General features: G+C 41.6%; 2 protein-coding genes across 4 annotated transcripts; both read left to right on the top strand.

The window, feature by feature from the left end:
• Positions 1 to 318: 318 nt before the first annotated feature.
• On the top strand, positions 319 to 22697 carry ARGLU1 (arginine and glutamate rich 1). 3 transcript variants are annotated; one of them, XM_036893640.2, is made up of 4 exons: positions 324 to 884; positions 8249 to 8474; positions 10759 to 10842; positions 21857 to 22697. In XM_036893640.2, the coding sequence occupies exons 1-4, from the start codon at positions 538 to 540 to the stop codon at positions 22019 to 22021; spliced, it is 822 nt and encodes a 273-aa protein (XP_036749535.1). In that variant the 5' UTR covers positions 324 to 537; the 3' UTR covers positions 22022 to 22697. The 3 variants fall into 3 exon arrangements, 2 of the variants coding, with proteins under 2 accessions (XP_057350548.1, XP_036749535.1); XM_057494565.1 differs by lacking the exon at positions 21857 to 22697 and having other exon boundaries at positions 319 to 884; positions 10274 to 10838; XR_005026438.2 differs by lacking the exon at positions 21857 to 22697 and having other exon boundaries at positions 321 to 884; positions 8249 to 10331; positions 10759 to 10843.
• Positions 22698 to 29657: 6960 nt separating this feature from the next.
• EFNB2 (ephrin B2) lies at positions 29658 to 69808 on the top strand. The gene is made up of 5 exons (XM_036893671.2): positions 29658 to 29821; positions 51455 to 51738; positions 67133 to 67225; positions 67979 to 68092; positions 69412 to 69808. Exons 1-5 carry the CDS (start codon positions 29700 to 29702, stop codon positions 69795 to 69797), a joined length of 999 nt encoding a protein of 332 aa, XP_036749566.1. The 5' UTR covers positions 29658 to 29699; the 3' UTR covers positions 69798 to 69808.
• Positions 69809 to 71564: the final 1756 nt, after the last annotated feature.

The following is a 71564-nucleotide window of genomic DNA, read 5'->3' as shown; positions in this document are numbered from 1 at the left end:
GTCACCCTGACACAGCGTAGGGCCACCTGACAAAACCAGCCCCTCGAAAATAACGCAGTTCATACCGAGGCATGATTTCCTACGCTCCAAAATGCGATAGGTTCATTCTTACGGCGTTACCATCTTACCGGAAAGCAAAAGCGCCCTAAAGCAGAGGCGGGGACTGCGGCTACTGCGCGTCAGGCGGGCGTGGGCTGGCGGAAGGAGCCGAGCGCGCTCGGAGGAGCTCGTCCCGCCTTCGGCAAAAATCGTCCGGGGGCGGGGCGCGCGCGGCGGCGCGTTCCTCGCGGGGCATTGTGGGAAGGGCGGCCGTTGCGGCCGCGCTGCCATCTTAGCATCTCCTGCCGTTGCGGCCTTGTCGTTGGAGGGGGCCTTGGTGGCGGCCGGCGGCCTCAGAGAGCGGCACAGAGTCAGCCGGCTGACGGCTCTCCTCGCCCCGGCCTCCGTCGGACGGCCATTCCGCGTCCGGAGTCGGAGGCGAGGGCAGCCGGGCGCGCGCGGGGCCCGCGGCCGGCGGTGCGAGCGCCGCCCGGAAGCATGGGACGGTCTCGGAGCCGCAGCTCGTCGCGCTCCAAGCACGCCAAGAGCAGCAAGCACAACAAGAAGCGCAGCCGGTCCCGGTCGCGGTCCCGGGACAAGGAGCGCGTACGGAAGCGCTCCAAGTCGCGGGACAGTAAGCGGAACCGGCGGCGGGAGTCGCGGTCCCGCTCGCGCTCCGCCAACACGGCCGTGTCCCGGCGCGACCGGGACCGGGAGCGCGCCTCGTCCCCGCCCGACCGCATCGACATCTTCGGGCGCACGGTGAGCAAGCGCAGCAGCCTGGACGAGAAGCAGAAGCGGGAAGAGGAGGAAAAGAAGGCGGAGTTCGAGCGGCAGCGAAAGATGTGAGCGCTGGCGGGGGGAGGGGCGGGGGCTGCAGCCCGTGGGAGGGGAGCCTGGGCGGGGCGCACCCACGAGGAAACAGCGGGCCTCGCGCGGGGAAGGCTCGGAGGGGGAAGCGATTTTGGCGCGCGAGGGGGAGAGTGCCGGAAGCGGGGGGTGGAGCTCGCCGTGGGGCTGGGGTGCCGCGTCCGCCCGTGAGGCGAGGAGGGAGCCAGGCTGCAGAGAGGGACGGGGAACGTGTGCAGGCCGCTTGAGGGGAGCCGGGGGGACTGCCCTTGGGGTGCAGATTGCCGCTGGCCGGGGCATTCTTGCTTTGAAGCCTAACCCAGGGGCAGGGCTTCTCCGGAGTCAGGCACTCTCGGTGGTCCATCGGTACACCCAGAATGCGTTTTCCTTGAGTGTATTCCTCTTTTTAAAGATGTCTCCTTCGCTTTTTTTTTTACCCCCTCGGTCCTACTCAGTTTTTATTTTTGTTCTGTGAGGTGAAAAAAACAAAGTACACAAACCTTAAGTGTATGCAGGACGATGAGTTTCGACACTTGAATTTACCTGTAACCGCCATACCTGTCAGGAGCCTACTCCGTCTTACTTAGTTTTCATTAATTTTGTTTTATAGTGCAATCTTCAGGGTAATCCTGTTAGCCCTTGTAGCATCCTTGCTATTAAGAAGACATTTGAATATTTGCTCTGACTGTAGCATTGTTCGCTACAGAACTTTTATGTAAGGAAAATCAGATTCACAGTAAGGTTCCTAGCAAAATACTATTTGGTTAAAATGTATTTTTGAAAAGGGTCATCACCTCTCAACTACCTTTAGATCCAAGAGTAGTTGCAAATAATCCCGAACTAATGAGCTTTTGATTTTAAAATGCAGGGTTTTGATTTGGTTGGAGACTAGACTTCTGTGCTCCTGGTGTCCATTTTCCAAAGCCATGTTGAAAGGTAGTTGGGTGTCCCAGCTCTCCCTATTTCACCAGCCGTCTTTTCCGCAGTTCTTCAGTGCATGGTTAGCAAGTGCTCATAAGGCAGGAAAATTACTGGATTTAGAATTTTCCTGGGACAGATTGATGTGTACTGAATTGTCTACGGGTTTTTAATTTTTCTAAAGTTGGATTCGTATTATGTAGATCCTCCAGCAGAGCTTGTTTCTAAAAGCAAAGTTATTACAGAGGTAGAGGACTAGAACACATACCACGGAGGAAGGCAGTACCTGGAGAACTACTTTGCTGTATTCCTGTGAAACAGTGTACAACACTTTGATTTTTCCCTTACTTCTTAGAACTGTCAGTGAGGTATAGGAAAACCAAGAATAAGTAATTTCTCACAACAGACCCTGGTCACATGGAATACAGTTACTTGGTCTGGAATAAGATCCTTGCCTGTAAAGGTGTGGCTTTCAAATAACTAACAACAGGTGACCATTTAAAAAAATTACTGAAGACATCTTTGAGATCACTTTTCCATGTGAAAACAAATGAAATCTCCAAAGAGTAATGTTTTGCCATTCACTAGAAAGCTAGATTGTAGGTAAACAGAAAGGAAACTTGGTATGCAAAGAATAATTAGAAACGTTTAGCAGACTACCCAAGAGGAGCTCCAGGTAATAAATAAGCAATTGGAGAAGCCATATATTTCTAAGTTGATAGATGAAACAAACTACCATTAGCGTTCATGGAGGGAGGAGAGAGCAGAGCTAGCAGCCACCTACCTGTATGCTGGATTTTCTGTGTGCCATGCAAGTAGGCACTATTTAATATGTGTAAATGCCTTGGAAAGAATGCAGAGGAAACAAAGCAAAGGCCTCGGTTTTGGAGTTGTGGGAATAGGCAGAGGTAGTTGTCTGTCTACAAATCCCTTTATTCAGCCACTAATAGTTCATTCAGCTAATATTTGTTGAACACTTAATAAATGCCACACACTGTGCTAGGTGCTGTTAATATAAAGATGATTGATCTCCAATATCTTGATCTAGCTTGAAGAGAGAGTTTGGTTAAGTTTAGTGATAATGATGTGACTGTAAAAGGGAAACGTTCTGGATGGGTAAACACCTTAGTTCTATTAGGGTATGAGTGGTGAATAAAATATGAGACTGTCAGGCTAGGCATAGGAGGATACTTGTGGACCAAAGCAGAGAGTTCCCTCCATCCCTGCCAGAATAAAGGGAAGGGGGTGGAATGGTCAAAGTGGAGTAGAAAGGTGAGTGTTGACTGGAACATGAAGTTCTATAAGTAGTAAAGTCTTAGCAACTGGAGAGGTAAATAGAGGCAGGGCGTTATGGGGAGGGTCTTGTGTGCCATATTAAGGATCTTGGATTTCATCCTAGAAATAGGAAATATTTTAAGCAGATAAATGGTGTAGGACTTTCTCTTTTTTCTTTTCTTTCCCTTTTTTTTTTAAAATTTTAAACAGACAAATGACTGCTTTGTAGGATAGAAACTCCACAGGAGTAGTGAGGGAGCAGTTGTTGGAGTGGAATAGAGGAACAGATTTATGAAACATTTAAGGCAAATAAAATTGGATATGGAACATAAGGGCATTAATGTTGGCTCTCACATTCTCATATTGTGGCATTGCATCTCAGCCTCCAGATGATTTAAGTAACTACTGTGTGTCAGAAACCTGCTGATTAAGAGAGAGAGAAAAATCAAGGGGAGTTTCTATTTGGCACTTCTACTGTGGGCACTTGAGTTTTTATCCAGGGTTGATAAAGGGGGGTGTCAACCCTGGGGGCAAACCTTGAGAGTAGATAGAATGACCCAGGGAGAGTGTGGAGGGAGTCAAGAGCAGTTGATTCAAGGCACTGAAAGAATCTTGGTGGAGGACGACCAGTGCATAGTGGAAACAGAAAAGAGGTACCAGGAGAATGCCCAGTGTCAAGTGTACCCTCAAGGGTTTCAGTATGAGGAGCAGAAAGACAGCAAAACGAGAGTTCTCTGTTGGGCTTAACCAGCGAGAAATAGAAAGTCCATGGTAAGACTGGGAACCAGATTGCTCTGCCATTGACAGTTCTGAGGCCTTGAATAAATCACCTGCCTGTGAGTTTGGTTTCTTATCTGTTAAATGGAAATAACTGTCTTGCTTATTGCAGAGATTAGAAGTGATGCATTCCAAGTATCTAGACATGCTTGACATATAATGGGTCTCAAATATGTTTAATTTACCTATGTGCTGCCAGATTGAGCCTGGTGACTTTAAGAAGTGATCTTAAGATTTAGAATCTTAATGCAGTACAAGTCAGATCTTAAAACTTTTATTTATTTTTCTCATTTTTGAATAGCAATTCATATCTTTCAAAATTCAGTTCAGAAGATCTTTCTCTCCTCCCTGTGTCCCAGCCATTCAGTGTGGTTCTCTCTCTTCCCTCCTCCCTTACCATTTTCATGCGTATTTTTTTGAGATGCTTTAACTGTTGTGTCAACTGTTGAATAAATGGGCAGCTGAAAATGACTTGCAGCAAATCAGGAAGATGGTAGTGGTGTAGTAATTTACTGTGACATCTAGGTTTTAATATACTTAGTGTTCAACTGCGTGACAGACTGAGAGCCTTCTAAATTAAGAGTATCTAAACTGAGCTTGGATTTACATGAGTGATTGTAAGAGTACTTGAAGTGCTCATTTTGAGAGCAAAGAGTAGCTTTTTTGAGCATATTCAGTATATGGAACTATGTATTTCGGGGAAGTTAGGACTCTGAGATGGAAAATTAGGATGTAAGAGCTAGCTGATCTCGACAATTTTATGAATTTTAAAAATAATTATTTCAGTAGTTAAATTTTTGTGCATGCCTTTGCCTCACCCATTTATCCTAGAGAAATGATGCAGGATAGTTTAGTGCTTAAGGTAATTAACTTTGGAGTATAGCTAGGTAGAAAGGTACTCAGCAACATGAAGGTGAGCTGGAGCCCAGCTAGTAAACTGTTTAACCTCAGGAACCATTGGAGATGTAAGTGATGTCATGGGATATAAAACTGTTGGCATAGTACTTGGTACCTATGCAGTCCTAAGTAAATGCTTTGCTAATACCATTAGCCAATTCCCAGAAGTAAGCTCTTAGGCTTGAGTTTAAAATATTTATATATAAAGTTTAAAATAATATTTAAAACAACAGTCATGTCATTTAACAGTGCCATAATACGCTGGGTCCTTGCAGTTTCATTTTCATAGTTGCCATTTTAGGGTTGATTATGACCGGTGTTTTTTGAAATACCTGAGAGCGTGGAGAAAGGAGGGCCTGGTGTTGCCCCCTTTCCATTGAAGTTAAAGATTGTGATTCAACCCTTTCAGTAGTGGCACAAATTTTTGGCAAAGGAATGGATTCAGTAGAAGAGCCTGAGGAAAAGATGAGAAAGATAAAAGAGCATCAGAAGAGTGGCAGCTTATTAATGGCAGAAGTTTTAAGGAATGTACAGGCAGCGATATTAGATGTTACATCTTTTGTGAGACACTAGTGACCCAAAGGGTTGTAGTTTTTTTTTTTTTAAGGAAAGTTTCAGTGCCTTTTATGAAAGTTATCCTAATAGCTGCTTTACCATTTATTATGAAAATAAATTTGTGACCAGTGAAGTTGAACTCATGCTTAATTGAGTTGTACAGTGCCCATTCGTTTTCCAAATTCAGTATGTGTGGGGAGGGGAATGAATAAAGCAATGTTGAGCTTTAATTTTTTCAACAATGTATCTAAAAATTGATTAAAAATTTTTTTTTCTGATGGCCTAAGTAGCAATTTTAACCTTACCAAGAATAACAGAAACAACAGAAATTATGTTCTTGGTAATACTTGTAGGGGAGCTGTTCTGCTGTGACACCCTGACCTTGCTTGTCTCCATATAGGCAAGCAGCAAGGCTTAATTACAGTCAAGGCGGGATGCCCTGTGGTTCCTTCAGGAACAAAGGGAGATAAGCAGCCTTGTGAGAAGCTCCATTGGGCCATTTCTCATCCTCCTGGTTTCAGTTGAGCTTGGGACTTTCCATTTAGCCCTTCCCTTTGGCTATAAAACCACTGAGCTATAGTTACAGTTAACTCCTTAGCAGCCCACCGCCTCCACTGCCTGTCACTCTGTACTGCCTGTCACCTGCCCCCTCCGATTTGGTGTCCATCAGTAGGAGCCAGAGACACAAGACCTGACACCATGCTGATCTGTCATTTACTTGTAAGTAATAAACTGAATTTATTTAGGCTTCTTTTCTCCTTACTGACCAAATCTGTAGAAACGTGGTCCTGGAAATGTGGTCCCATTAGCCATTGTACATTGCTGTTACTTATGGACTGCTTGACAAAAACCCAGAATGTTTATCAGGTCTCTTCCACCTTAACAAAAGTCCTAAGTTAATTTGGCAGCCTGTCTACTGATAAGCTAACCTAAGACCTTATCCCGTTCTTCCTTGCCCTCTTTTTAATTTTGTGTGTAAGGTTTTAATTAGAACTATTTTACATTGTCCTTCTGTTAGTTAATTGTACAATTTTTGAAATTTTAAAATGATGTTTCTTCTTAAGCTTTGCTACATTTACTAATTTCTTAAGAACTAATTAGCAAAAGTATGTGTGTATGGGTTTGTGTACTTTTAAAACTCTGTATTATGAAAACTTCCCAGTTTATGTAAAAGTAGAGAGAATATTATAATCCTAATGTAACCATCATCCAGGTTCAGAAGTAGTCAGCCATGTTTCATCTCCTATTTCTCTCTCTCTCGATGAAGTAGAGGAACAAAATCTTTATATTTGAAATATAGTTTAATTTCCATTGAAATTGCTGCCAAGTTTCCTTTTGATACTTCTGGTGATTCATTTTAGGGTTGAGATGGGTATCTGTTTTCTTTTACTGAGCTGCTAGAGATATAGGCTTATTGAAACTACCTTATATTGTGTTTTATTGGAAGTTAAAAAGGAACAGGACCATAGAGTTTATATTAGGTTTTTGTATTTAAAAATGACCAATGATTTAGTGTTGAGATATTTAAGAAGCAACATTGCAAATATCTGTATGTCAAAAAATTGTAGAGATTATAAATGCAGAAACTGAAATGAATCGTAAAGTTAAAGATACATTGGTGCCTGTATTGGTATCACAATGAGTAAGTAACCAACATTGAAAGTTTGAGTGGGAATTGTATCACCTCCGAACACAGAGTTGTTTGGGGTGGATTGGGGTGTTTAAAGGTCACTTAGAAACTGTAAAGTCTTTACTAAATAAATTAATGACATATGTATAAGCCATCATAAAATAAATTACAGGTTTAATTTAATTTTGTGGGTTGTGAGAAAGTTGAAGCATAAATAAATTGGCCTCGTGGGATTTTAATACACTTCCAGAGATATCTCAAATAGTGCTGTTCAGTAAAAATAAAATGTGAGCCACATACATAGTTTAAAATTCTCTAGTAGCCACATAAAAAAGAAACCAGTGAAATTAATTTTAATATATTTTCAGTCTATCTAAAAATGTCAATTTACCATGTAACCAAAAATATTTAAGATCTTTTATGTTTTTCTTCATATTCCTAATACTCATTTCAGACTAGACTTAGGTGACTAGTGTCTACCACATTAGATATCCGTGGTATAAAATGTGCAAGGTTTCCACTATACTGCCTTGATAAATGTCAGTATTTTTAATGCATATTTTTATTTTGAGTAAATAAGTTCGTTTATAATACTGAAGTGGGATTAAAATAAGATGATATGCTTCATGGAATTTTTAATAGAACTGATAATAAAAAATAATATTTCATCAACTTTCCCATCTCTAAAAGAGCTTTTAATTGAAAACAGTTAACAAAAGAAAAAAATGTACAGTAAAGAGTATATAAAGTTCAGAAACTGAGTTTGTTGGTCTGCGTTTTCACTTGAAAGCCACACTACTGTTGCCTTAGCAGTGTGAACCTCTTAGAGTCTGTTATTATTCCTGACATGTGCTTGTGGGGAGAGTGAATTTAGCAGGTCTGAATGGCTTGCTACTTAACGGTTAGTTCTGACTGCTCTTTGGGTTGACTCTTAGATTGAGTAGATCGGCAAAATAGCAAAGTCATACATTTAACAAATTGTCTTTCATTATAAAGTTGATAAAAAAAGTAGATTTCTTGTTTCAGGTTTACTATACTGTTCCTAAATAAGTTAAGCTCTTCATATAGGCTAGTTTATTCTATTGAGAAAATGACAGAGAAAGAAAAATGTGATTTTATATTTTATTTGAATTTCTGTATCACTTAACATCTGGATGTCTGTCATTTCCTTGAGGGTTACATGAGTATGAATTGTAAAATCACAGAAATACAGTCAAATTCAATGTTTCACATTTGCAACTAGTTTTATTTCAATTCTTAGGTGTGTTTCTTATATTCTCTAAGTCGTTTTTCCACTTTGTTTACTAGTCGGCAGCAGGAAATAGAAGAAAAGCTCATTGAGGAAGAAACAGCACGAAGAGTGGAAGAATTGGTGGCAAAAAGGGTAGAGGAAGAATTGGAGAAAAGGAAGGATGAAATTGAGCGAGAAGTTCTTCGAAGGGTGGAGGAAGCCAAGCGCATCATGGAAAAGCAGTTGCTCGAAGAACTCGAGCGACAGAGACAAGCTGAGCTTGCAGCACAAAAAGCCAGAGAGGTAACGCTCGGTCGTTTGGAAAGTAGAGACAGTCCATGGCAAAACTTTCAGTGTCCGGTGTGCCTCCTACTCAGTTCAGAAAGAGATGGAATACAGACTAATTCCTTTCTCATCTAAACTTAACATTGCTGTGAAAGTTAATTTTTTAGCCTATTCAGAAGTGCTGACTGATACTTAAAAGTTATTTTCATAAAACATATTCAAGGATACTTTTTGATCTAATGGAGCTGGCTTACATATTTGAGAAGTGTTTGAAACTTTTGCCATGGCTGCAGGACTTTATTCTTTTTTGGGAGGGTGGTGGGAGACAGGGAGTGGTGAAGGGAAAAGGTTAAAAATCCACCTGTGGTTATGTATTCTTTTCTGTTTATCACTCTTATTTCCTAGACTGTGAGAGGCTTTTGCCTTCAGTCAGATTAAAAAAAAGAGCAGGGCCAACCATTGAGTGACACACCTGCTTTTAATAAATAGGTTTTCTTGCTCTTCTTTTTTTCCTCCTTTTTTCCGTCACCTCTCTACCCCAAATCCTGCTTCAACACAATGGACTAATTCTAGCATTCTGATCAGGTCCTCCATTTTCCTAATGTGTTTCAGAGAATCTTTTTAGGAAAAATGTCCAGATTATTCATCCACTTTTTTAGTATCTACTAACAACTCCTTTTTTTCTCTAGAGAGTTTTGAAGGAACAGGTTGTCCTTGTCTGGAGTCAAGCTAAACACATGATTTGTTTTATCAGCAGCTGGAGCAGAAGTTGAAAATGTCTTTCTGTGAGACAGTAATTTGCTACTGAAGCTTTATGGCTTATTTGCACTGATTACTCCAGGATCCTAAAACTTGTTGAAGGTCACTGAAACACTCAAGGCAAATTACTTTACATCACTGAGTGTCTCTTAATATAGCTTTCATAATGAATATGAATTCCATTGGTTTGTGCCGTAGGAAATCCTGTAGTTATATTTTCTTGGACTTAAATATTTGACTCAAGTATACATGACTCGTTGTCATTTTTAATTTTGGCATTATTGTTAACCAGTTGACATCATCCTGAATATCTGTTTTCCAGTAAGCTTAGCTTTCCAAATTCATTTTCCTTTGTGCTGTCTTTAACTAGATACATGCGTGTATTTGGTGGCTTCACAGACTGTATTCAATTAAATGTGAAATTTTAATTTATATCAGTGCTTTTAATAATGATATTTTTGGAGTAACTGTGCTGTCTTGTAGCGAGTTATTAATCATAGGAAGATTTTTTTCTCTTCATTTGCTTTTTGTTTCATATTAACATTTTTTTTTAACACGGACACAATCCTCTGACAGTCTTTCCAAATATTAAAATCATTTGAATATGTATGCTGTGATCTGAACACTTCCCAAACCATCAAGCAATCTTCATATAGTTTGCATTATAAAATCTCATTAAATTCTCCAAGAAAAAATAAATTACAGAATTTTATTTCCTGACTATGTACCCCCTGGATTCCTGAATGTCAGTTCAGACTGTAGATGACAAGATAAGCTGCCTTTAGAAATTGTCAACATCTGAATGTTAAGTCCATTTACCCCATGGAAGAAGCCCTTAGTTCCATGAAGTATGGATTACCATTTGTATTTTTCACTAACAGTAAATGTATTTTTCTTATTAATTGTTTGCCTTAGGAATGATGAATTACATTTTTTGTTCCTTCTTACCATAAACATCTGCATTCCTCAGCTCAGCCTTCCTTGTATGTTGTTTCTTTATAAATGGTTGAGCTGCTGATGCAGGTATTGCCAAGCTAACAGTACAAATCATTTTAAAGAGGAAGCTGGCGCGTATGGCAGCCGAGGAGCACACTCTGCAGGACACTGGACAAGACAGTAAATATTCAACTTTTAATGCTGATTAAAGGAGTATAGGTAAAGAATACGTAGGTATACATAATTGGTGAGACAAATATTCACTTTATTTATATTTTATATATTATTTTTTTAATTTGGTAAATACTATCCAGTTTTGTAGTTGTCCTTGTTGATTTGTGTGATATTAAAGTATTAGTAATAATTGCTAGGAAACTTATCATTAGGGAGGGTTTAGTCGGTTGCTGTTTGGACTGGGAGGGATGATTTAAATCTAGTGCTAGAAACAAATTTTAGTGGCTGCACAGTTTATCATTTGTCAGACAGAAGGTAGTTAATAAAGCTACCCTCTAAGTCAGATGAAAAAAGTTCAGGAAGATTAGTAAATATTTATCAATAAAAATAAACATTTTATTTTTCTAACATTTTAACATGTCCTCCCCTTTAGGAGGAAGAACGTGCAAAACGTGAGGAGCTAGAGCGAATACTGGAAGAGAATAACCGAAAAATCGCAGAAGCACAAGCCAAACTGGTATGTATAAAGCATACATGAAAAATACTTGTATTTGCTTTATTTTTTTCAAATTTTGTGAAATAATTTTATCCTCTGTAAGTGACATATTTTTTAGAGTTCTTGGGACTATTTTAACAGATTTGAGGCAAGAGTAGGAATAGCTGACCAGATACTATCTAGTCAGCTATCTTCCAGGGTAGTCTCTTTGGGGCAGTCTAGAAATTCTAATTATTCTGGGGAAGACTCCAGTATTTGTATTGGTTTGAAACAGGTTTTCTGGGGGAAATTGCACTATATCCCAGATTTTCTCTATCCTAACCATGCATATTTCTGCTATGCTTAAGAAGACAAAACACAATCTTGGAGGTATTTAAACTAGTATGCAGCATTTTATTTACATTGCCTTGTTACCGATCACTGGGCACACTAAGTAGGTACTATGTATTTTATACTAAGCCTACCAGATTGATAAAACTTCTTTTTCCTATTCCAGATGTATAGTCTAATAGGGAATACAGAGACTTAAATAATTACAATATTAGAGAAATGTAAAAGTTGATATTGTGGAAATTTTTAACTTCAATAAAGAAACTAAGATTATAGAAGTAACTTTTTAAAAACAGAAAAAACTAATCCATATATCACTTTTCCAATTCTATTTTTCAGTATTTCTCTCTTTTTTTTTTAAACACATACTAGCATTTAAAGTAGAATAAAATTTTTGGTGTCACAGGGTTTTCCCATTTAAGAGTGTGCATGTATTTTAATGCAGTGTCACTGTAATGAAGAAAGAAGCTAGAATTAAAAGATTATGGGTATATATCCCCAAATCAGGAGGATAGTAGACATTTAAAGAGAAACTTTCTTTTCCCCATGAAGATGGTGTATAGGAGTTCTACTTTGAAGTAAGAACGTTAATCAGAAATGGAAGAAAATTTACTTACGATGAATGGGGTTAATGGTATTTAGTGTCCAGAAATGAAGACATGACTCAGGAGGGACTTTTGGTTCTAGACATCTAGAAAACTGATCTAGTTAGAAATATGGTCACTTAATACAGGCATTGGAGGACATTTGCTGCTGAGTCTACTGATTGGGAAAGAAAGCAAGTTGAAAGCTCCAGCTAAGTGGTTCAGAAAACAAATTTCTGTGTTTATGAAGTCAAAGGAAAAGACCCAAAGAGCCTAAGTAATTAATAGTGGATCCCACAGCGAGTGAGCATGAAGAAGGACCATAGAAAATGTGTGCTGTAGTTGATAAGAATGTAAAAAGGTAAAACTTTGGGGCTGTTGATTCTAGAACATGATTCTTTTTAAGACAGTGAGCCCCTGATCAAAACCTATACTGGAAATAACTTAAGCAGACTTAACATGACATAATGGGAAGACCTTCAGGTCTGCTTAGGGAGAAAAAGCAGTATGAATGTGAAATGGATGAGGAGTCATTATAAGATCTATCACTGTCTTTGTTAAAATGTTTGATAATGTTTTTTTAATGGTTCCATGTAAGGAAAAAATCTCAGTGTGGATAGGAAGGAAGTAAGATGGAAACTGAATTTTAATTTGAGCTTTCAAAAGAAAATACAGTCTGGTTCTAAGGCATGGATATTTCCAGAAGAGAGGAACAGAATAATTGGTATTTAAAACATTGAAGCAAAATTGACCAAACAGGTTGGATAGACTATCCTCTTAGAACGTAATAGATTATATAGCAGAGTGAGGTGAGTTTTGTGGGTGGCCTGGAATACCAGATTGTGATTCTAGAGCAAAGCTCCTCAACTTGGTAAGCCCTCCAAGATTTTGATCCTTTCTGATCCTGGGGTAGCTGTCTGTGTGCCTAGTGACAGCTTGGCTTCCTTATATTTCACTAGTAGTTTTCTTTTTTTGCTCACATGAACCATAGAAATAGAGCTTCGTGTGTGTCATTACTGGGAAAATATTAACAAGCATATTTTGTTCATTTCAGTGGTTGTAACTAGCCTGTTTCTGTCTTCTAAATCTGAGGTCAAATTACTATGAAAGCTTCTAAAACACATACTCTTGGTTTCTGCATACCTTGTGGGTCAGTGAGAGTTTGCAGACAGTCACTTGTCCACGGGCCATACTTAAGCTAACACTGTTCTGCAACATTTGAGTTTGACCTAATAGAAGGTGCAATGACACTAGTAAAACTTTAGTGAAAAGCTTCCCTACGGAAAAAAGTGTGAATTTGAGAAATTTGTTGAGAATTTTGACATAATTAACTCACTTGGTTCCTGTGTTCGGTAAAGTTGGAAGCATAAGAAATTGCTGATATTGGAGGAAATTAATTTGTATTTGACTCTATTGGTGGTTACGCACTGCAGGGAAAGTAGAGTATCCTTTGTGTAGGAGGAGACTAAAGTGTAAAGGTGCAAGGTGCAGGGCACTACTGAGGTTTCTTTCATTTGTGTTTTCTTTTCCTCTCAATTTTGGGCATGGTTCTTTAGTCTTTGTACACGTTTGCTAAGAAATATTACATGGAAAATATTGAAAGTCTCATTAAAATAGTAGATATTTAAGAAAGGGAGGAGAATATAATAGTATTGTAGACAGCATGGGACTTGCCTGCATATGTCAGTAAGGGTAGTTTTTCTTGTTGAACCAACAGTTCTATTTGCATCATGACATAAACATCTGCAAGAAATGTGGACCAGTTCATTGTCTATATAAAGCAAGAAGAATGGGCTGCATTCTTGGTTCTGAAAAGTGGGGGAGGAAGAGGGAGTCGCCAAAGCTTAACTATTCACGTAATCTATATTGAGAAATGGTTATGAATAAAAAGCAATTTGGAGATAAAAATGTTTAAGACATTAAGTTCTCTATAAGAATTTAATGTATTAACTGTGAAGGCAAGGACAAATCCAGGAAAAGTTAACTGATAATGTAGGAATATTTGGCAAGTGTTATGGATGATGTGAGATAATTGACAGAATTACCGTTGGCGTGGCCTTGGAAACGTTCTGGAGGAGAACCCTGAGTGAGCTTTGATAAATAGAAATTGAATTTAGGATGGGACAGGAATGTGAGGAAATGAAGGAGGCTCAGAAGCCTTTCAGGATACAAAATCAGGACAAAGGCAAGAGTGTGTGAGATATGTCAGCATAGTAGGAAAAGTTGTAGTGGCTCTAGTACTAAACCGACTTTGAAACTCACTTGGTTCCTGTGTTTGGTAAAGTTGGAAGCATAAGAAATTGCTTCCAGAACCCATATATGACTTGGCTTGACAAATTTTGGTTTTGCCAAAAAACTGGTTCCTAGTTGTTGGGTTCGTATTAGCAATGCACAGCTATCTTTAAATACTTGAAAGGCTGTTACTAATACAATGGAGAATCTTAGTTTTCTTTAAAATGTTAAAAATAGTACTAAAGAAAACTTTTTAAGTCCTCTTCCTTCCACAATTTTCTTTCATGACATACCTGGGAAAGCCCAGATGTTACTCTGAAATGTATATGACTCTTACTCACAAAGGGAAACAGACTAAGAAACCAAATGTTCTTCCAGGCGGTTTTGTCAGTAGGAAAAGTGACCCTCAGATTATTTATCCCCCGGTGAAGATGGTAGTAAAATGGAACCTGCTGCACGTAAACACCTAACCCATAATAAGAGTCAGCTGACAATTTCTAACAAAAGTAAACATGTAGGTAAGACAGAGGAAAAATTAATTTTAACTGGGGTGGAGAGCTCTTTGAAATTTAAAAATATATGCAAATGCTAAGTTCTAGATCTGCAGTATATTTCCTTTGGTCAGTATTGAAGTGCAGTTCCCCTTACTCTTTGGTGAATACGGAGATTTGCCATATTCATCGTGCTTTAAAACTTTGTACCTCACCAGTTTTAGAGATGAAAAAATAGTTACCATATTTGAAAGTTGATTATATGTGAAATGTGCTTCACATACTTAAGTTTAAAATAAATCAGATCTCACTTTACAGTTAAGAGATAGCTGTGGAAAGAATTCTTAGAAAAATGTGAGGGTTTTTTTAGATGAATTTATACAATAGAATGAAAAATGCCCCTCCTCCCCACACCCCATCCTAATCCCCAGAACCTGCGAATGTTACTTTATTTGCAGGTAAAAGGGTCTTGTGGGTGTGATTAAGGATCTTGAGATGAGGAGTTTATCCTTTATTATCTACTGGATCCTAAATGCCATTACATGTATCCTTAGAAGAGGGGGGCAGAGGGAGATTTCACCTCTCAGTATACCCAAGAGAGGCTTGACGGCAGAAAACGATTTGAAGGTGCTGGCCTTGAAGACTGTGGTGATGTTGTCAGAAGACAAGGAATTCTTGCAGCCACCAGGAGCTGGAAGAGGCCAAGAACAGACAGACTCCCTCCCAGAGGGAGCACAGCCCTTCTGACATCTTGATTTTTGGAACAGTGATACTGTTCTGACTTGTGGCCTCCAGAATAAATTTATGGTGTTGAAGCTACCTAGTTTGCAATAGCTTGTTACCGAAAATGGTGGACGTGGCTTTACAGGGTAGAGACTGGAAGGATTTTGAGGCACACGGCAGAATATGCCTGGACTACTTTTGAAAAACTTTAGGTAGAAATAAGGACTTTAAGGGCTTTTCTGGTTAGGGCTCAGAAGTAGATGAGGAGCATGTTATTGGAAACCAGAAGGAAGGTATACAGTGGTGGAAAACGAAGCTGAATTATGTCCTATAGTTGTATAGAAGGGAGAACTTATAAATGGTGAAATTACATATTTAGTTGAAGATATTTCTAAGAAAAATGTTGAGAGTGCAGTCTGCTTCTTACCTTTTATACTAAAATTCAAGAATAGAGAGGTTGAGGAAGGAATTGATAAATAAACAGGAACAAGTGCTTAATGTTCGGGGAAAATTTCAGCTGCTCTAGATTGCAAAACATGCTAAAACTAGAAAGCTCACTGTTGAAAAAAACATACTGTGGGAAGAAGCCCAAAGATATGGCTGGACAACCTTTTGCAAGTACTAAAAAGATTAGGCATATGATAGGTGATGGATTAGATGAGAGGATCCTGGAAAGATCTGTGGAGGAGCCTCTTAACTTAATAGCCTGACAAACATGGGAGACACAACAACATTTTTGAGAATGTTGTATCAGCAGAAACACTGTTACCTGGGACCGAAAGAGGCAGAGAGCAGACATAATGACGAAAGGCTCTCAGACTGTCAGCGGACTCCACTCAGCAGAGAAAAAGGTGATAGGAAGACAACAGTTTTGAAGGTACTGGCCTTAAAGATGAGGGAGATGTTTGTGCATGTCCAGAAAACTTGGCAGCCATCAGGATCTAGAAGAGGCAAGGAACGTGGTTCTGTCAACAGCTTGATTTTATTCCAATGGTACCAATTTTAGACTTTTTGCCTTCAGAATAAATTTATGTTGCTTTAAGGTGTATCCTGTTTGTGGTAATTTGCTACAGTTGGCTACAGGAAACTAACATAGAAGGAGAATGGAGCGTTGATGAGTAGAGTGACCACATATAAATTGAATAGTATTGTATTAAGTTAATGGTGATATATTTACACATTTTAAGACAGAAAAATATAGTGTGGCATCAAATGTAAATATTAATTATTTTAATTTTTATTAAAATGGTTAGGTAAGGATTTACAGTCAGAGGCTTGTTCCCAATTTATGTATTTTAGATTATGTTAATGTATTCTGCACAATTTTAAAGAAACTTGGAATTAATGTATAGGCATTGTGTAGGACAGCTTGAAGCAAGGTAGCCACTGAAGGCCAGTCAGAAGGTGGGAGCTTGAATTGGTAAGGAGGCAGAAGACACTAAAGAGAACAGATAAAGGTAGTGAGTGATCAGGGTGTGCAGAAGGAGGAAGACGAGGAAGAAGGGCAAGTGTTAGAGGAAACGGAGACCTCCTGATGTAGTCTTGCTTACAGCCACGGATGACCAAGCATCTAGGGAAAACTTCCACAAAAGGGAATGAATGGCCAAGACTGAAGAAAGAAGAATCACAGGGCTCAGAACATGAAAAGAGCCGCATCTAGATGAGTAGAGATTTTTGTGAAATGTTAGAATATGAATGATGGAAATGCTGAAGGTAGCAGATTTCGGTAGTGTTACAAGAGCCCTCTCCAGAGAACCAGAGGACAGAGTTTTGTGCCTAATACTCCATACTTGGTTCAACTATCAGTTCCTTCTTGAAGCAATTGTCTCCACTTGAGGTAATGTGGGATCTCAGGAGATGATATCTAAAGTTGAAATTTCAAAAATATATTTAAGGCTCCTAAGGTATCAAAAGGGGAATTAAAATAAATTAAGGAAAGGGGCTAGAAGGAGTGGGTGGTGGTATGAATTCTATTTAGATGGTAGCTAATGATGTCCCATAATGACATTTAGTATATACCCTAAGGAGGTAACTGTCAGAAACTAAATTGCCGTGGGCCTCTGGGATTGCTTTTTTAATCATTCTTCGTTATTCTTTAACCTTGTACGTGAATAACTTTAGAAAATTTTACTAATAGTTTGCTGAAGGTCAAAACTAATTACATCAAATTTCTTTTTAATATTTTCTTGTTTATTATTTACCTAAAGTGGGACACAGATTATACTTGTTATGGAGGGGAAGATGAATCAGAGAATTATGATACAAATGGCCAAGTGGAATAGGATGTATATCTCAGAAGGTTAAAATGTAGAAGTCCACATTTCTTGTGTAGTAATGTGATTACTAATTATAATATTTTTCATTCCCATCATTCCTGATGAGTGTTTGTGTCTGGATTTTTTTAGCTTTGTAAAATTTCATTTATGTTTCAACTAAGAAGTAGATTTTAGCATCCCTATTTTCTAAAGGACCATCTTGATTTAAAATTAGACAATCAAGGAGAATACTTTAACAGTAATTTTTTTAAACAGCAGTAGGACCTCTGGATAAAGGTGGGTGTGGGACAGAGGGTACTGGGCCAGTAAACAGGCCCTTCTGTAGTAATGTATTCTGCTTTTGTATGTTTCATCTCACCAATCACTCTTTGGAGTAGGGATGCAGAGCTGAAAGCCACCTTGGTAAGACAACAGTGTCTACATATGATGGTTAGGAAGGCCTGCCCTAATGTCCTGGCCCCGATGTTGTAGGTGTTAGACTTTTCATTGGCCATGATGTCCACCATGTTTACCTTGTAGGAGAGCTTCATATTGTTCATCTGTGTGAATACACGTGCACATATCCTCTCATTGAGAATGGTGCTTTCTTTTACACAAATTTGAAACAAAAGAAGGGAGAGGAGCAGTGGATATTCTCCAGCAAGAGGGGTCATCAGGAAGGAACCAGCATGTCATGCAGTGACTGTAGAGGGAGACTAGAGTTTAGAAGAATACCTAACAAGTTAAGGTGTAGGACATACCAGTCTTACAGATGGATGAGTAGGAGACCAATTTTTCATCACTTGAGTACAACTGTATTACAATAAGAGATAGAGATGGCTTGGTTTTTACTCAACTAGTCTATTTTTAACTTTTTTTTTTTTGCCAAGGTGTAATTGAGTAACATTTATACTTAAAGTCAAAAAAACAAAATATAAATATCTATGTAAAATCCTGTACATATTCATCTACTCAGTTCATTTTTTAAAAATATTACATTCTCAATTACTAATAGTAGGCGCTATATGGTCAGCACTACGGGTAACCTTATTAGCTGTATAGCTCACCCACTACACCACACACACTTCTATCCCCTGTATTTGTACACCTAAATGAAACTGAAACTTTACCCAATCTAGAAGTAAATTCAGTGCAGTAGAATTAGTATTTTCTGTCTCTGAAGAAAATGACTTCACTTTAAAAATCATTTTTGTTTTAAATGTTTTGATTAGGTCATGTCACATGATTCAGATTTTTTTCCTAGAAAAATAAATACCGAAATCCCTGTACCTTTCTCTCTCATTCACCCACTTACTGTCCTCATCTCCAAAAGGCATATTCAATGATGTTTTTTATTTTTTCTAGAGTTTAAAATGGTTATTTTGGCAGGTACAAGTACATTTTTTTCCCTCCCTTTTTTGTGCACATGTGGCATACTATACATACTATTTAGTAGTTTGCTTTTCTCACCAGTAGAACTTAGAGATTTTTTCCATTTTAATACATAGGGATTCCCTTTTTTTTTTCCTCACAGCTACACAGTGTTACGTTTTACAGCAACTTCCATAATTTATTTAATATTCCCATATTGGTAAATGTTTGGGTCTTTTCCAGTTTTTTGCAAACTATGTTGGAATAAATAGTGTTCAATTTTGCTTGCATGCAAGGTGTATTTATAGGACAAATTCCAGAAAATTAAATTGCCGGGTAAAAATATGAAGATGTAATTTTGGTAGTAATATCAAAATGATCTGCACAAGCATCATACTTTTAAGTTTCTATCAGTATAGTATAAGGTGAAAAATGCTCTCTCTTTAATTTTAGATTTCTCTTATGAGTTGAGGTTATGATGTTCAAAGCCTTCACTCCCCAAGTTCTAATCTGCTTTCTTAGGGGCTGAGTTAGACATGAGGAGAAGGTGAATCTGCATATTCATATTTATGGTTTTCTAAGCATGTGCATGCCCACTAAGAGGCTTTACTATACCTTGATTCAGTTATACATTCTGGGCTCTTACCCCAAATATGTGATCATTTATTAAAACTGGATAAAGTAGTTGACATATAAATTCACTAAAGATGATCTGAAGTAGATAAATTCTTTCTGTTGTAATTATCAAACCTGAGCAAGAGAGTGGTGATTTGAAATGGATTTTGATGTAGAAGTTATTTTAGGAAGAGGAGAGAATGGCATGAGCCAGAGAGGGAGGCAAGACAGAAAGAAAGGATAATTTAAGAGAAGAGTAGACACAGAGTTGGAGCCAGATTATAAAAAATCATAAATAGTCTGCTAATTTAGGAAGGTAAGCCAGTGTTGTATGCATAGTGGCATCAGTGGAAGTTGGAGCGAGCAGTGCTCAAGAAGATGAGCCTGGCAGAGCAGTGCTGTACAGGATGGATTGCAGGGCGTAGACTGGAAACGGACGCCATTTTTGATCTGCAAGAGAGCTGGTACGGTGGCCGTGGGAATGGAAAGGAAACTCTAGATGAGAGAATACAAGGAGAGAGTGAACTTGATACAGTGTCAGGGAAGAAGAATGAGACAAAATAGAGCTATAGAACATGGGTGGCAGTAGGAAAGGTGGGAAGGGCTGGTTTGTTTTAGCATTAAGCTTGAGGAATTTAAATCTTGCTTGTTGAATTTTGAAGTTACACAGAGGTCTCCCAGTGACTGCCCAGTAGCCAGTTAGAACTGCAACTTAGGGAAAAGGTCTGAGGAGGAGAAGATGTATTTCAGTTCTCCTGGATTTTTCACCTCACGGAAATGCAAAGACCTAGAAATTATGATAATCCACTCCTTTTCTGTCTTGACTACTCACCAGATTCCCCTCGTTTTTAATTGTGATCTTCTCATCTCTGACCTTATTTGAGTGCCATGGATTTGTGCTACTGTCTGTCTTCCACCTTTTAGGCTACCTTCCCACCCCCACCATGTCCTAAAATAAAATCTCTTTTGTGTTACGTATTATTTAAAAGTTGGGTTTTTTCTGTTCACAAGATAAAATTTTAATGTTTTATGTTGCATGCAGAGTCCATTACCTTTCCCATCTTCTGCCATTAAGTCTGTAATTCATTCACATTGAATTTTACTATTTCTGAACAAAAAGTCTATCTGTGGAGACAAACAGGGTCAGTCAGATGGAGAACCTTAATGTTTCAACCCTTAATATTAAATATGTGGGAGAAAAGAAAATTTTTAACAGACTCAAGTTCAGATAAACAGAAGAATAAATAAAAAGAAGGTCACTAAACTTACTGTTATTTTTGACCATCTAGAAAATAATTTCAGTAGAGTAATGGAGATGGAAGCAATGACAAAAAATTTGACTTGGAATGGGACTAGGAAGGCATTCCAGGGATGTTGTCATTGTTTCAAGATGAAGGTCCAATAGGAACAAAAGGAGAATTCAGTGATAATATTAGAAACCCAAGGGTTGGAGCAGGTTTTTTCAAACTTGGCACTATTTACTTTTAAGTTAGATGATAATTCTTTGTTGTGGGGCCTGTCCTGTGCACTATAGGGTGTCTGCCGGCATGCCTGTCTTATCCACTAAATGCCAGAAGTCACGCCCCAGTTGTGACAGCCAAAATCACCACCACGCTTTGCCTGACATTCCCTGGATGGAGGGGGTAAATCTGCACCTGGTTTAGGGTTAAGGAAGTGAGCATGTGATATCACGGGAAATCAGGAAGCAGAGACCTGATGAAGAAGGAGCTCAGGAGCATGGTCTAAATTTTCTGGGTAAAGGGGGAAGTCTTCTGTAGAGGACACAGAAGGCAAGTTGATTGTTTGAGACTATAGGGGCTGTAGGCACTCACTACACCAATGTCCATTTGAGATCAGAAAGTGTTCTATAGTCAGCCAGATCAAAAAGGCCTCTTTTGAGTTCTTCTCTTTCTAGAAAAAAGAAGTCTTTAGTATTTTTTGCATATTGACAAGGTAATGTAGCCCCAGTGAGGATTTTCCTTGTAATTTTTGTATGCTTTTCTAAAAAAACAATTATAAATCTAGTTATAGTAATTGATAGATAATATAGTCTTTGAATAAATTCATGCCTTGTCATAACTGACTGTTATTCGGATGCACTGAAGGTATAGATAAAAATAGGACAAAATCTATACTGATCTCAAGACATGACTTGTAGAGATGTCTTTGTATTTTCAAATATCAAAGTGCTCTCCTGTAGTTCACATATTTGTCATAAAAAGCAATCCTAAAATTTAGGAATAATTAAAAAATAATTCTTTTCTAATTCCTCAGCATTTTTTCCTCTCTCATGTTCAGTGTGACTGCATGTCAGGTCTTAACTAAACATACCCTTTTATGCTCTATAATTGTAAGTTGTGACCTGATTTCCCAGATATTACTAATAAGGGATATGGAATTGATAGAAAGTTCTAATTTTTACTTTAACTTTCAGGCTGAAGAACAGTTGAGAATTGTTGAAGAACAAAGAAAGATTCATGAGGAAAGGATGAAACTAGAACAAGAGCGACAGCGTCAACAAAAAGAAGAACAAAAAATTATCCTGGGCAAGGGGAAGTCCAGGCCAAAGCTGTCCTTCTCGTTAAAAACCCAGGATTAAGTTGCAAACTGAACTTTTTACAAAGAAAAATGGAAAAACTTTGTATGGTAGCTTCATGTTGAAGTGGTTTTTTTGTTTTGTTTTTTGTTTTTTTTTTTAAATTTGGAAAATCTGGAAAAAGTTAGCTTGTTCTAATAGGGGCTATGCTCTACAATTCTTTCCCCCCACCCCCCTAACTTCATTAAGTCAAATCCTTATCAGATCATTGTTGTCTTGTAAAAAGTGATATATTTTTCACCTTTTTGAATTCTGTATTAGTGGTCTGAAGAAGAGCAGGTCACTCCATAAACTATGGATAAACTATGGATGGTCTGATAAGGTTTTTACTGACCCACTGACTTCAGAGTTATACTCTGTTTACTACATCATAATGCTGGTTTTGCTGACTTTTTGTTTTTTTATATATTTATAAAAAAAGAAAAAGTTGGTAATGCAATGGAAGCCCCCAGGGTGTCACTGGGCCTGTGTGGGGAGTGTTAAGCAGAGTCCTAGGGACACTGTTGCTCTCGATGTTCCCGATCCAGGTAAGGAAACAGCCGGTAGCCCGATGCAAAATGCATACACGAGTTCAGTATTGTCTCTGTTGCGTTTGTTTTATTTCATTAACAAAATCAAACCAGCATTCCCCATTGTGTAAATAAATGATTTTGCTGAATAAAATAAAGTCTTAAATTCATATGTCGAAGCAATTTTTTTTAAAGTTCTGATAGTCTTAAAGAGGGTGGTTTACTTTTTGATGGTCAGCAATTTAGAAATCCTAGAACTATGCTATATTTCCTCTCATTTATACTTTCAGCATAGGATTTATATGTACATCAAATATATTCATGAACTAGTATTTAATGGCTATTTTTACAAATATCTAACTTAGGCCGGTACAGCAATTGTGACATTATCTTGAAGGAAGACTAAATGCCCAAAAAAGATCTAAATTCTCAATCCTGTGCCTCTGTTTTAGGATGTAAGTATTATTGCCATAAATTATACTTTAAATAAAGTTGAGGAAAATGCTTCTGAAAGTTTATAGAATCTTATATAATTTTCAAAGTGGGCCATCAGAAAGAACCTAGCAATTGTATTGCCACAAAAGGCTAAGGTAGTCAGAACATCTTCAGTGTAGGTTACCTGCACTCTTATTTTTGGAACAAACACATTTAAACTTCAAAGTTTTTGTTTTTGCATGTGATATGGATGACTTTTTTATACACTAGAATCTGCTTCATTTATCTTTATATATGTTTAAGTCTACTGATACTAAAACATTTATTCAAAAAAAAGGTGGATATAAAAAATCCTATCTGAGATGCATAAACGTCATCAAAATAGAGAAAATGTTCTCAGATATTTTTGAGGCAGTTTAATCAGTCTTTATAAGTGAAAACAAGTTAATTAGGTGACTCAATGGTAGATTATTTTGTGTGTGCATGCTAAGAAAACTTGCTTTAGTTTGAGCTCTTCAGTGAGCCTCAATGTGGTAAGGAACAATAATCAGTTTAAATATCTTTAAAGATAGAATTTTAAATAGGCATGAACTGTAGTGGGAACTGACTTTTAGTAAACATAACTAATATAGTATGTTAGGTAAATTTAGCAAGTTTACCTAAAGAACATAGATTGCTCATGAGGCTTTTTTTAATCTAAGTACAGGTTAGCTCTAATTATTTCATGAATCTTAACACTTTTTTTTAATGTAACTTTTTTTTCTGGTTCAGATCCATTGTTTCTAAGTTGTGTATTCAAGTTTGGGAAATGTTTATTTAAAAATTGTTTTGCTATACAAGTGTTTTAAACATTGTACTTAAGAGTGGCCTGGACTTAAAAATATTTGAAATCAGCTATGCGTGCCTTTTAATTTTTTAAGTATTTCTTACTACCACATACAATGTGAAATCACAGTAAGTTGCTTAGTGACATAATTGCGGTATCTGCTTGCTGTTGGGAAAATCAGATCAGATACCGAAATTGTTTCTGTGCCAGAGTACAGGAAAGAGAATGTAATTGTTAATAAAATACACCCAATCTTTTCTGTGCTGCAACAATGTGTAGTAATTTGTTTTCTTCATTTGTTTCTACTGCCTTTGTGTACATATTATAAAAGTTCAAATTTTCTCTCAATCTATTAGTTCAGATGATCCCTAATTTAGTAAATATGCCTTTACTCACAATTTTTTATAGGTTAAGTCTTAATGCATCATAGAAGTAACTAATGACTTTATATGACAGTACTTAAAATAATGTAGTTATCACCAGTTATACTGTGGAGTTTGCAGAATTTTCTACTGTATAAACCAAACCTTTAAATTAGCTTGGCGTGAGGAGTCTTTAATGCTTGTAAAGAGGGGAAGGGGTTTGTAGTTGAAGATTTACTACTAGTCTCTCTTAGAAAGGTGTAGCAAATTAGGCTGTCTCTGTCCTTTTAATCACTGAGTCATTTGGTTGTGCCAGTATGTGTCCGTAGCTTTTTTGTATGGCTACCAGCCAGTACCTCAAGAATTTTCAGTGGTTTTATACTTTGTTGTAATTTTCTGAAGTAAACTAAGCATAGAATTCTGGCTAATTGAATTCTAATGTCTCATTTTATATTAAGGGTCCTCCATTTGTCACAACCAAAATTTATCCAAAGTTGTTACATTAAGGAGACTTCTGTTTTCAGTTGTCTCAATTTTCTGCTCCTTTACACCCAGAACTGTCCCATCTGTTTGGTATTATTGGCCAGGAGAGATTCTGAAGACAGGATATCTTAATTTTCAAGCCTTGCCACCCCCTCCAGGAGTCTTAACAAACACAAATACCAGAGTGTTACAACTAGTGAAGGGATGGAAAAGGACTTGAAGGTAAAAGATGGGCCTCAATGGGAAAATCTAGAAATGAGTGTTGAAGCCCAAACAGTAGGAGCTTTTTCATTTATTGAACAGCCACTTAATGGTGGTCTTAATTAATTGAGTATCACCCTTGCAATTTGTAATGTTTTTTGTTTACTCTCATGTTAACTTGTAGCTATCCAGAAACATGAGGTTGCTAGTAGGGCAGTAATGTAGATTTGAATCTGCCAATACGCTGCATTTATGCATTTGGTAGCCCATTTGCCATTGGTTTTCAGGTGGTGAGGGTAACTGGTGCCTAGGAAATAACGGAAAGGGGATAGGGAGGACCCAGTATAAATTCAAATCGGGGTGCCACTTGAAAAGATTCTTTTACTGACCCTTCAGTGGTTGGCTGATGAGAGAATGTTGGAATAGTTCTATTTTCTATACGTATTTCTTTAGTCTTTCTGTGTCTGAAGGCAGTAAGTTGAATAAAGTCTTAACTGTTCAACAGTTTCACTACCCTTCAAGTAAATTGTGTGTTAAATAATGTCTGTGTCTTCTAAGATAGTTGTGAAAGTGCTTGTTATTAAACCTAGCTTAGAGTAAACGGGGCTTGTTCTTTGTTAGACGTTTGGAGAATGTTCCCTTTCTCGTTTTCCAGGCTTTCACTATGGCTTAAATACATGATAAAGTAACAAGGCATTAATAAAGGAATATGAAATTGCAGCTGGTTCTAAAGTGCTGTTGAATCTCTTACTGTAAAGTGGAATAAAGAAGGAGCAAAAATGTCTTCTGGACCCTTAAGACCATTTTATCTTACGACTGCTATCAGTAATAGCCCTTAACATGTTCAGAGCAGATTTTATGAAAGTACGTAGTATGTCCTTATCTTAATCAGACCGTAAAGAGAATCTTAAAAGAAGTTACAAGTATTTGAATTAATGAGTGATAAAAAACTACAGCTAGCTGGTGATCTGCTCATTTATCTCCACCAAATTTAACCCAATTTAGAGTGGTGACTGGAGGTTGGCTGGTCTCTAATGCTGATGGTTTGCATATAAGGAACTTTCATTACAGGTGCCCAAGTTACCTGGAGCCCTAACTATTACCACATATGCTGCTTTTGCACTGATGTTACGGAAGCAATGACAGATGGAGCTGTAGATTTAAATAACTACTATAGTGGCAAATAATGATATTTTAGATCTATAAGGAATATTCCCTTGTGGCCTCTGAGGTATGAGTTGTCACTAAATTTTCAAAACGGGGAAGATTTTCTTTTGCTCAGGATCCCAATGTAGTAACCTATACATATCCTGCTAAACTCATAAATAAGGAGAAGCTAATTTAAGATGCCTCAATGTGTAATAATTAAAATTTAGAAGCAGATAGATGGAGGAGTGTATGGCAAAACTGATCTAAGAATGGGTTTTATTTTACTGTGGTTTCATAGGGTCTTCCCCTCGAGTAACTGAGCAAAGTGTCTTTTGCAGAAGAGTTCTAAACATCAGTGACTGTTATGAAATAAATTGCGTGCAACGCCAGAAAATTAAAACAGCTTTAGAGGCTTACAACCACACAGAAAGTTCATGGCTTAGACAACAATCAATGTACATACATCAAATTTCAGTATTTTTTCTGTAATGTTCTATTTAGATAAGGCTTCCTCCATGTTTACAGAAGTTACGTTAAAAATATCTTCTCAAGTACATCTTAGAATTGATGTATGACTGACTGTATAAGGAATATGTAAGGAACAACTAAAAGTTTTAAAGACCAAAACATGCCCCTTTTGGGCATGAAAGGGACAGAAACATGGCTAGTAAGGTGCATTTACTTGGGCAAAATTGATTGCTCTCAACAAATTGGAGGTCCAACCTTTATATTTGGCACCTCATTCTGCATTTGTTCAAGTCGTTATAAACTTTTATGATTGAAATAGTATCGCTAATCCCCAAAGTTTTAATTTGACTTTTAGAATCAATTGAAAACATCCTCAGCTGAACTAAAATCCCATTTTCTGATGGATTTAAAAATGCTGGTAAAAATAACGATTTTTAGAAACAACCATAGGTCTAACAATTCAAGTAAAATGAACTCCAAATACAAAGGTACTAAAGTGATGGGACTTACTGATCTGGCTGCTCTTAAAATTTCAGCTTTGCCTTGTACATGTCAATATGACTAATTTTTTGCCTGGCATGATATATGTACAATAACATATAACTGGCTTGATGTGATGGTTTTAGTTACTCATCTAAGCAGCACTGGAAAGTTAGCATCTTGAAGTCGCTATTGCCAATGCTTTTCACATAGTCTCTAGGGCTAATCGTTCCATATTCACTGAAAGTAAAAGGATGCATATGCACACACTCTAAAGTTACACAAAAGGAATCTAGGATTTTATTTTTTGGCCAAATACACGAGTTTTTTTAAATGCAATTTTTATATGTATATTTACATTTTTCCCAAGGTAATATGCTTTAGATATAATAAGAGTATCTTGATTTACTAAAACTGGAAGCCAGGGCTATTTTCAGACAATGCTAATTTCCTTTATTTCCTCTAGTCTACTTGGAGAGAGGATATAAGAACTAAGAAGTCACAATTTAAGTTTCACACTCAAGTTTGCTAAGTTTGAAAAGTGGTACTGAGATACTCAGCTTTAGTTCTTTTAAAAGATCGTTAAGCTAGCTTTATTATTTCAAATGAATTAGATGTTTTGAGCTAATTTTAAAAGACTACTTTTTCACTCTTGTGACGTTTTATGAATAATACTGTCTGCTCCTTCCTGGTTTTTTAGTCGTCCTGGGAATTGGCCGAAGATTTCGGCCAAATCGGTTGGTTTCCAGTCTTTAAGACTTTTCAAAAAAAGTATTTGGAGGCTTATTCGAAAGTAGTAATTGCGTAAAAGAAAGTCGTTTCCTTTAAATCTATTTGGAGTAATATGGATGTATTCGGTACCTCGCGTGCCTTAATGTTTTAGATCTAGTTTACAAATTTTTAACACTTCCAGTTGAACTGTACATTAACTTGTTTCGAAAAACGAACACTCAATGTAGCATAAACATCTTCAAAATTTGTTAGAATAGTGAAAGAAAAAACTAGTAAGCATCCAGGAGATGTTTTGGTATGTATTTTAAATTTAGCTTAGTGGATAATTCTGCTGCAAAAGTAGTTTAGAGAAATACTGTCCGTTTCGTTGCGTTTGAAATATTAAATCTGGCGTACACAGGATTCTTCAGCATCTTGCAGGGATGCGGCATATTTCTCTTTTTTCAAACGTTGAGTTGTGCAAGTGGTACCGGCTGTATTTCTGCCGAGTCCTGCGCGCCGTGGTTCATTCACCAAGGTCTCTGGGCTCGGCGCGCGGAATCGCGCGGTGGGGCCCCGCAGCCGCTAGTGGGCGCTGTGGGTCCGTGGAAGCCGGCGAGCCGCGTCCCAGCCGCTCGACGCGGGCACTTCTCCCAGGACCCAGGGAACAGTTCCTGCCACCGCTCCATTCGGCGCTATTTGTCACCGTTACCCCCTGAATTCCCGGTCACCTTGGGGACGCCTGAGTGTATCTCGGAAACCAATCAAGGAAAGGGTCCCGCGGACGCCTGTCGGTGCCGCCCGGGCGGGAAGTGAGCGCCGCAGAGCGAGCACGACTGAGGCCCGGGGTCGTCACGCAGCGTCCAGCCCGCTGACAGGTCGGCCCCGGTTCCTTTCGGTACCGAAACCATGTGCGAGGCGCGTCGCCCGGAGGCCTGGCCGGGAGGCGAAGAGATGCGCGTGAGGGCTGCGCTAGGTCCGAGGGGAGCGGACTCTGCGTTATGGGAGGAGCCGCGGGGACCGGGGACCGCGGCCCGCTCTGCGGGGAAAGTTTCGACGTTGTCCCTCCATTGAAGTCGGGGCACTTGCCAGGCAGGAAGGGCGCGGGGACAGGTGGCCCCGCTCCCCCGTGGCCCGCCCTGCAGGCCCGCAGAGCCACTCCGGGGGCGCGGGTGCACGCGCAGCCCCAGCTGAGTCCCTGGCTCCGCTCCCGCCGCCGCCGGGGCGGGGGCGGGACTCACCTGTCAGCCGGCGCCCCGCCTCGAGGCACCCAATGCCGGGCGGGGGTGGCTGACGGACGGGCGGGATGCCCAACCCGCGAGAGGCTGCGGCGCGGAGACCAATGGGAGGCGCGGCGCGGGGCGGGGCCCCACGTTTATAGTGCTCTGACAGCGCGCCGGCGGCGCTGACTCTCCTCGGCGGGGACGGCGGCTCCGGCTGGAGTGAGGAGCCGCGCGCACAGCCGGTCCCGGCGCCCTCCCCGCACACAAAGGCTCGCGCGCGTTAGCCGCCCGCGGCGGGGACCGAGTCCTCCTGCCTGCTCCGCGGGCCAGGAGACACAAGGCCTGGGGAAGCTCCCTCGCGCCCGGAGGCGCCCCTCGCCGCTCCGCGCCCCGGGACATGGAACCGCGCCGACGCGGCGCCCGCACGCTCGGGCCACGGCCCGCCCCCCTGGATTTATAGTGCGAAGCGGCCCTGCTCGGGGCACAGCGCCCGTCGCCCGCGCGTCGTTTCCGTCTTTGTGTCCCGGCCGCGCGCCCTCCCCACCGCCCGCGCCCGGCACCCTGGAGTCGCACGGGAGCCGGCCGGCCGAGCTGCGTCCGGCGCGGCGACCCGGAGCCCCGAGCCCGCCGCGCCGCCGCGCCCCGCGCCTGCGCTCCCGCCCCGCGCCCTGAGGGCCCCGAGGGAGCGCCCCCGCCTCGGAGACCGCTGGAGCTGCTCGGCGCGCCCCGGAGCTGCCTGCGGTCTCCGCCTTTTCTGCGCGTTGGATTGGGGCCCCAGGCCCGCGCCCCGTCTCTCCGCCGCCCGGAGTGCGCGGAGCTGGGAGCGGCTTGACCATGGCCGCGAGGAGGGACTCCGTGTGGAAGTACTGCTGGGGAGTTTTGATGGTTTTATGCAGAACTGCGATTTCCAGATCGATAGTTTTAGAGCCCATCTATTGGAATTCCTCGAACTCCAAGTAAGTGGTGTCCGCGATCCCCCGGGGTCCGCCGCGCGCACCATCCGGGCGGGAGGAAGGGTCGGGCTGCAGAGCCTCGCAGCCTGTTTCTGGAGCCTCGGGTGCCCCCGCACCACCCAGTCCCCTGTCCCCCATTTCCGCCTTATTGCACTTGGCGACTTTTCTCTCGGCTTTCTAGCCAGGGTGCCGGCCCTAAGGGACGCCCTCCCCACCTTCCATTTCCCCGTCAGCTTCTCGGCTCTAAAAAGCCCCTGGAGGCTCGCGTGTCAGGTCCGGGTAGGTGTCCGATGGCGGTACATGACCCTCGCTTCTTTTCGAAGACGGAGAACAAGGCCACAGACAGGGCTGGCCCGCGTGCAGGCCCTGCGGGCTCCGGGCAGAGGCGGGGATGCTGCGCTCCCGAGGATCCCCGGAGTCGGTCCGGCCCCCGCGGGTGGGCGGCGGCGGCGGCGGGCGCGGGGCAGCGGAGCGCCCGCCGAACCGAGCCTGTGGTCCTTGGGCCGCCCTCAGCGCCCCGGAGCCCGCGCGCCTAGGCGCCGCCTGCCCGGGGATGCGCGGGGAGCTGGGCTGCTCCGCGGGAGAACCAGGAGGCGAGCCCTCTCCACATGCCCGGGGACTGGACTTAGCGTCTACGGGGAGGCCTCTCCCTTCGTTTCCAAACCAATGGCCCCGAACTCTATGAGATCCCGAGAGCCGACTTGATTTTTAAGGACGCGTTTTGCAAAAGCGTAAGGCCCTGCCCAGGCGACACCGTTCCTGAAGCCCTCGCGCTTGGGATGCCTGGGCAGGGGTGGGATCTTTTATCAGACAGCGCAGCCGGGGGGAACGGCAGGCCTTCGGAGATCAAGTGCGAGCCACCAGAGCACATCTGGGATTTAGAAAAGGCGATCCATCCCTAAATCCATGTGGCCACGACTCCTAATTAGCCATCTACGCATTCAGTATTGTGTATTACCTCATTCTCGGGATACATTTCGATTTAGCCAAAAGTATTTTACAGAACCATGGAATGTTAGTCGTGGGAAACTTGGAGAAAGTATGGAGACATCGGCTGTTCCTGAGATCAGAAATAAAGTCAGTGACCTAATTGAGCTTGAGCAAGTTGGCCGTGGATTTAATAAAGAATAAAGAGCAAAGAGATGGGGGATTAATTTAGAAAGCACATCTTAATTAAAGAATTATACCCACTCTCTTAAAAGTGGTAAATTACAAATTTACCAACATGTTTACCAAGAACTCCCTGTTACAAAGGCAAGAAACGTCACAGCTGTAAATCGGATAAACAGAAATTCTTGCAGGATGTATACTATGCCAGATGGCATTTACGAGCGCCGCTCAAACTTAAAAGTTACTCAATGTAGCCCCCCTCCGTGTAGCCTGATCTTGCATGGCCTTTATTGCCTTAACGTAAGATGCTGTATTTGCTGAGAAAGTAGAGGCAATGACATCTTCACACAGAAACCGAATCCTGAGGCACCAGGGGGTGCGGGAAAGTGCCGGGCTGGGTCCCGCGCGCCGCAGCCGGGTCCAGCGATGCGAGCCGGGCCGGTAATGGGCCGGGAGCGGGGACGAGGCCGGCCAGTGTCGCCTTGCGCCTACAGAGGTCACTCTAACACGCGCAGTGCTCGCGGCGCCGGCCTCACCCCTTCCCCCAGGCTGACTGCTCCTCTCCACTTGGCGCTGTTCCCTGACCGACGGTCTTGAGGGGCCGATTCCGCCTCCCCACCCCTCCCCCCACCGTCAGGACCTAATGTTTATATTTAAGTCTTACATAAGTAAATTCCCATTAAACCCTCCAGCGCCCAGCTCAGTATATGTATTTCTATATTAACTGTTAGTTGGTGTGTTTTGGGGAGAAGGATTAGAAATACCTTCTCAGAAAAAAAAAGTAGAGAAATAATTATTTCAACCTAAGGTTTAGACATTAACGACATTAACATCTTATTTTTCTAATATGTGGCAGAGGGGCAGGAGAGGAGAATGGTATTTCCTTACCATCCTGATGATAAGGGTTAATCTGTTTTTCTGAGCCGTGTCCATAGATTTACAGACCTGCTGGAGGGAGGCCTGAATTTTGGAGAAGCCTGCCTTCCCTGCCCTGATGCCTCTGTTGGCCTGCCTGCTGCCGTCCTCAGGAGTAGAATTTCTTTTAAATTCTCATGATAATGGCCTGCCCTGGAGGACTGGATAATTTGTCCCTGGAAAAGGTCTACTTAGTAAAGTATGCAGCTGAATGCTAGCTTGAGAGATCAGAAAGGTTTCTTCCTGGAGAAATGATATCAAAGAGCCTTTTCTAAGTTTGAGATGAATAAAAACCCTGGAGCCAAAGAGTAGCTCTATTTGGGGAAGTTGTATGTTTATTTTCAGGGAAAAGTTTCAGTCAATAAATGTGATGTGGCAGGAAGGTAATTAAATGCCCTGAAGTTTCACATCAGTTCATATGAACTAAGGAACAATTCATTTGTAAAGAAGCAACATCAGTAATTAGATTTGTTTCATTCGAGGTCAGCTTTTTTAGCAGGTGGTCGACATAGGGAGCTTGAAGCAGCTGTTGGATACAGGGTCCAGAAAATCCTTTGTAAATTCACTGTCTTCATCACTGCTTTAATCACACTGCCTGCTGCTCACATCCCTGAGAGTTTATGCAGCATCAAAAGAAGTTCTGTATACCAAGATATTAGCCACTGGCCTGTCAGTGAATCATTCATTCTCTCCGCATCCATAGGCTCTGCAGAGTTGCATCAGTTGTAGCCATTGAGGTTGTTTAGTCTATTTTTTTTTTTTAACTGGGAGAAAATGTTAAAGCTTGGCTTTCATTTCCAATTAACATTTCATTAGAACACTTTTTTCCAAGCATGGTGTTTGTGCCAAAATAAAAGAGCTCTTTTTCTACAAATATTAATTTCACTTTAGAGTGAACCAACTCGATATTAGTATGATGTTCTAAAATGAATTACATGGACTTTGTTGAAAATTTCAATTGAGAATTAAGCTTGTACGTCTAGGGGTGCTGTTCTCTGTGTACCACATACTAGTTAGTCAAGGCATTTTCCTTTTCCCATGTCATTTCCCCCTACATAATACTGAATTCCTGATATTGATTGACTTGATACAAAAGAATGGCTGGATAATATCCAGATAACCTATAATACATGGGCGCCACCACGGTCAGGCTCTGAATAAATACGGACCTGTCAAAGATTGATAAAATAAACTACAATGGATAGTGCTGTTTAAACAGTCCATTCAATGCCATATATAAGCCAGTCTGCCTTCCATTGTGTCTGAAATTCTTATTTTTGTAGGTAAACAAATGCACATTCAGCCCTGATTGAATAGCCCCTTGAACTATGCTCCACAGTTTGCATTTGGGTTAATCTTGTCGGTTTTAATATAGAGAGAAAAAAGGCACAAAGCACCAGGGGTGGAATTGTTAGTGCTTTCACATCCCCATTCCGCACATTTTGTCAGGATGATAAACTATAGGTAATGGACTGTCGCTGTTCCATAGGACAGCCGAACCAGCGAGAGCACAAAGACGGAGCTGACGCGACATCTCACACCGGGCTCAGTAGCCCTCTTTTCAGGCGAGAAGAGAATTTATTTGGGAATCGTGTGTCTAGCTAGGGACTGCACTTTTTAACCTCAGCAATTACGGCTTCAAGCCTCAGAAACAGGAGCCGGAGGTTAAGATGATTTGTTAAGCACTTGGTTCTTAATCTTTCACAAAGCGTAGCTGTTGACACTTGTCCTCACGATGCAAAGAAATGCAAATAAGTCCCAAGATTCCTAAATTGTTCTGACTGTGGTCTGGGAAGACAGGTGAATTAGCTGGCATCCCCAGACCAGCTAAAAACTACAGATTGGATTGCTTTCTCTACTTGGAGTCAACTGAACAATAATTGGTATATTTAGATGACTTATCGTCAGCCCCCCGTCCCCCCGCCGCGGCTCCAAGTGTCCCGAGGTGAATCCTTTGGTTGGTGGAGAGCACAGCAATTACCTTCAGGGACCCAGCGCGGTGGCAGCAGCTGCCTGCTCCCTTGCCTTCCACTGAAATGCTTCAGGTCGCTCCCAGGAGGTAGTGTGACACCTACCTTAGCGCGACGTTTCCCGGGGGCGACTGTCTAATGGGAAACGATTTGCGATCCCAGCTTGACTGCAATGATGCGTCATAGGAATGGGAGTGGCAGCGGGGAGGAAAAGCAGGCTGTCGACCCTCAGTAAAAGAGACATTTTTTAAGGAAGGCTGTTTCTTTAACATTTTATCAAAACTTTATTCTTAAACTGTTCCACTGCAAAGTAAGCAAACGAAGGGCTCTTCCATGGAAAATGATTAAAATGGGGCCCCTCTCTGCCTCATCTCTGCCTCGGTTTGCTGCTGACATAAAGAGCCTGTTTTTCAGGTCACTTATCATACATCTACATAGATTTGCTTATGAGCTCACCCTTTGTGTAGCAAAGTAGAGCCTTAAATAGGAGTGTTCATCTGTTTAAAATATTTTGATTAAAATATGCAGAACCCATAGAACTATAAGCTTCTCCTTCAGGAATTAGCTCTTTCAGGGAAGAGCTCCCTGCAACCTTTTTTTTTCGGGGAGGAATTAGAATGGGGCCGGGAAAGGAATATAAGAAACGCAAAGAAGGAAGGATCGCGAGTGGGACAGTGCGCCAAACAGCTTGGGAAAGCTCCTGTGGCTTCATTGTCTCTCCAGAGCTAACGGATACAAAGACATGAGCAATTCAGCCCTTCTCCCGTGATGGAAAATGTAAGCCGTTGACACGGCTCCCCTGTTTAACTCGTTTAATTCTCATTTTAAATTCAGTACTATACTAGCTGTGTGAACTCTGAAGATTTCTTTAGTAATCCATTTTGTAGTTCCGAATCAAAAACAAAGTGAAAGGGTCTGACACAATTTGCTTTTATTTTTAGGCAAATCAACCCTGGTCATAGTTAATAAGGGGATTACAACCCAGTCTAGGTCTTTACAGATGTAATGTAAATCAAGGGCAGAGTATAAAGAAACTGATCCCCTTTGATTGAAGCATGGTAAAAAGGCATAGAGAAACCAGCAGCAGTAATCTGATTGTATGGCAATAAAACCACCATTTTCTGTCTTTCAGATAAAAATAATGTGGTAAATCCATGCAGTTCATAGGATGTAAAGGCAGATAAAGGGTGAAGCCATGGCAACATATAGATTAGCTTGATGTTGGAAATGACACGTCTCTGAAAGGGCGTAGAAACGGAGGCCCTTGCTCCAGGCTGTTGGCTATTATGTGAGAACCACACAGAGTTGGAAACTAGGATTAGAAAGTATGAAAGCTCTACTTGTGGCCTGGGATGGTTGAAGCAGGGAAGAAAAGCTGCTCAGTTCTTGCTCATTGGTGGCGGATAATATGGTAAAGGTAGATTTCATTGACTGTCTTTTTCAGAGATTGAGATTGGGGCTGATTAAAAGTTCAGATCACTGCAGTTGTGAAGGCCTGCAAGATTTCCCTTTTTAACTCCTGGCCTAACAGCGGCAGCCAATCTGTAGGATTAACTTCCCTCGGCGGTCCTCGCCTTAATCTATTTGGGCTTCAGGCAGGGACATGCTGGGAAGGAACAGAGACCCAGAGGGGCTAGGTAGGACTGGAGTTACATGAAAAGAAAAGAGAGACCTTTTGATTTCAGCCATCTTTCAGAGCCAGGGCCATCTCACACCGCGTGGGAGAAGCAAAGGTAAACATTGCATATTGTCCCTCTCCCTCAGCCAGAGAGCTCTTCTCTGTGTTGTGTCTTTACTACCCTGGAAAGGAATATATAAAAATAAATAAAAGGGGGAATTGAGTTTTCATTCAAATCAGTAGTCATCCAATATGCCCTAACTAGTGCGCTCTATCCAGGTGATATTTTACTCCTAGATGTGAGTTTTGATGTTTGAGTTGAATGGGATGGAGGTCCTTCATATAGATGAGATGATAATAAAAATGTTAGCATTAAGAATAGACAATAACCATGCTGTTGAATCTTAATTGCCCTCTGTCCCAAACAAGCTTGTAAATAAGCTGTACTTTTCTTTTTACCTTCCACACTTTCCAATTTAGGCATTAAACAAAATAAGCCATTGAAGCCATGATTCAGTTACATGCAGAGTGACATCTGCAGTTGGGTCAAGCCAGAAAGGAAATACTTGCTTTATTGTCTCCCATTTGGCGTTTTAGAAAAGTCTCAGCATTTCTTTGGAGAGTCTGAACTCTTGAGACGTGTGTGAGAAACACTCACTGGTCCAAATTCAATGAGTGGACACGGAGTCACAGCGAACAGCGGCGCGAGGCTTTAATGACGGTCTTGCAAGATCGGGTGTCTGGTGGGCAGGCACACCTGGGGAGTTTGGCGCCAATAATTTATCTCCTAGTACGCGAGTCCCTCCCCTGGTTCCTCATTGGCTGAGTACTACAGGGTTCACATTCTTTTCCGGACGTCGCCTAAGCCAGTTATGTCTTTCCTTTACATTTGTCTTAATTTTATTGGTAGGTTTAAAACACTCAAACAGGTATAGCCAGGCCCTTATCAATTCCCCCACCCCCACTCTCAGCCCGGGCAGCTTCCACCACGTGGCCCTTTGTTAATACCTTACTGTTGTGTTTGAACATCCTAGTGGGAATAAATCACACTTAGGTTTTATACTCTTTCCTAGCACGTGGACGCTACTGCAAGCCGCAGACACCCCACGTGTCTTGATGGAGCAGGTCAAGGGGGTTTGGAACAGCAGCATGGGCCTGTTAGATGAACACATTCTGTGGATGTGTGGAGATCTTCGAGAGATCCTGACCCATTTCATTGATTTTCCTCCTAACTCTCAAGCTGACCAGATAGTCTGCTTTGGACTATGGATTTATTGCACTCTTTGACTGCTTTTCTGGTCATTACTATGTAGCTTTTGGAGATTAAAAACATTAAAAAATCATTGCCCAGAGACCTGTTATACCCAGTGCCTGTGTCTCTACCTTTCTCCCTGGCTTTATTCCATAATCTCTATCAAAAGATCCATTGCACTTGTCTAGATTCATCAAAAAGAAGCGCCCCCGTACCTCCTAATTTACAAGCTGGTCACATCCAAGCACCTTGCATTCTGCATTTGACAATGATTGCTAATGGCCCATTCAGCTAAAGTATTTGCTTGTTAACAGGGAACAGAGCATGATAAATGTCCTGCAAGCTTGCGGCCTCCTTCAGCTTTTCAAATGCAGACTGGTGCATATTCATGGCAGGCAAATGACAAAAGAAGAAGCTGAATTGCCCTGGCCTCCAGTTTTCTATCAGGAATGAGGTTAAAGTGATTAAAGAAACATGCGGGAAAGCCCTGCCACTTGTTTACTGCTGTCATCCAACATTGGGCTTTGTGTCCTTCAGCACAGATTTCAGAAATGTTAGAGGTAAGGATGGTTGGATCGGGTGAGCCAGTGGAAAGAGTAGGTGATCAATTATGAGATGTTTTCCATGCACATGGAGTGCCAGGTAGACCTATTTCTGTTGCTCCAACAGAGAATCAGCAGAGGCTCTTATTTTCCTTTTCTTGTATAAATTCAAATATGTAATTCTAGGCCAAAGCATTTTGTGATTGGGGAGTGCATACTTGTTTATTTCAAATGAAAAGCATAGTAGGGGAATGATCCATTAAAGAAAAACAAGTTGTGTCTGCCCTTAGCAATTTGGTAACCAAAATGTGAAGACAACGTTGGCAGTATTAATAGTTTGCTATGGCCTTTTTCTAAAGTGTGGACAGGGAACCCTCTCACAGCTCCGTGGTGGACATTCAGGGCCCTGGGAAGGAACCACAGGTGATCTGCCTTGCTTTGAAACTTCGTTTTCTTCAGTACTATAGATTCTTCTTGTTTTTTATTTCCAGTTACTAAACAGTCCAGTTCATTTTCTTGATTTAAATTCGGTTCCATCCAGTGTTAATTACAGCCCTAATGGTGTGGGTCTTCCAGTCTAGTTAAGTCCCCATTGCCCCCCGGCGTGACTCTGCCTTTTCAGGCACAGATTCTTCCCTATCACCCAGAATCGATGAGTGCTACTCATTTGTGAAACTGGTAGAGTCAATGTGTTTGTTACATTAGAGGAAAGTGATTACAGACAGTCCTGGGGCTTGGGCTGGTGGGTGGCTGTGTGTGTGTGGTGCGCTCCCTCTGCTGCCCCCCGCCCTTTCTGCGCCCCTGCAGGATGCTGAACCTCTTTACAGGTTACAGCCTCTGACCCGCAGAGTCAGGGTATCTGAAATGTCCCCTTCCAGCCTGGCCTCTGCATGTTGTACTCCAGCTGAGGAACCCCAGGCACAGTGTGGTCCCCCCTCTGAGAATGTCCGTCCTGTTCTTCCCACCAGTTAGGCTGGCTCCTTGGCCTGAAAACATCTGGCCCAGTCTGAACCGCCTACTAAGTGCCAGTCAGTGGTCAAGGCCAGCTCAGAATGTGTCTACCTGCAGAAGAAATGAGAAAATACCTGTTTTTGTTTACCAGTCAGAACCATATTTTGGGTACATTTTAGATAAAAACAAGCTCTCCTAAGCCGTACACCCCCTTTCTCTCTGGGAAACTGAATCTTCACTATAACCCTGTCTAATAAAGTTCAGTTTCCCCTACATGAGTTTCTTTATATGATGTAGATCAGGCAAAATTTCTTTACATCTTTTCTCAGTAATCCCACAGCACTTTAGTTAAATACCTATGATATAGGAGGAACATTAAACACTGCACTGTCATGATTCATGTGCAGGTCTTAATCCCTTTCACCGCCCTCCCTGGCCTTAAAAGGCAGGGATGAGACTGTTTCATTTCTTCAGTCTACCTACCAGCCAGCACTGACATCCAATAGGTGTTCCTCAGGTGAACAGACAACCCAGCTGTGTGTCTGTGGCTGCCTGTGTGTATTAACATACCACGTGCTCCTGAGCTCTACGCTTGGAACAGCGGCTCTAGCGCGTCCGTCCGAATCACCTGCGGGGCCTGTTAAAACAGGATTGCTGGGCCCTGCCCCAGAGTTTCGGATTCCTGAGGTCTGGGTGACACTTGAAATTTACATTTCTAACAAGCTCTCAGCTGATGCTGCTGGTCTGAGACCACACCTTGAGAAAGCCATTGCCCTAGATCAACGTTTTTTTGGAAAAAGAAATCAGCATTAGATCCTCCTCCTCTGAAAGGCTGTTTTGGGACCTCTGAAGGAATCAGCGGTCCTTGCCTTCCGCTGTCTGCCCCCATTCGTGCTTTGCTGGAGACCACAGGGGTCATCTAGATCACAGTGGAGAATTCATTGATTTATTCAACATGTATTGACTGTGTGCCTGTTACTAAGCTCTGAGAACCAAAAGGTACAGTCTGTACCCTCAAGAGACTTAAATCCTGAAGTGAGAAGAGGGAATCCCCAGTGGACGCAGCCGCCATTCGTGCCGCAGTGCATGGGAGCCCAGCGCAGTGGCCACAGGAAGGGTATGGCATTCCTCCAGGAGGGGCGACGGGATTCAGCCCAGGGGAGGGAAACTGAGCCTTGGGAGACATCAGGCTCTCCCAGCAAGGTCACAGTGGCTCTTGGAAATGAAGAACACCATAAGCAAGTGGAAGTGATAATGTTTCAGCTAAGGGCAATGTGGGTCTGTAAAGTGTACATCTGTGAGCAGCTACATTATTTCATGCGATTTCATATGTCCAAGCAAGGTTCAAAGATGCATCCCACAAATGAAACAGGTAGACCCTGCGGGACGCTAACCCAGTGAAGCGGGCTGCCTTTTTAATACGAGAGCCGGAGTACCTGTTTGTTTCCAAATGTGATAATGATGGTAAAGCTGGGCAGTCCGATAAAGCAAAGACAGCTGGGCAAGTGTTAGCTAAAAGTACATGATTTGGAATCTGGCTGTTTGAACCCAATCCCATCTGAGAAGTTTTTTTAGCTGTGTAATAATAGAGTATCCTCTATGACTCAGTTGTCCCATGTCTAAAATGAGGACAATAATCTAATAGTACTGAGTAAAAGTAATAAAATTGTGGTCAGGATTTTAAGTTGAGCTTTGTGCTTGGCACAATGAAGCAATAAATGTCAGCTATTGTTAATAAAAATTAATTGAATCTCTACTGTGTGTTTGGCTATGGTTCAGTTTGCCTTCCACATACAGATGCAGAATAAATAAAAATAAAATTAATAAAGATTATAGCATGGCAGTCACCTTTTAAAGTATCTGATGTTATATTGTTTTTCATTCATCTGCCAGACTTCTGTTCATTCTTAAGACTCCTCTGCTCTATGAAGCACGTTTTTCTTTCCTTTCTATAAATCAGATGTTCTTTGCTCCCTACCCCTGAGCGTTGTAACATTTATAACCATGGGCATGCTCATTCACCTTTTCCATCACGGACTGAGGGAGTCCTGGGCTCTGACCCACTTTGTGTATTCTAGTACAGGTGAAGGCAAGAGATTGGGTTGTTGAACTCATACACGAATGCAAACTGTAGGGGTGGGCATTGTAGCGTTTTCTGATTAATATTACATGCTATTTCTTGTTTAGAAACCTGGTGACAGGTTGTTTCATTTAACAAGTTGTATATAGCACTTACTGTGGACCAGCTGCTGTTGTTAACCGCTCTACAAATACCCACTCATTAAACCTTCGTAGTAACAATCTTGAGGGAGGTACTTTTATGATCCCTGTAAGACCAATGGGGAAACCAAGGCACAGGCTGGTTAACGAACTTACCCAAGGCTGTATCGCTAATCAGTGGTACAATCTGCATTTGAACCCAGTTACAGGACTCTGGTTCTTGAATCCCACCTCTTAATGCTCTGTTGCTTTTTCTTCTGCTGTTGTATGTGGGTAACTGTAAAGCGCGTGGTCAATGGGCATGATTAAGGGTACATTTGCTCAAGGCAGAACATACAAGGTGGATAAAAAGGAAGTTTTGGGTATAATTCTTCCCTGGTCCATCTTGACTCATATAGTCTTTCCTGTGACAGACGTGCAGTTCTAAGTGAATCCTTTGAATCTTTAATAACAAGGTTCTACCCAATGGAAACTAGGCAGTTATGAAATTATATAATATTACTGCTTTGACTGAATATCCTTTCCTTCTAATTTTCCTTTTAAAAATTTAAGTGTTTGGTCATTTCATTGCTGGGAGAAAAAGGGGTCAGATTTTCAAGGAGAATTGCATTTGGTTAGATGCTGAGCATGTGTCAAACTAAGGAGATAGTCTGACATCTTTTTTAGAGTCTAGTCACAATTAAATGCCATTTTATTTTGGATTTTGGGATCTGTGCCAGCTTCCAGCTTGTCAGAGCTGAGAAGACTCAAATCAAGTCCAGGCCTATTTCTACGGCAAACTGGGATTCTGGCTTCTTGCCCGTGGATTCATTCAGCGCATCCCATCTGGCTTTTGATGTTCTGCAAGTTTGGAGTGGTTTGTTTCAGGAAGCTGGGCAGCCTGGGCTTCTCTTGCCGCCAGAGAGAACCTCTCCGTTTGCATTCTCCCTGGACTCACCATCTTTTTACCTGTTGGCCTAGCAGCCAGCCGCGGTCTCAGACAAGCAGACCCTCCCTCCCCTCAGAGCTCAGAGCTCCTCATCTCGCGTTAGCCAGTGCCCTTCAGGTTAATTCAGTAGCAGCCTCTTTGAATAGCCAGGGTATTTAACTTTTGGTGTGCTTCTGTGTTTTGGTCAAGTTAATTCCAGGCTGTTTGTGGTGATCAAGCAAGGAGCATATTGCCTATAAAGTTAAAATGGCGCACCATGAGATACATAGTGTAGGGGATCTGTGTGGAAGTCAGTAATTCAGTCCCTTCTTCCGCCTTTGTGGTGGTTGCAGCGCTGACGTGGCTGCCAGGTAGACTGCTTGGTTTCCCTTACCTCTCTTCTTCCCCCACCAAGCTATGACAGATGGCAGGAAATGTCTCGTGGTATCTGCCCACCCACAGCAGAGTATCCCTGCCCCTGCCCTGGGGCCCGGGAAGAGAGAAGTGTCCAGGAGGCAGTGTTTAGGGGGTTGTAAGGTGATTGAACACAGCCTTTTAAATGGTGGTGGTGGACTGACACTTGACGGGCAAGGGGAACATCTTCTTGTATCAATAGAGAACAAAGAGGGTTCTGTCTCTTAACCCTTATTGAAGTTTTCATTCTATGATTACAGAAACACCTATCCAGCACCCATTCTGTGCAAGGCCCGGGGATAAACAGCCAACTGAGTCTTCCAACTCTAGCGGAAAGACCTGGAACTGGACCCCCTCGTGAGCACTCTCTCAGTGCTGTATCCCCCACTAAAGGGGGAGGTTTCATTTGCCTGTAAAACAAGGGTACATTGTCTTTATAAATAGGCAAAATTCTTTGAAGTTAAAAAAAAAAGAGTGGTGATAGGAAGGCTTGATAGGAAAGATATACCCTAACTGGGTAGAGTGAGATACCGCAGTGCACTTAAGATCTGAATTCCATTTCTTGGAGTTTTTAAATGCCAGCTCACTCCCTGTACGATTTACATAGACCTTTCATCTCTGTGATTTTCCCACTCAGGTAGGTGAGCAAATGGTTCTCCACACTTAGATCTAACACAACAGAAAACCAGCTAGAAATGCCCTCTGAATTTCTTTCTATGTGAAAGCCATTTCTGTCTCTGGTACCTCACCAGAATAAATAACAAAGAGTTCCACCTTCCTTTATAGACTCCTGCTAAAAGCATGGTTTGGAACAAGACCGTACAGGTGCAAACAAATTACAGTTGGGCAAGCATCTCTACCGTCTCTTGCCTGGGAGGGTTATGAAATACTCCTTACGCTAAAGGAGCCGGCGTGACAAGGGCTGGCCCCAGTGAGTCACTCCCCTCCACCCTCCCCCTGCACCTCGCAGCTCCCAGCCCTACATTCCAAGTCCCCCAGTTTTGCCTGACCTGGCTGCAGAACTCTTGGGTGATTATTTTTTTTGGTGGGGGTGGGGGTAGTTTTGAGACACAGGGTGATTAGATCAGTTCCATAAGTAACCTCTCTTTTTTTTTTGTTTTGAGGTAGGTGGTTAATTTTTGGTTTTAATTCCATGGCAGACATCATCAAGTCCCTGTGAACCTGTGAACAGGAAACAGTGATAGCTGACATCACACCTTTAAGGTTTGCCTTAGGGGTGAAGATACCTCTTTAAACTCAGCTTGTCCTTCTGTGAATTGGAGGTTTTATTACAGTGAAAATCATGGTACAGATAAAAATTAAACAAATACTTGTGTTATTTTCCTGAAAGAAAGTTCAAACTATGAGAATATTATCTTTAAGCCTTTTAAAATAAAATGTACTCCAGTCACCAGTGTTTCGAGCATTATATCACCTATGGAAAACAAGATTAACATCAAAAGGAGTCAGTTTTCATTCAATTGTGTAGCATTGGGGGCCATGAAATTTAATATTATTTTGACTTGTACAGTAATTGTAGAATGACAGAGGGAAATGGATTAAGATTAAATAAAAGTATACAGGGCTGCATACAGACTTTTAAGTCCAAGTTGAGGCCTTTGGGTCACAAATGGGGCCCTCGTTTGTCCACTGCAGATTAGGATTTCATACGTAAAACTTCAGTCTGTAGTTTAATACTTTCTTCAAGTGTTTGCAAAATGAAGCGGCCAGCAGACTGTCGCCTCACCTTGAAGAGTTGCTGAACTGGTTTGTGACACACAGGCTCCCAGCGTGTTTGAATGAATGTGCTTCTCGTCTTTCCTTTTCTTGAAAAGGTTTTGCTTGTCATTGGCATGAAGTTTGAAAAGCATACCCCCACACACATACTTTAATGGTCCCAAATTGTATAACCTGCTTTTATGCCCCTTTTTCTTTCCCTTGAATAAATCAGGTTCATGTTGCAGATGATATTTGTTTTGGAAAAGTGTGAAAGAAGTGGCACCTGTGAAAACAAGCATTGTCTCCATACCATCCACATTCGAATAAGGCAGAAAGTGTCAGTTAAAGCCTCCAATTACTACCTTATTTCTCAGAGGTTTAAAGCCACAGAGAAGGTAGTAGTGCACTGGCTGGAAGTTTTAAGGTAATTACTTGCAACTCCAAGCAGGGGTATCTGGTAACCTCACTCTGTATAAACCTGACACCTTAAACTACACCCCACTCTCTCTCTGGTTTCAGGATAAGTGTGTGCAGAAACTTGTTCTGATGTTAAAGTGCAAAAGGGGGCAGTAAAGTGCTATCCACAAAAGAAATTTTTTTCCCCAAGTACTTCTTATGGTCGACATTGCCAATGTCTTTTGTGGGCCCTGCTTTTATTCATTTTATAACAAACTCTTCTGTTTGGGGCATCAGAGACTACCTTATTAAGCTGCAGCAGCAAGCTAGCATTAAGGCGAAATATTGCAAGACTGAATATCCCGCCTTTTTGTGAAATGTGCCTTGACATTCACATATTCACAAATTTAAGCTGTTCTTCTGGAGACTGCATATTCCCAAGGATGCAGAGCATCTCTGAAAGAAATCTTGGGTTTCTTATTAATGCTGTTCTAGCTCCATAGTGCTGTAGAAGGCCCCCAGGTGCATGGTAAAGGTATGTGTTACAGGTTTGGGCTTATCAAGAGCATCGTGCATCTTTTGCTAGGAGGTAACTAGAGAGACCTGCCAGTTACAGCAAAGCAGCCGAGTCCTTTTCCTCATTCAGAACTTCAGACTGATCAAATTGCAAACTGACCACTTTTTTCTCCCTGCATGCAGCCTTTGACATTTAATTAAAACAAAACAAAAGCATTCTATGGGAAACACGCATTTTTTCCAAAGCATGGTAAAGTCAAAGAGTACTTAATACAGAACTCTGGCTTGCAAATAAACAAATTATATGATTTGGCGATGCCAACTGCTAAGGTGAACTGTCCCTTAAGCTAGGATTCAGGTTCCCTGAAATGTTAACTGACTCCCAGAGTTGTGCAGTTCAATGATTAAGGATCAATTGTATCTACTGTATATTTCAAAGATTGCTCAGGAACATGGTACAATTTGTTCTTTGAAACTGTGTCTTGAAAATAATGTTCCACTCTAATCCCCAAAGCATTCAATGTTTATTGCAGAAAATTCTGAGAAGCACAGAAAGTTAAAACTCACCTTAAGTCCACCATCCAGTAGCCCAAAGCAGTTTCAGGTAAAGGCCCTGGGTTTGATCATCTATGTATATTTTTGTGTGCGTCTTCAGCAAAATAAGCAGAACAGCATGCTACCTATTGTGTATTATGTTTATTTTTAACTGACATTAGCTGTTTACTTATAATTCATATACATATACTCTAATGATGTATTTTTGAAATGAAAGGAAAAATAAAGCAATTTCCCTGAAAGAACTAATGCCTATTCACTTAGGGATCTTACTCTGCTTGGCTGTTTCCTTCAGAGATAAACCATCACGTGTCGGTGTCCTGTCCCTGCAGTGTGCATAGCAGCAGGTATGCCCGTTACATGAGTACCGTGGTCCTGTTCTCAGGTGGTGGACACCTGCCATTAGTGTGCAGGTATATTAGATACTTAAACTGATTTTTATGTGCTAAAGAGCAAATAGAGGTGGCTCTGGATTTGAGGGGACACTTTTGGAAGCACTGTCATGTCTGGCTCGAGTGGTTTGCCTGGCCCAGTTGTTTGTTTGGACCCAGAAACTGGTCATTCCTGTCTACATCTTTTTATTCTGTGTCAGTTTGGAATTTTTGCATTCAGCTGCAACAGGCTGATTTGCCCTTACTTATGTGTATATACGTAGTTGCCACATTCTTCAATCATTTCCCTCCAAGCACTGTTTCCCTCAGGAGAACCAGGTCTTCTATTTGTCCTGGGTTGGGCCACTCAGTGAAACAACCATTCTTCTAGGTTAACCTGCATATATGGGGCAACCTTGAAGAAAACATGAGAAGTCATTGGACGTTTGTCCTGTGGGGCATGTGTTACAGTTGGGGGCAAATGCAGGAGGAGGTAGGGGACGCAGTAGAAGCAGGGGAAATGGGGCTTAAGTGGGGGGGGTGTAGTTGTCACACCACACAGCTTCCCCCAAGTGGCTTAGCTGCTGGCTTCCTGTGGACATCCCTGTGTTCTTTGGCCAGGTTCGAAAGTCCATCAGGCAACCACTGCCTCCGTCTGATTTCCCAAGCACCCCAAGACCTGGTAATGCAATACTGGTCCCCAGAAGAACCCAGACTTGAGATACCAATGTCTGATGTTCTTGTCTGTCAAAGAAAATTGTGTGCTGTGACCCCTGAACTCCCCAATGGCTGGTTTATGCTTCAGACGCATTATTCTAGCTTTTAAAACAAGTATGGGTTCCTAGGTGTATTAAAACTGTAAAGAAAATTGTGTTGCATAGGGGCTGTTTTATAAAAATGGTTTCTACAGTGATGACTATGACATTGAAATGTCTAATTTAGATTATTAGAGATCTAAGGAGATTACTGAATATCAAGGTCTAATTTAGGTTACTAAAGTGATTCAAAGTATGCCCTGTAGAAGTATTAGAGTCTAGTTTGGTAAATAACTTAAAAACTTGGATTAAGTTTGCTAGGTGATCAGAGGATAAAAACAGATTTTAGTGTCCAGTCATTTCATTTCAGGCAGGTTATCTTTGGAAACTGTACTTAGAGTTTCCAGTTTATTACATATTGTCTCTATATTTGATCCCAAGTCGTCACATCTATTGTCTTGGTTGGGAATGATTCATCGGAAAAACCATAGGAGTTGCCTGTTTTTGCTCCCCCCACCCCACTCCTCTAGGATCCTGGGAAGCCCTGCAGTGAGGAGCCGTCCGGAGCCCCGTGCTCTCCCGACAGGCAGGAGAATGCTGTTCCTGCCCCCGGGAAGAGCAGGGTGCTGCCCTGGCTTCTCGCAGCCTAGTGCAGGGAGGAAAGTAGCCTGGCGACGTTCACTTTCCCAGGTAGGACACGACGTCCTATAGACCTCTGCTTCTGCTGTTTGACTTTTTGTTTACTTTTGCTTTGGATTAGAAGCCAGTAGACTTTATTAAATGACCTCTCTCACCACTTTTAGTTTGGACATAGTTTAGCAAAAACCACATCCCATGTGTGGCATGGGCTGTAACTGTGGAGCTTTTAATCTGCATTCCTTTGGGTTACAAGGTGAATATTGGCTCATCACACAATAAGAAATCTGTATTTGACGTCCACTATGGATAACCAGTTCAGCAGCTTAAAATAAGTCAGTTGTCACACCGTAATAATAATAATAATAATAATTATTATTATTATTATTATTATTATTATTTTGGAATACTTCCTAAGTCAATGTAGAATAAGTGTATTATTGCACATTACAAAATATTCAGGGCATAGATATGCTATGTAGTCTAGCTTACCAGAGTCTCTAAGCAATCTCAAGGTAACAAAATCCAAACATAAATGACCTAGCTTCAGAAACAGAACTCTGTTTATTGACTTGATCTTAACATATGGGATGTGTTGTTTTCCCTTCGAAAGTGGTATTATTAAGAAATCTTCCCCATTTGCTTTTCACTTACGTTCTGCAGTTCTCGTACATCAGAGTCCATCTGTAATACTACATTTAAAACACAAATTCCATGTGGTGGGTTAGTTTCTTCCCCACATTTTGGTTTTGGGCCTCCTGGGGGCAAGGCCGAGATACCAGATGGCCGCCTTTGTGAGCCGTGGTCTCAGGTGACCACCTCAGAATCAGGGCTACCGTGCTTGGCATGGAGCTGGACTCCATTTGATGCTTGCAAGCCTGTGTGTGTATTGACTTTCTCTTGATTTTCTTTAACTTCATGGCTTATCTATGAAAAGCTCAATTTAGAAAAAAATGCATTTCAGAAAACCAGATTTCTGCTTTAATGTGATGCAGTGAGAACTGGAAAGTGTGCAGAGAAAGGGGGCTTTTCCTGTTATGTCTCGTGTTTGGCATGGGCATGTCTTCATCTGTTTGCATATTATGTACGTGTGCAGTGATTAAAATGAAGGTCATGTGATGTAAGGTGCTTTTATCAGTGCGTAGCAAAGAGTAAGTGCTCACAAGCAGCAGTGTTCTCGTGATTAGTGGTTCTGGAGGGGTTAATTGCCTTGCATTTTAAATAGGAAGGGATTATGGAAGACTGCAAGTACTTGTAGATCCTGCCAGGGAAAACAGGCCAGGAACTACTTTTGCACCGCTCCTTGCTTTCCAGAAACATCATCATCCTTTTGTTGGTGTCTTCTAGAAATAGTATCTTCTGTCCCAACTGCAGGTGGGCCTATCTTCGTAATTCCTTCCACGACTGTCCTCTGAAGGTTGTGGCACATAATTTGACTTAAATTTATTTGTGTCTATCTTAGCTTCCATTTGTCCTTTCATACTTTTTATTAATTAATACATTATTGAGCATTTACCATATGTCAGCCCCTGGGCATTCAGGATTGGATCAGCACACCCTCAGGGAGCTAGATTGTAAATTCCTGATGATCAAGATCTTCTACTTTTCTGTTACTCAGAGCATCTGGGTCTGGCACCAAATAGGTTGCTTTAGTTGCTATATTCACATTACTCTTGTGCTCTCATGTTACCTTAGAAACCACGAGGGTTCCTGGGAGGCAGAGGGGCTACTGGAGCTTGGCTGCTTCTGGTGGCCACGTGTGCATGAAGTCCAGGACTCGAGCTCTCCACTCAGCACATTCTGGGTATGCTGAGAAACCATAATCCCATCAGTTAAAGTGATTGCATGCTAACCAGTGTAGATGTACCTATATTGCTTAAACAATGCACCTGTAAATCACTCGAGAAGGGAGTCTTTTTTTGCATGGATTTAAACAAAGAAGCAGTAATGTTTTTAAAGGAACTCTTGAAAAGAAAACTTTTTCATGGATAAGGATCCAGTTCTTGCCTTGCTTTTTGCTACAGTGTATTCTGAAAAGTAACCTGATGCTTTTCAAAGCATTAGCAAAGTGGATTGTATCAGAATTTACTTTTTATGAGCCTATGAAGTATGCTTCTTGAAGTTTGAGATGCCTTCCCTTCCCTCTCATTTGGATAGGCCATTGCACAGGTGACCCTCCCCATACATCACTTCCCATCCCTGACTGCTACCGCTTTTTATGTGATTTGTGCCTTTGGAAAATACAGTGTAAAATGTGGAGATCCTGTAACCAGAGGGGCCCATGTGTCATGTGTTCTAGACCTCACCCTATGAGCATAACAAAAGCTATAACTCAGATGTGGGGAGTGAGGAGAGCCAGGAGAAGTTACCTTCGTGGGCAGGGAGGGCATCTTCAGTGCATCTTTGGTTAAACAGAAAAAAAAAAGGTCTCATGAAGGACACAGGCTCTTGGGAGCATTTTGAATGAAGAGATCAGTAAGTCAACATTAGGCACAGGGTGGATGCCTGAGATGTCTAAGATACAAAGAAATGATACACAGTGGAGAGGGGGGTACGTTTTCTTAAAAGAATTGACTGGATAGACAATAAAATTGGCTCCTTGATGCTGAGGGTCCTGATCTCTGAAGCCTGGGCAAGCCCTGCGGAGACATCCGCCGTGAAAGTTGATCAGTGTGAAGGGCTTTGGCAGGGGCAGGTCCGGGCAGCAGGCTGCAGACCTCGGTAGTGGTCGAGGCAGTCTTCTAACAGCAGCTAATGCGTATTCACCCTGTGCCAGCTACCAAAGGAGCACATGTAGGATAGAAAATATTTTAAGTGTGGTGGGAACCCCCAGGCAGGAATTGACCTTTGGTTCTTAGATGCAGGGAAGATTTCCTAAGAAAGTCAAGGAATAAAACATGGGAGAAAGGATATGTCAGGAAGGTGAGCAATGTAATGCTCACCGTGTTTCATGTGTACCAATTACCGGCCATCTTGCCCGACTTCCTAACCACAGCGACACAGCAGAATCCCTTGGGGGGCAGGGATAAAGACAAAATGCCTCATCCACAAACACTCTGATTCAGTCCTTTAGTCCATCCACCCGGCACGGAGTTGAAGTTTATCCACAAAGAAGATGGATTGCCTAGAGACTCTATCCTGGCACCTGGGAGGGAACCCTCCAGTCCCCTGGACTTGAATTTTCAAAGCATCTCCCCAGAAAACTCTATGACCAAGAAGGCTGAAGAGAGGCTCTTACTAATGGTGATCCTCATTCGTCACAGTGTTAGAGAATTTAAGGGTGTATATACATGGTTGTATGAAATTTGTCATTGTTATAAAAAATATTCATTTTGAGAAAAATTTTGTAAGATGATTTTTGTTCACTTTTCTTAACTTTTTTTTTCTTTTGAACAAATGAATGTCGTATGTCCTTGTTAAAGGAGCTCAGTAAAAAAAGGGACCACCTCACTTTGGGATTGTGAAATCATATGTTCCAAGGAACATGGCAAACCACCATGTGCAATATGTGTTTTTCCTGCCCCAGAGTCTTGGTTTTTAATATAAATCTATAATGTAGTTTCTGTTGTGTTCTGTGATGCTTCATAACCAAAGTCGTGCACTTATCAGAAAATTAATACCATTCATTAACATAAATCATAACTGGTTCCCTCAGTATGGATCTGAAAATGGGGCTGCCCCATTGTCCGGGCTTTCTCTCAGTGAATTACAACCCATTAATTGTCATGGCTGGTGGGCTTCCCTGGCTAAGTAAAGGATCGGATTGGAGGGATTCAGAAATGATGCTTTGTTCTGGGGCTTTAAAATTTTAATGAGTCTGCAGGCTTGGCTGCTTAAGGAGGGATGGGGCAGGATGGGATTTCTAAGTGTGCTGTTAGTGTTAGCACTTGTAGGCTGTTCATTAGGAAACTCTTGTTTCAGTTTCTCAGAGAAGCTCTCCATTTAAGAGGAATCTTTGAACAGCATGCCTAGTAAGAAAAACAGAAAGGAGGGGAGCTTTTAGCTGTGAGCATTAAGGGGATATTGTATCAGTTAGCTTAGTTCTAAAGATTTGCTTCTAAGAATTAATTGGAGCAAATACACCTCAAGGGACGGAAAAATAAATGGTTTGTGGAGTAAGAACAGTAGTTGCCGTCCTTGTAAGTCGGGAACTCTTCATCTCACAGCTGTATCAATGCTACCACAAATTATTTCTGGTTATCTTTTATGGGTTTGTAAGACATTTCTTTTGTTTGATGTAATAAAAAACCCATTGTTTGATCAAGTGACTAATTATGATAAGTAATTTGAAACATTCTTGATGAAACTTGTCCGTTAATTAACATCAACAGTAAATGGAAACTAACTCAACAACAAAGTATTAGTGCACCACTGTTCCCTGGAATTGATGCCATCTCTCTGCAACATGTTCAATGAATTAAAGCTGCCAATGGCTGAAAAGTAACAAACAGGTGCAAAGGGCTGACTCACCACTGAGGAAAAGTTATTGCAAAGTTACACAATGGAGTACTGAACTCTTACAGGCAGAGGGGATGTAAAGAAATGTCAGCAGGTTGACTGGTCCTGCTGGGTAGCATTAAGGAGAGTGGTTTCTTTCTTTCTTTTTTTTCTTTAAAGCTTAATTCGTAAACTCATTCATGCAGTGCTGATCTGAACTGAGGTACTTTTGGTAAATAAAAGTGTGGATCTATATAATTATAGTTTGGAATTATTGACATTGGCTATATTGCAATTATCATTAATACTGTCAATTGTTATCAACTCTATGGCTTTTTTTTTATGCTTTTAGATTTCTACCTGGACAAGGACTGGTACTATACCCACAGATAGGAGACAAAATGGATATTATTTGCCCCAAAGTGGACTCTAAAACTGTTGGCCAGTATGAATATTATAAAGTTTATATGGTTGATAAAGACCAAGCAGACAGATGCACTATTAAGAAGGAAAATACCCCTCTCCTCAACTGTGCCAGACCAGACCAAGATGTAAAATTCACTATCAAGTTTCAAGAATTCAGCCCTAACCTCTGGGGCCTAGAATTTCAGAAGAACAAAGATTATTATATTATATGTAAGTATAATTCTATTCATTTGGTTTATAGAAATTAGAATAAGCAAAATAGGTTTGTATAAATTTTTGTTTCCTTAAAATTACTGTGGCAAATAATTTGGTGAGACTCTTTCCTGGAAATTGTCCATTTGTTAAAGAAACCTAATTGAATAAAGGACCCTCTATTAACAGTATTCATTAATATGACTACCCAGAGGAAAAACCTCATAGAGATTTTTATAGTATTGAAATAAATGGATATATATGAAAATACTCGGCATCTCTACTGACAAAACCATTTTAAGGACCATTGGTGAGATTTTCATAGGTAAATCTTGTGCGATGATTTTTCTCTTCATTTTTTCATCTGTCCAGCCATCCATCCACTTATTTATTTAGTATTTACTCTGTGCCAGAAACTGCATAGTAAGTGCTAAGGATTCAACAGTGAACAAGATGGTATACTAATTCCTTTCCTTATGGAGCTCATAGGTTTGAAGGAGGGGGGTTATAGGCAAACCACAATTATACACGGGCATGTTAAAACCAGATTTAGAAGAATAAGAAAAAGCTTGGGTTTGTTCAGTGAGTTGCTTTTTTTTTTTCCTATCTACATATGATTTGACACATTTTTCCAGAGCAGATACTGTGTATCCTTTGGGTCATATCTGAGCTACTGTTCACTCATGAGGTTGTGAAGTCAAATGATAAGCACACCTAAGCAGAGCACATCATGGGTACAGATCACGTGCGGGCACAAGGCTGGGATTGTTCCAGGCCCACGCCTTTCTCAGAACACAGTCTGGGAAAGCCGTTTATGTCACTCAAGCAAAGAAATATCTTTACTTAGTTTCTTTGATTTAAAATTATGCTCATAACCAGATTTGAGTCTCCACCCATTTGTTAGCCTGGACTTCAGATTGAACTGTTCTCTGCTGGGCTTACCCTCCCTTCTAATAAAGAGCAATTGAAGATATGGCTTTCTCAACCTACACGCAACTCTTTACAAAATCAGTAGCTCACTGCATACTTATTTAGGACTCAGTAATATGTTATTTTTGGTTTTAATACATTAGCTATTAAAACAAAGATAGGTCATAGCTGTCTGGTTATCGTGTGCTTTGCTGAAAACCTGAAATACCATAGAGACTGAAAACCTATTCTTAACCCAACTTGTTACAGAGTGGCTTAGCTAGACTAAGTAACAAGAAAAAGGGAAAGTGGCATATAGATTTAAAGGAATAATTATCATAAAGTGATAATAAAAGCATTCTGAGAAATGAAACAAGCAGGTAAGGTGGTAAAATATACAAGATGATAGAGAAATACTTGAAAATATAAAATAATTATTAGGTAAAAAATGGAAACCTGAAGCTTTTGGAAGCCTAATTTATTTATTTTTTTAAAAAAGACTTTTAAGTAGGACTGTTGACCTAGGACACTGATGAAGAGCATACCATTTATAGGGAACTGAAACTGCCCTCGGATGAATTTATTAATGAGATTAATGCCCTGGTAGGATGGGCGAGAGAACCTGGGGGCGCCTGCAGAGTGGCTGCCCTGGAGTATCAGCTGTACCTGCTGCATTAAATGTGCGTCACTGGAACCGTGCAGGCAGTCCAGGCCAAGGGCCGGCTCTTCCAGGGAGACAAGCTGATAGGCCCAGATTCTCCCCTCTCGCTTTGGCTTATGACTTCCTACAGACAGCTCTGTAAATTCTAAGTTCCCGCCGAGTGCCAGTGGGTTTCAGCAGATGTTATAGGTTCACACTTCAGTCTGAAGTAATATGCAGGAATGCAAATAAATACATGATTTATCAACATCTCTGTGTTTAATGTAGTGAGCATTTAATAACTACTTGTTATCATTACGTGACAGGTTTGTGTTTAGAAGCACAACTTGATTTATAATTGTAATATTAATCTACCAAATAATGGCATCACTTATCTTTCTTTTTCTAAAAACTCATTATTAAGTTCAGTAGCAGGTAGCTGAGCTATACTAGCCTCCAGAACTCTCTTTGAGTATGAGTTCAGTGTAAAAACAATGTGGTATTCATGTAAGAACTTGTTCGTTATGCTTCAGAAGATTGGAGACTATTGAGAATTAGGCTTGGGGTTGATTAATGATTGTGCATTGAGTCCCCTATACAGAATTTTATTGTTGTTAACAATCATTTGATCAATAAATATAAGATATGCCCTCTCAAAAAAAAAAAATGATTGCAGAATGTACATAGAAGAGGAAAACGCAATAGCCAAGGCACTTCTGAAAAATAAAATCAAAGACACAGGACTCTCCCTATTAAATATTGACAATTATACAAAAGTATAATAATTAAAACAGGGTGCAAGGATTATACATATGGACTAGATAATGTGTCTAGAATCAGAGCTACATGTATATGTAACTGATATTTTGTGATATATATAAAAACAATTATAAATCAGTGGTAAATACGTACAATAGAATATTACTCAGCCTTAAAAAAGAAAGAAATTTCTGTCACATACCACAACATGGATGAACCTTAAGGCTGTTATACTAAGTGAAATAAACCAGTCACAAAAAGAAAAGAAAAAAAAACAATGTGGTGTTCCGGGATAAAAGAAACTTTCTTAAAATAGAGTTAAGGGTTTCAAGTTTGAAACCATGAGAGGCTGTTTGAATGCTCCTACTGGATGGGTGATTGTCCCAGGGCTGGGGAAAGGGCCCAGGGTGCAGACCTTTGCTGCAAGGTCCAGGGAGACTCTCAGCAGACTTCTGCCACGTCACAGACAAGAGGCAGACAGCAGATACTTGGGAAAATGCTGAAGCCAATTTCTCACCCATCTTGCAGCAAAGCTTATTGATAGAGAGCTTTCCCTAGAAAGGAAGTGAGAGATGAGAGGAACAAGTTTTAAAACTGTTTAAAAAGTTAATATTGGATTTCCATTGCTTCTTCCACAATCCCAAGATTTTTAAAAGTCACTTATTTCCACATCAAAGATGTCTCACATTCACACACATACACACTGTCACATTCAACTTAAATAGTTCTATATTAGGTAACATTGGCAGAAAGTACTCACATTTACAAGTGTATTTTTAACACCTCCAATTATCGATTCACTTGGAGACAGCTGATAATGTTGGTATTGGAGTTGCTGAAATATACACAACACGTGTTTGACTCTAAGCTTAGTGTCTAGTTAGTTAAGTACCTTCAGAAATAAGGGTGTTAGTGTTAACATCACATCTTTGAACTCTGGTTCCTTTCCATGGGAAAGAAGAGCAGAGATGGTTTGGAGTAGTCACTTTCTCAGAATTTTAATTTTTCTAGAAAGTGCTGGCAGGGGTTGTTCAGCCCAGTGACATAGGACACAGGCATCCACTGTAGGATTTCTTGTTCACGTGGCTCATCTCTGAAATGGACAGGATCTTCTATAAATTCTTTAAAGACATTGATTTATGGTTTTACCAGGTTTAAAATATAGTCATCATACCTTTGAGTTTTTAGAAGGAAATATTAATTTTTAATTGGAAGTGTATTTTTAAACCCACTGAGTATCTACTAAATTCCCTTAGGAAATGACAAAGTGAGACGCATCCTCATCAATTCTCCTCAGAGGTGATTATTTGCTTTGACATGTGGCAAAATGATAAATATGAGTTTTCTTAATGTTTAGAGTTGACTTTTTCAAGTGACCTATTTCAGTAATTAGCCTTGGGCCTATTTGCATAATCAAGTCTCCTAATCTTCAATGACCCAAAGGTGGGAAGTTATGACCCCTGGTCTAAAAAAATCCCCGATCTTCATTGCTAACATTCAGATTCCTCCTTGCCTTAAAAAGAGTGAGCATTTCACATAACCTGTAGTTATTTTTATTGTGTCTTCAAAAATTTTTTTAAATATGAAATAACTGTTCTAAAGTTACCCATTTTCAATAGAATCTCTTAGTAAACACTCTGATTAATATTAAGAAATCACTCCAATCACTCCTAGCTGTCTCCTCAGCCTTCATCCATACTTGTGTCACAGAGTTGTCTCGCAGACCCTTTCTGGGTTTGGTTTACAGTTTCCTTTTAGCAGTGGTATACAGAGCTGAATGAGTTGGCCATTCTGGTGCGCTGGTCCTTTGCAACATCCAACATCATGGAGGTTCTGTGGGTTAGTTATCCAAACTCAGCAAAGAACCTTGCAGAATACCTACAAAGAGGTTTTCATCACACAACCAAAAATCAGGTGAGTCAGAGAGGGAGGGAAAATGAAAGCCATTGTGTCAATATTTTTTAAGTGAACAGCAGCCGTGGCACAGCTGTTAGACAAAGAAGGTCACATGCTCAGGGCACCTCTCAGTTTAGCTTTATCTGGCTTTTACATTATTGTACTTCAGATCTGTAGCTGAGACATAGACGTGCAGCATAGTTTTAAAATCGTCATTTCTAAAGATGGTTCAATATAAAGTTGCTTGTGAGATGCACCTGCCGCGTTCACAGTGGCGCTTCCAGAAGCTGCCCTCACTTCTGTGCCTATGGAAGGAAGCCTTCCTTGAGAGACACTAAAGGAGTTTGAATGAATCTCCATTTTTTAAGCCCTTCACTGGTTTAGTTCTGTAAAACATTTTTTTTCAAAAATCAGAGCATGTAAAATTGGAAGGCTCCACAGTCAGCTTTGCTATTTTTTAGGCATAAACTCCACTTCTGAGCAAAATTACAAAATAAATTAAAATGCTTGCACACAAACACAATGAAACACTGATCTTAAAGAACCAAGAGAACAACAGATTCCCTGCCTGTATTTTTGTTGAGCATATGTATATATTTGTTTTCTTTTTGTTTTTCTTTTTTTTTCCTTTTCTATTTTTGATAACTTATTTCTTGGGAGTGTCATTAAAATACACTGAATGCACTAGGATCTCTTTCCCTAGCAAAATTCAAATGTCCTCCTATAGAGATTTTTTTTGGATCTGTAAGAATGTGTGACCTATATAAAGTGATTATGTGCTTTATTGCATTGATTAATTTATATGATAATTGTAGCAAAAGCTATATTTCCATCAAGTTTAGTGACATGGCAACACTAGCCTATCACTTACATCCTCTGACTTTCGGGTAAGGATTTATGTTTCATACTTTGCATTTAATTGCTGAATTGAAGCATTTAAACACATTTTTATTTTTAACCTACAGCTGTCAACTTTGTAATAGAATGTTCATCAGAGTCCTGAGTCATAGGGGGCTATATACACACACTACCTAGAGCGACAGATCAGCACAGTAGTTGAGAGTCTGGAGTCAGACAGACCTGGGTTCTTGAATGCCCTTCAGCAGTAACCAGACCAGCCTCTGCCTCAGTCTTGCCATGGGTAAACTGGGATGATGACAGTACCTGCTTTCTGGGGTTGATGTGAAGTTAAGTAAGGTGGTGTATCCACAGAGCCTGCTTTCGTGGCTGGTACCTAACAGATACAGCTGAGGGGCCTCCTTGGGGCAGAGGAGGACAGTGTAAGGCAGAAGACTGAAGGCAAATCCATGCTTCCTTGCAAGCAGGAGGGTGGGGAAGATGGGCTCAGAAGGTATTTATTTGTAAATCACCCATAAAATCAAACTCCAGAGAGTTTACAAGTTTCAATAATGCTGAATAGCTTAATTACAAGATCTTCTCTCTTTGTCTTCTTGGAATGTTGCAAAAATTCTTTTGTCCTTGGGCTTCCCTTACCAAGAAACATGCATTTATGTATCATTTTGTTGGAATTGCCCAAGCTTGTTAGTGGATCGTCCCTAAGACCCACAAGAGGCAGCCTGGGAGGAGCCACCCACATGTATAATCACCTCCCTGCTGGTTCCCCTGGCGGGCCAGGGCCTTTCTCAGTCCCCTATGACACAAAGGAAGGGCCACATTTTTACTGATAGTTCTAGCAGCATCCTACTGTAGTATGAATATTCTTCCAGAGAAAAAAGAATGCCACTGTGGCTAGCTGGGAAAGTACATCATTTCATTAGTCTGAACACTGGAAGAGTCATTTCTGTTATGTTTTAACATAATGTGAAATCCTTTCCTGACTGTATTGAAGGCTTTCCCAAGATACGTTGTTAAGGCTCCTTAGTGAATTTAATAGGAATGAAGCTTCCATGCTTTACACTTACGGAATAACGTCTCAGCTTCTGTGTAACTGGAGGTCATGCTGAGGAACTCCCAGCCCACAAGTCTGATGCATTGTGGCCGTGGGGTGAATATCCCGGTCACCCCGATTTAGGAGGAGGAGACTGTTTCCTTCCAGTGGTGTCATGTAGGTGGGTGACAGCTCCTCTCGCTTGGCGCAGACGGAGAAACTCCTGTGAGCATGGTTTCTTATTCCCAAAATAACTAATGAAAGAATGAGAGGACTGACTTACCGGGGAGCAGCTGAAGGGGGAGACTAGAACCCCGCAGGCAAAATATGAGCAAAGCAAGAGCAGGTGAGAAGTGAAAGTTACTTGGAAAAAAAGGCATCTTGAAAGAATTGTTCAGAATAAAACTGCCTCTACTATTTCATAAAATATGTCTTAATACCTCTAGTACAACTGTGTATATAGCTTTTAAAGTTCACTTAACCTCATAAATAATGGAACATAACATAATGGAAAACTGGAGACCTAGTATAAGCATGAGAGAGAACAAGTTTCTTAATAGCTTTTAAATATCTACCACAAAGATCAAAACTTAAAACAACATAAAGTACTTTAAAAAAGAGCCAAGAGGCATAGATAGACAAAAAAAGATTACTTTGAGAAAACATATTTATATAGCTCTTAAGAGTCACACGTTTGTTCCTAAAATTCTGAAATCTCAGGCTGGGTGTTTGATCACTTAGAGTGAAGTGACATGCGCTCTGTCACTTTGCACTCTTGAAACACAGGTGATACAGAAATTTTTCTCCTGGTGAGAAAAACGGAAACTTAGAAAGTGTGACTACTTTAGTACAGTCCGCACAGCCGTGAAATGTCAGCCAAAATGGAAGCAGGCTGCCGGACCCTTGGACCAGCATTGTTAGGGCCTTTGTGGTCACCAGACATATAAATGCCCACAGAGTGAGAGGAAAGGTGGCATATGTCCATATCACATCACATACATTGTACAGAAAAGAGAGAACACATACGTAACATGTCACACACATGGTGACAGTGAAGAGAGTCTATGTACGCACACCACGCCTGCAGAGCCATAGCAAAGGGGCTCTTGCACTGGGGGTGTCCACTGTGCTCTGCTGTATCAAATATGGCAGGCCTGATGCTCGGTCCTGTGTCGTGTGACATGTAATTACCTTCAATCACATGCCCCAAAGTTGAACTAAAAAATCCCCCAGAGAAATAGTAAAGGAGAAAGGGCCACTGGCAAAAAGAAGTGGTTGTAATAGCAATTGGACAGATCTTCCAAATTTTCCTCTGCTTTGTACATCTGCTGTCTGTTCATCAGCTCCATTTCTTCCGTGAGAGTATGCTACTTTGTGTTTTTAAAACATTGCTAAGTACTTTGAGCCCCTTAATAGAAAGTTGCTAAGTAATAAAATTATAAAAATCAAAAATACCTCAAATGTTCAAAGAGAGGCAATAAGAGACCAGATTATCCTTAGTCAAGTATGAGGGCTACAGTGAGTGGATGGTTGGGCAGGCAAGGCCTCTGGGGGAACATAATTGATAATGTGACTGGAGAGCCAGGCCAGGCGTTGCTAAAGACAGTTGCACTTCACAAATGGCTTTTTGCATTAGTGAGGGAGCCCAGTTTTGTTGCTCCTGAAGTTAGGCTGGAAGATGAAGGTATTCTTTTATTGAAGCAAACATGTGGAAAATTGCTCTGGATTCTTAGAGTACAGAGCATGCCTGCTGAACAGAGTAAGGTTCATGTGTAGGGCAGACTCAGATAGGGCATTTTATTGGGGTTACTACCAGTCTGTAGATGGTCAGAGCAAATAATATCACGTCCATCTCCACCATTAGGCCATGAGAGTGGTGCATTTCCTCTCCGCAGTGTTATATTCTAAACTGTCAGCAAACATTAATTCAGTCACTGCTGCAGTTTTACCACCCAGAGACGAACATTGCCTCAGACGGATGTTTTCCACTTCAGTGCTGTGGGCTCCCAATTACCAGGTCATTAATATCATTGCCTGTGATTAGTGACAGTGAAAGGGCAAAAGGTTTGTGGGATGTGCACCCTCCCCACCGTGAGCTTTTTACTCTGATGTTTCCATACCTAGACATTTCCATATTTCCACAAAGATGTTTTAATTATTAAGACTGTTGAAAACTCAGGAGTGGGCAGTGGATTGTACGCTAGAAATAACTCACTCACACACATGCTTCTTCATGGTTCAGAATATTTTCATGAGATAGTATCACTATTTCTGGCCCAGGAAGTCTCATTTTTAAAAATCTAAATGCTTAAGTAAAACTACTATGGACAACAGGGAATTATGTTTTATCTTTAGTACTCTTACATCATTCTTAGGATTTTTTTAAATGTAAGTTTGGTCATTATGTTAAAATGGTCATCTGGCCACCTATTTTTAAACACAATTCCCTTTCTTCCTAGGTTTTGGCTTATATTAGGGTTGACTCTCATGTGTAAAGTTAATTACTCCTTTACCATTGACTGTCACATTCTCCTGGTGTTAACTGAGTCACTGGGACAATATAAACTCCCTTAAAGCATACTGGATGAAAAGCTTTTTTACGAAATCTTACTGAAGTCTTTTAACGTAATGAGAGAATCCATCTGCATAAATCATCATAACTTTTAGCAATGAAATCTTACACTTAGAAAGGGATGTTTTCCCTTAACAGAATTCATTAAAAATTGAGACAGCAAGGTGTCAGAAGCAATACTTTAGCAATATAGAATAAACCACTCCATAAATAATCTGGTGTGTTTAAGCATGCCTTTAGTAAGAAGAGGGGCAGGTAATTTACTCTCAGGACCATTTGATCTCTCTCAGGAAAAGTGTCAGTGTACTGGGTTGAGCCTGGAAGGGATTTCTTTCATTGGCATATTTCGCACATGCGCGTGTGCATGCACACATACTCACACATAGTCATACACACACACACACACACAGTTACTACTTCTCCTGCCCCTGTCTTTTCCACTCTGGTTGTATGTAATCAGTGACTTTTCAGGACTGTGTTGTCAAAGATAATTATGGCTCTTAGCATCTTCAGTAAATATTACTAACTTCATCTTTGTATATAGTTCTTAATTGTTAAAAGCTCTTAAGAGTAAGTTAGGAGAGAATTTTTTATGTTCAAGATGTGGTGTTTCTCACTTCATATTCTTACTATTCTCCCCATAGGTTGATTTCCCTTGATGTCCAAGTCTGTCATGATGTGTGAGATATGGGATGTAACACATATAGTGGCACCTTCAGACTCAGTTCTCCAATATCCCCCGACCCCCAGAAGTAATATAAAGTGGAAAAGTGATCTATTCCATTAATCTTTTAGGGAATATACAAACAAACAGTTTACTAAACTGTTTCAAGGTTTTTACATTTTTAAAAAACTCCTCTTATTTCTGAGCCATCGATATGAATTATCCTATCATTGTTCATGATGAACTTTTGAAATTGAGGGAACAAAATTAATACTATTTTATTCAAGAGCATCCATTTATATTTGCTAGTTGGTATCTGTACTCATGTTTTAATGCTAGAACACAGGAGGTAAGGTCTAAATTGTGATTCCATTTTTAAATTCGTCTTCCCAAATCATTGTAACTAGTGAAGAAACTAATTAATTGTGTATGTAAGTCACTGGGACTAAGCCAGTTACCACTTCATAATTCATAATTTACTGCTCTGACCTTTCAAAACACAACCATAGTGATAGTGTTTCAATTCAAGTGATTCTTCCTATCACACCAGAACAGTGTTTCCTCGGGTAAGAAATCAGACATCCTACCTCACTAGGAGCTTTTTTATGCAGTGTTTTAACTGTGAACTGTGCCCCACACACTAACACCAGTTCATCGGATCAGATGCCAGTGAGAGCTATCTCAACAGGTAGAAGTTTATAAAAAAACACCAAAACCTTTCTTTTTAAATAACCTCCTTTGTATTTTTCTTTCTTCAAACTGAGGCCATTGAGTGTTTATAAAGCTAAGATAAGGCAAATTTGGCATTGTGAGGTGGAATGTCATGTGCTTTGTCATAATACTGTACTTTATCTGATATTACACCAAGCAAAAATAACTAGGTCCTTGGAAAATCATGATGGTATATTCCTCCTTTCTTTCACTGTAAATCTATAGGAAAAACATAAAAAGTAATATGTTAGAGGAAGTGAGTTTTTATTCTTCCTTTTGGTGCATTAGACTGATGTTTCTGTCAGAAGTTTTCATTCATTAAAGAAAAAGGCATTTATTTTTGGCATGCCCAGCAACATTATCATTTCCATGTTTAGAAATTTTCTCTCAAGGTAGTATCTTAAAGGATAACTATGTTACCCAAGCTGTAAACTTCCTTGAGTTCTAGAAATTGTGTCCCTGTTTCTGTCTTACACATTTTGAATTTGCATCAAACCCTCTGGATTTGAGTTGATGGCAAGCTGCTGAGGAGACTGGTCTTAGCTTCCCGGATTGTCCGTTCCCGTTATCTCACTGTATTTTTATCAGCCTCCTCGTTTTCTGACCTAAAATCTCATTCCATTTTTTTTTTTTTTAGACACACAAAGAGTTGCCACCCCTGGTAGAAGAAAACAGTAAACTAGTTTGTGTGTCGTGTTTATTTTAATGTCCCAACTTTACTTTCCATGTTTCTCACTTGACTCCACTGTTTTTAGTTCCTCGGTCTAATTAGGCCAAGCCATAGGGCTGCTGGTTCTTCAGAAGTCTGTTTTGAGCTTAAGGAGACTGATGTGTAGGAAGGCTGGCCTAAGAAATCAAATTAGTAGGGCCAGCATATGACATGGCAGAAAAAAGAGCAGTATACAGAAGATGCTGATAAAGAATTTTCGTAAAATGCTGCTTGTTTCATAATCAAATAAGAGTGAATATGTCATGTGCAGCTTTATGTAAAGACGAGATTTTTATTCTCACTAGAAAACTGAACTCTGACTTTCCTGACTCTGAATGCTTATTAATGTTTATCTTTGGTGGACTTCTTTGATGGAGTTGATAAAAATATTCATGTTTGAGTGTCCATCACACCCCTTCCCAATAAGCAGTAGCTCTGAGCCAAGTGCCCCCACAGTAGGGGGCGTGCTGGCGCTCATCCTTCCCATCACAGCCCAAGCATCTCCCTCCACGGCGGTGCTGTTTTCCGATTCAGCAGAATCTGTGTGTGCTGCCCCCATTCCTCACGCCCCTGTGAACAAGACCTATGTGTGGGCGCACAGCCAGCCGTGGAATTCTCCATCTGATGAGCGCAGGGCCGCCCAGGCAGCGTGCTGAAAGGCCAGGCCCCAGTATGGGGCTCAGCCTCCTGAGGGACAGAGTGGTAACAAACACGAAGACATGGTGAAGGTGCAACATTACTTCCTCTCCAGGGACACAGCCTAGAAAACCAGCCAGAAATACTCTTGCCCTCAGATAACCCGGGTACTATTTCCCAGTGGGTAAGAACTCCAGTAAATTTGTGTGCAAATCAATGCGAAACCAAAGATGTTGGCTATGTAGTTTTCAGATGTGAAGAAAGCTTTTCGGCCGTGTTAACTTGGAGTCCTTTCTGCTGAGCAATGGTGTCCACCCACTGAAAACCAGGCTCTGGGGAAACAAGATAGTGATTTCAGTACACTCACTATATACAGTTAGATCCCTGAAGTGAAGGCTTTTCAAAACAGGCTGTAAAATGCCCGTATAACTTTATTAAACCTGTTATCTAACTAGATGGAGAAAACTTCCTAGTAATGTTTAATTTTATAAAGTCCATTTTTTCCCCAGGGCCAACAAAAAAAAGTCTGGGCACTAAAATGTTGATTTTTTCTGTCTCTAAATGTTAAATGCAATTACATCCATTTAGTAATACTATGACTGTGGTGGCATTAGCTAATGCTGGTAGAAAGATACAAAGAAAACTAGGTATAATGAGGTAATTTATTTCTACTCTTTCTCTTAAGTTAAAATCTCCCAATACATTCAAATCAACAATAAAAAATAATTGCAAAGTTGTCTCTTGAAATAGAAATAGATTTTATACCCAAGCATTAGCAATTTCCTATTGTTTTTCAAAGTTAGCTGTTAAGCCTTTTTGAGCTTTTTGGTGACTGGCTGTTAGAGCAGGAATGAGACCATTAATCTTGTGACTTTATTTCAGAGTTCACTGCCAGTAAGGAGGCTTGATCAGGAGAGGGCACACTGACCATGTCATTGCTCAGGGCAGGGGCTGGGGGTCCTCTAGAATTAGAGCCACACCCCCTACCCTTTCTGATGGGGAGGTAACAGGGAAGGGAGAAGTTAATTTTCACCATGGAATCAAATATTAAAAAGTTGAAGTCACTCTTAATTGTTTTATATTTGCTATAAAGTTTTACTGAAACAGGCTTTTGCTATGACAGCTTAGATCACTGCTAACTTAGGTCAGAAGTCTTTCAAGGGGAAGCATATAACTATGTTTTAAAGTTTGTCCCCTTTTTAAATAGCCGATTATGTAGGATGCTATTTTAACATTAGTAACAAATTGTTCATTATCTTCCATTAACCTTGCAACTTCCAAGCTGACTTAAAAGGGAACAAAGCAGAGTCCAGAATGTAGTGGAAAAACTGGCCTCACAATGTTCTGCCCTGGGCCCCCCTCCCCCTCACCGCTGTCCCCCTACACCAGCAGTAGCTCGTAGCTCTAGCATCCTAGTGGCCTGCAAAGACAGCATCTGCTGAGTTCCCTCTATGCATCTCCAGGACTTGAAGGCCCTTCTCTCCCCAGAACATAACAGGTTTCAACTGTTAAAGATGCAAGTCAGGTTCATTCTCCGGCTACACAATTTTTCTCCTCCCATCTTTTTGTCTGTGGATGTTAAACTATAGATGATGATTTTATTTGAACATTTGGGTTCTTTACATTTGGGGGTTATTGGGACATCATTTTGGGTAAACCAAAGGGAATTCTTAATGAAGGGTTGGAATTCAGAAAAGGCATTGGCCTGCAAGCCAAAATTGGAAGAAAAAGCCCCTCCAGCGATTATAGTGCTTCCAGATTGACCGAGTCCCCCAGGTTTCTTCCCTCCCTAGAAGCAGTTTTGAATTATATTTACCAGTGACTCTTCTCTACCATGCCTGGTCTTATCCTTCCTGGAATTCATTTATTTATTTTTTCTTTTAGGCCTGAATTTTTGACCTTTTACCTCAAGTTAAACAAAAATCTATATCCTACCCCCACCACCCCCGCTTTCTGTGCAGCACTCTTCAGATCTTATTTTTATTATGGGGTCAGCTGAGGGTTAAGTTTTAGCCAGAAAATATTATTCATTTAACTCAGTGTCCCAGTGCCCTTTTGCGTGTGCTACATTTATATGTGTACCAGTGAGAAAAATGGAGATTCCTCTTGAATGAAGTAAATAAAACCTTTGAAACCATCAGCCAAATAAAGACATCAGCTTTCCTTTTTTTCTATAGAAAATATATCCTTATTTTTGAGAAAGATCAAATGAGAAAACTTTAAATAATGAAGTGAAGGTTATAGTGCTGCTCAGAAATTGCCCAGAAATAGTGGTGCTCAGAGATATCCGTACTGTTCTAAGCCTTCACAAGGAAAGGAGACTTTAAAATTTAGGCACATGTTCAGAGGAGGGAAAAAGGAAAGGAAATGAAGAAATGGGGGAAAAGAGACAATTTTTTAAATATATTTACAGATGCATAAAAAGTTTTTAGGTATTTGTTTTAACTTATCTGCCAAACATTTTCTCAGAAGTCTACAAGACAATACTGTCTACCTTTTAACGTCCCTCAAAATTATTATGGCAACTTTTGCCCAGTTTCCCAGGAGAAACTCAGAGTCAGCAATAGCAGAAGAGTAAGATAGAGCTGTGGGAGTGTGAACTTTAGGGAAATACCCCGATAAGCAGAGAGATACTTATACATGCACAAGAGGCAGCCATTGTTTTTAAGGAAAACAGTGAAAGTAAAAGTCGATAAACTCAAAAACACAAGACCAGTAAATGGGTGCCTTATTTTCCAGTTGATACGATTACCATTGCATGCGTGTAGGACTTGTTTGCTGACCCGCCATTTGGAAAGCAAACAACCCATTTAAAAAAAACATGCCCTTGTATTTGGTTTTACCAGAAATTCCGTCCCTTTTTCAGAGCCTTTCAAAGTACAATATTAGTAGACAAGACTTTGATAATCAAAGTAGAGATTGCTTTACATTGCAGAAATGTTATGAAACACCTCCGTTCCTTGCCCCTTGAACTTTGGAGGAAAGAAAATATGTAGCTCTCTCTACCTTCTTTCCTCTTCTGGAACTTGACCTGTAACTTTAATCTGTTCCTCAGCAAAGTACCTGGCACCCTGTCTTTTTGCTGCTTTAGTCACAATGCTACTTAGAGAACTCAGCGTCCTAAAGAGGCAGACAACAATGTGTTTTAATAGGGTAGAGAATAGGTATTTAAAAAAATACTGGAAATGGTCAAGTGTCCTGTCCCTCCTCCTCCTCCTCCTCCCTCTTGAGCCGGAAAGGGAATCGAGCTGGTTAATGCGAGGCCAGCGGCTGCTGGAAGCACCCACTGTGTATTCCAAGTTGCCGCGGGACCCTCGCGGAGTGTGGGCCCGTGTCGTCTCCCTGCCCTTTAGAGTTCTACGACAAGTCACTTGGTTCAAGAGTTTGACTAAGGTCGATCTTGCTAATAATGACCCACTCATTCTTTCTGTTCAAAATGAGTTCAAAATTATGGGGAAAAACTTCAGAATTTGAAAACCTGAATTCTAGTCTACCTCTAAGCTTGAATAAAGCTGGGGAAAGTAGAGGGCTGTGGGAGTGTCCTCCTTTAGTGTTTACAGAGCTTGGATCCTTGACAAACAGGAGCATCAGGCTAATTGTTCTTGAAGCAGGAAATCTGTAGTAGAGGAAGCAGGTGTTGTGTGATGATTACCACGTTTTGAAATTGCTGTATTAACTATTTTTGATCTTTTGAGTTTGACCCCAAAATAGTTAGCTTTTTTAGAAGATGCTGCCCCTTGTATCTATTGACTAACTGAATCAGTTGATGATGAGGAAAGGAGAAAGCGCTTATAAATTTGCAGCCACATAGCATACATGCAACAGTGTTAACAGTATCCATTTTTCTTTATTTCTTTTGTTTTTTTATTTTTGCCTTTCAGCATCCCATACTTTCCAAAAACTTGTGACTAAGGGTGAATTCCTATTTTTCAAATTGTTTTCAGACATTTCATGTTCATGTAAACTTGGCTTATTGAGTTCCTGATTTTTCTTTATTTTTTTGTTTTGTCCATTTTATTTTTGATCAGCTACATCAAATGGGTCTTTGGAGGGCCTGGATAACCAGGAGGGAGGGGTGTGCCAGACAAGAGCCATGAAGATCCTCATGAGAGTTGGACAAGGTAAAGACCATCTGCTTCCTGAAGCCACTGTGATCTGGTTGAGCCCCGGCTAGCATGGCGCCAGTGTTGCTAATAACTTGCCTTCATTCACTCCTCAGTTTAGTTCTGAGAGCAAACCCTTCTCTGTATCTCGAGCCACTGACAGATTTCCTCAAGTCAATGTGACATATTGCTTTTATTAGAGATGCTTCTAAAAGTTAAGGTCAGCCAGGTACAATGCCTGTTGCCATAAATGTATATATATATATATATATATATATATACATACAAATATATATAGTTTTTTTCTTCTTAAAAGCAAAACACCTCTTTGGTTCAAAATTAAAATATCCAGAATGAAAACTAAGTTTCTGCCATTTTACCCATTTCTGCATCTTGACTACCGAAGACTCTTGTTCATTGAGCCTTTCACATATAGATAGCCTATTGTGCAGAAAGAGTTATTCTTCTAAGTAGAAATTGGTATAGTAGTCAATCAACTTGCTCAGTTAAATTGAAATGTCATCTGCAAATGCTGTGCCTGCCAAATGCAAGAATCCCTATCGTTTCCACAGATGGCCTCACAATCTAAACCTTTGAAGTAACTAGTTTAACTGTTTTGTTTTAAAAGGAAAATTGTATTTTTGTATCTCAGAGTACTTTGCATAAAGAATCTTATGCTCATTGCTATTCATGCCTCTTGAGATATCCAGCTCATAAAGCTAGATCTCATCACAGGTCTGTGCTGTAAGTAATCTTTTGTTCCTCATATAGATGCAAGTTCTGCCGGGTCAACCAGGCATAATGATCCAACAAGACGTCCAGAGCTAGAAGCTGGTACAAATGGAAGAAGTTCAACAACGAGTCCCTTTGTCAAACCAAATCCAGGTATAGCAAGCAGCATGCTGCGTGTACGTAGGTCTGTGTGCTGCGCGCCTGCTGTCTCGGGGGTGGGACACCGTCAGAGAGCTGCTGCACCAGCAGGACTGGCTTGCGGTTACGGAGGCCGGTCGTCCTGGCCCTCAGTGGTCGTCAGTTACTCAGTAAGAACAAAACAGTTCATTCCCATCAGTCTCACATTCACCAGAGGAGAATATGCAGCAGACGCAAGTGCCGATGGTCAGCAAGGCTCTTTCGGCCCAACGTTCTTTTATTGGCTGACACCTTGTCATGCTGGTTGCAACACTGGCTTACAGCTGATGTTAATGTATATATAATTAATGTTCTAATCCCTCATCGAATTATATCTAATCCACAAAGAGCCTGATTGATCCTCTTCTACATGTTAGAGGGGGAACATCTTAAAATACTGCATAATGCCATGTTTTTCAGGAGGTTATCTTTGAGGTGTCACATTTTTAGCATAAAATAAAAGATTAAATGGACCCCTGGCAAAAATTCAGAGTGCCAGAGAAAACTGGCTGTCATTTAAACTTCATTTTCTTAGCAGGCTTTGAACAGAGAGCTTTGTGTTGTTCCCAGGCTAATGAATTTGTATATGGTGGCCGCTGAGCGAGGTCAGCAGTTTGCACTGGGGCCAGTTGGTAGTCGTGTGAGTTTAGCATCTGCAGCAATATTCCTTCTCTTTTCAAGCATCGAGGAGGGAAGTTGTTATTTCTAACTTTCCATGACAAGAAGTGTCAAATTCTGTGACAAACTGATAAATGGATAATAGACTGATGCCAGGCAATTTTTTAGTCCTTAACATTTGGGTTGGCAGTCTGTTCGGTGTGAGAGTTTCTTCCAACCAAATTTTAAGTGTAAATCAAATAATGCAGACGAGTTAGGAGTTGAACGTTTTCCCAGGCCCATGACGCCTTTCTCCTCCTGTGCAGCTCTGCCGGGGGGCAGGGCTGGTCTCGGGGAGGCAGGCGCGCAGGTTCGCGTGCGGAGGACGGCAGGAGCTGTGCCGCCGGGCCGCTTCTCTCCGGCTGTGGCCGTGGGCCGGCCGACGGGGTTGGGCGCAGGGCAGGCCCAGGGCTGGCTGTTGCGGCCTGTCCCTCGGGTGGAAAGGAGACCGTGTGGTCTGCGAGCAGCCCGCAAGTCTGGCCCGGGGCCGCGTCGCCCGTGCTGACTTCTGCCGGTTGCGCCAAAGTCTGCCCGCGGAGTCTGCGGCCCCGCTCGGGGCTCGCGTCCTGCGGGCCGCGGAGCAGTCGCCCGGCCCTGGGCCCGCGCTAACCGGCTCCTCTCCTTCCGCGCCCGGGCAGGTTCCAGCACCGACGGCAGCAGCGCCGGACATTCCGGGAACATCCTCGGTTCCGAAGTGGCCTTATTCGCAGGGATTGCCTCAGGGTGCATCATCTTCATCGTCATCATCATCACGCTGGTGGTGCTCCTGCTCAAGTACCGGCGGCGGCACCGCAAGCACTCGCCGCAGCACACGGCCACGCTGTCGCTGAGCACGCTGGCCACGCCCAAGCGCGGCGGGAACAACAACGGCTCGGAGCCCAGCGACATCATCATCCCCCTGAGGACTGCGGACAGCGTCTTCTGCCCCCACTACGAGAAGGTCAGCGGGGACTATGGGCACCCGGTGTACATAGTGCAGGAGATGCCTCCCCAGAGCCCGGCCAACATTTACTACAAGGTCTGAGGCCTGGCGGTGCCTTCGCTTCCCGGAGGAGAGGGCCCGGCCCGCTGCGCCAGCCCGGGAGCGTGGATGAGCCCCCGGGCCTCGACTGGACTGGGGCACAGCGGGGCGGGGGGCGCACCCCTTCCCGGAGGAGCCCGTGGAGTCGGACGGCTTCCCCGGCCCGTGGCCCGGCAGCCACGAGCCCAGACGCGCGCCGGCTGCTGGAAGACTCGTGTGGAAGGTGCCCCTTGGCCGGCCGCGCCCGCCTCCCGCCTTCCGTCCTCGAAGCCATGTGCCCCGGCCACTCAGGCCCCCTCTGAAGCCCCGGGAGGACGGCGGGTGGTGGGCCAGAGCCCTGCCAGCAGCCTGCATGCTGCCGGGAGGCCAGCCTGGAGGTGGCACCCTCAGCCTGGCACGGCCTCTGGGGAGGACCGGACCTGCCACGGGGACCGCCGCCGGCTGCACCAGGCTTGTAGGGGCTCCTGCTTCTTGTCCTCACGGCCACACCCCGTCCGCAGCCGGGCCTGCAGCACTTCACATGAGATTTCCTCTGCCCCACATCTGCATCGCTAATGGACATTAGGTCTGGAGTCTCCTAGGCGTCCGCCTGCAGGGGCAGCGTGGGAGAACGGGTAACACACTTGCAGAATCGCCTTGGTTGGTGAGCACCTTCCGGCCGGAGGCCAGGCTGCCAGCCTCCGAGGAGGCTGTGAGGAGCGGTGCAGGCGCGGGCCGGGAGCAGGGCTGCCTGCACACGAGGTCGGCGCCGCTGCCTCTACACGGGAAGTCGGGAGGGCCCAGGTGGCACAGCACCTTGGATTGGCTTGGGTTTTAAGGGGCAAGTAGGAGACACAGCAACACACGCAGTGGGTTAGAGTGCATTTTAGGGGATCCGCTCTCAGCAGACAGCAGTGCGCAAGGGCTCGCTGGTGGAGAAAAGGGGCATCAGGCTGGGGAGCCTGCCTGGGGTTGTGGGGGGCGTCAGGAGGCCGAGGAGAAGCCCGGGCGGCGGGCCTGCGGGTGCTGGCGCTGAGGACAGCCCCCGAGCTGTGGGCAAGCCGCTCTGCTTTCGGTGATGTTTAAAGCAGATTCAGCTGCTATACTTCTCACATTTTATGAAACACAGGGAAAGCATTTAGGAGAACAGCAGAGAGCCGAACCTGACCTCGAAGTTTAAAAGCCAAAGGTCAAGCAGGCTGTAATTCATCATCATTGACTTTATTAAGGAATTATCATGTACAGAAGGTAGGTCAGATCCCCTCTCCACTGAGCCTTACGGCACCGCCGGCCACGGGCCCCAGGGTAGGTACTGTGCTGGGGCGAAGCACACATGCGGACCTCTTCGAGTCCATAAGACAGAAATAAATTATGATGTCGAGGAGGAGGAGGATAGGACGTATTTATAATAGGTGTATAGAACACAAGGGATATAAAGTGAAAGATTGTTACTAATATATATTTTAAGATTGCACACAATACACGCCAGAAGATGTGAGATTTATTTGTGGCAATTAAGTGGTCCCAACGCTCAGTGCTTTAAAGAAACAATTGGACAGTTAACTTCTGGGGGAAAAAAAGTCACTCCAAAAATAACAATAATGAGAGCAAATACAAAAATAACCAAGTCTTCTGAAGGCATCTCATGTAACCGTAGACTAGGAAATGCAAGCCCCAAACACCAGGAAATCAGTGTCACCACATCATATATTTCAGAATGACAAGGTGTTCCGGCATTTATTTTCTGTGTTGTGTTTTCCCTTGCCTTATGGCTGAAGTGTTCGCTAGAGT

This window comes from Manis pentadactyla, chromosome 17 (genome assembly GCF_030020395.1).
Source record: "Manis pentadactyla isolate mManPen7 chromosome 17, mManPen7.hap1, whole genome shotgun sequence".
NCBI lineage: Eukaryota > Metazoa > Chordata > Mammalia > Pholidota > Manidae > Manis > Manis pentadactyla.
The sequence above is the reverse complement of the archived record's forward strand: the minus strand, read 5'-3'. Positions and strand labels throughout refer to the sequence as shown.

Coding starts and splice junctions, on each gene's coding strand:
- ARGLU1 (XM_036893640.2), top strand. CDS start 538: ATGGGACGGTCTCGGAGCCGCAGCTCGTCGCGCTCCAAGCACGCCAAG. Junction 8,475..10,758: donor CAGCACAAAAAGCCAGAGAG/GTAACGCTCGGT, acceptor CCTCCCCTTTAG/GAGGAAGAACGTGCAAAACG. Junction 10,843..21,856: donor CAGAAGCACAAGCCAAACTG/GTATGTATAAAG, acceptor TTTAACTTTCAG/GCTGAAGAACAGTTGAGAAT.
- EFNB2 (XM_036893671.2), top strand. CDS start 29,700: ATGGCCGCGAGGAGGGACTCCGTGTGGAAGTACTGCTGGGGAGTTTTG. Junction 29,822..51,454: donor TGGAATTCCTCGAACTCCAA/GTAAGTGGTGTC, acceptor TTATGCTTTTAG/ATTTCTACCTGGACAAGGAC. Junction 67,226..67,978: donor CCTCATGAGAGTTGGACAAG/GTAAAGACCATC, acceptor TTCCTCATATAG/ATGCAAGTTCTGCCGGGTCA.